At 60.1% G+C, this 62,371-nt stretch overlaps 5 protein-coding genes across 9 annotated transcripts; 4 read left to right on the top strand and 1 right to left on the bottom strand.

Moving 5' to 3' along the window:
* Positions 1-13,459: 13,459 nt before the first annotated feature.
* Positions 13,460-17,756, bottom strand: FBXW5 (F-box and WD repeat domain containing 5). 2 transcript variants are annotated; one of them, XM_034929583.3, is made up of 9 exons: positions 17,612-17,756; positions 16,909-17,124; positions 16,364-16,521; positions 15,785-15,959; positions 15,563-15,711; positions 15,071-15,488; positions 14,562-14,709; positions 14,276-14,488; positions 13,460-14,196 (listed from the first exon to the last, which is right to left on the bottom strand). In XM_034929583.3, exons 2-9 carry the CDS (start codon positions 17,099-17,101, stop codon positions 13,953-13,955), a joined length of 1,698 nt encoding a protein of 565 aa, XP_034785474.1. In that variant the 5' UTR covers positions 17,102-17,124; positions 17,612-17,756; the 3' UTR covers positions 13,460-13,952. The 2 variants fall into 2 exon arrangements, with proteins under 2 accessions (XP_034785474.1, XP_034785475.1); XM_034929584.3 differs by lacking the exon at positions 17,612-17,756 and having other exon boundaries at positions 16,364-16,625; positions 16,909-17,048.
* A 244-nt stretch (positions 17,757-18,000) lies between these two features.
* Positions 18,001-20,171, top strand: C8G (complement C8 gamma chain). 3 transcript variants are annotated; one of them, XM_008970101.5, is made up of 8 exons: positions 18,001-18,133; positions 18,338-18,499; positions 18,743-18,879; positions 19,038-19,108; positions 19,194-19,301; positions 19,574-19,675; positions 19,760-19,798; positions 19,877-20,171. In XM_008970101.5, the coding sequence occupies exons 1-8, from the start codon at positions 18,101-18,103 to the stop codon at positions 19,888-19,890; spliced, it is 666 nt and encodes a 221-aa protein (XP_008968349.1). In that variant the 5' UTR covers positions 18,001-18,100; the 3' UTR covers positions 19,891-20,171. The 3 variants fall into 3 exon arrangements, with proteins under 3 accessions (XP_008968349.1, XP_034785476.1, XP_054973422.1); XM_034929585.3 differs by having other exon boundaries at positions 18,084-18,204; XM_055117447.2 differs by having other exon boundaries at positions 18,101-18,499.
* Positions 20,172-25,149: 4,978 nt separating this feature from the next.
* LCN12 (lipocalin 12) lies at positions 25,150-28,560 on the top strand. Of its 2 annotated transcripts, XM_003816981.4 has the most exons (7): positions 25,158-25,404; positions 25,614-25,735; positions 26,186-26,322; positions 26,908-26,987; positions 27,056-27,172; positions 27,362-27,463; positions 28,434-28,560. In XM_003816981.4, exons 1-7 carry the CDS (start codon positions 25,335-25,337, stop codon positions 28,460-28,462), a joined length of 657 nt encoding a protein of 218 aa, XP_003817029.3. In that variant the 5' UTR covers positions 25,158-25,334; the 3' UTR covers positions 28,463-28,560. The 2 variants fall into 2 exon arrangements, with proteins under 2 accessions (XP_063450176.1, XP_003817029.3); XM_063594106.1 differs by lacking the exon at positions 27,362-27,463 and having other exon boundaries at positions 25,150-25,404.
* A 24,173-nt stretch (positions 28,561-52,733) lies between these two features.
* PTGDS (prostaglandin D2 synthase) lies at positions 52,734-56,937 on the top strand. Its single transcript, XM_008970104.4, has 7 exons — positions 52,734-53,065; positions 54,166-54,305; positions 54,396-54,472; positions 55,119-55,235; positions 55,355-55,456; positions 56,005-56,027; positions 56,774-56,937. The coding sequence occupies exons 1-6, from the start codon at positions 52,952-52,954 to the stop codon at positions 56,025-56,027; spliced, it is 573 nt and encodes a 190-aa protein (XP_008968352.1). The 5' UTR covers positions 52,734-52,951; the 3' UTR covers positions 56,774-56,937.
* A 1,706-nt stretch (positions 56,938-58,643) lies between these two features.
* Positions 58,644-60,968, top strand: LCNL1 (lipocalin like 1). The gene is given in 4 exon segments (XM_008970103.4): positions 58,644-58,906; positions 59,679-59,752; positions 59,902-60,164; positions 60,166-60,968. Coding segments are annotated over 4 exon segments (513 nt in total). The 5' UTR covers positions 58,644-58,784; the 3' UTR covers positions 60,220-60,968.
* The last annotated feature ends 1,403 nt before the right edge of the window (positions 60,969-62,371 follow it).

Raw genomic sequence — 62,371 nt, 5'->3', positions numbered from 1 at the left:
CCCTGCTGTTCCCTTTCCCGGCCTCACCTCAGCTCCCCAGGCCACGTGGCGGGAATTGAGGCGTTCCGGTTCTCCTTGGGCTTTAGAATTTTGCATCTGTACGTTTCTGTATTCACAAATAAGAGTATTGCATTAAAAATGCAGAAACCATCCGCTGGGTCAGCTGCAGGTAGCTGGGCTTTTGACTCAGCCTGGCTACTTTTAATGCATCTTGTGCTGGGCACTCTGCATGGTGGATTCTGACTGCCGTGTGTGAGTTCCCTAGAGAGCACCTTCCAGTCTCTTCCCGTGCCTTCAGGGTTTGGTGACTGGAGACAGCCGGACCTGCTCTCGTGGGTCTCCTGTCAACCTGGAAGGAGGGTTGGTGGTTTCTAGGCCTCGCCTTTTTAGCAGTTGCCAGCTTGCTTTGCAGAGGGGCTGCATCCGGTCCTTCCACCAGCACCAGGGGAGGGTTCCCATCACTCCCATCCCTGCCCGTGCTTCGTGTTGTTGGAATTGAGGAGATGCTGCAGCGTGCTGTGTGTGAAGTGAAGTGGCATCGCTGTCACATGCGTTTCTCTGATGACTCGGCGGAGTCAGGCGTCTTTACCACGCTTACCTCTCCCTTGGATTCTCTCCCGTGCGAATTGCCTGTTGATGTCTTTTTCTCATTTTTCTTCTGGTTGTTGGTCTGGGTCTTATTCTGCTGGTTGGTAGGAGTTCCTGATATTCCTGATTACGGATTCTCAGTTGTGTCTTTGAACTGTGTTTCTGTTGCTCCTGATGTGCAGAAGCTTAAGCCTTACATATGATCAGCTGATCTTATCCTTTATGAATGGTGCTATTTCCAACCGACTCAGAACATCCTGACCTTCCCTGAGGCTGGAAACCACTGTCATGTTTTCGTCTAATGATTCTGAAGTTTTGTCTTTAACATACTGGGCTTCTATATTTGGGGATTTGTTTGTATGTGACAGGTTTTGCTGGGTCACTGCAGTTTGTTAAAACAGATTGATTGAGGTCATCTCTTCTCACTTAAAACGAAATGGAACTGTGAAATGAGAGGAATGGACCAAAAAAAAATCCTCCCCCAGGGACAAAGATGGGGAAGAAGCCAACATCCCACAGAGGATTTGAACCCATTTTGGAAGGTGGGAAGTGGGTTGGTGGGTGGCTGCTGAGCAGAAGAGGGCTGAGGGGGAAGCTGGCCACACCGGGAGGCCCTGGCATGGAGCAGAGTCTAAAAGTGGATCAACTGAAAGACGGGGCAGAGCAGCTACCTTGCAGGTCCTTTGCCAGAGCAGCCGGATGGTCCTCCTGGCCCTCACCTCCCTGCAGTGGAGATGGAGGTCTGGAGAACCTGGGGAAGAGCTGAGGACCGCACCCCCCACGCAGTGAGAGCAGCGTCGGGCTCCAGGCTGCAGAAGGGGCAGAGGTCTGCACTCAGAACAATTCCCTAGGCACTGGCTGCCACACCAAGAGGCTCCCACGAAGCAGACCGAGGCCCTTGAGGGACAAAATGCTCTGGAGCAGCCCCGTGGGCAGGCCTGGCCCAGCCGCCTCGTGGCCTTCTGGGGAAGTGACAGGCTCTGTGCAAACCCACAGAGGTACCATCGTCACTACCTAATTTTGGGACATTTCATCACCCTGCAGAGAAACCTTCCCTTAGCAGTCACTCTGTTCCCTCCCGCTCAGCCCCTGACAGCCAGCCACAAACCTACCTTCTGTCTCTATAGATTTGCCTACTCAGGACATTCATATCAATGTGGCCTTTGCTTTTACTCAGCAAGATATTTTCATGGTTCCTGTAGTTGCAGCATGCATCGGAGTTTCATTCCTTCTAATGGCTGAATAATCTTCTCTTGTATGGATGCACCACACCTTATTTATCCATTCACCCGTTGCTGGACATTTGGGCGGTTTCTACTTTTTGGCTACTCTGAAAATGCTGCTGTGAACATTTGTGAACAAGTTTTTATGGGGACGTGTATTTGTTTTCATTTCTGTTGAATATTTATACCGAGGAGTAGAGCTGCTGGGCCGCTTGTTCAGCTCTTGGAGGAATTGCCGAACTTTTGTGTCACCTTACATCTCCCTCAGGAAGTGTTTTTTTGTTTGTTTGTTTGTTGTTGTTGTTGTTTTTGAGACGGAATCTCGTTCTGTCTTCCTGGCTGGAATACAATGGCACAATCTCGGCTCACTGCAACCTCCGCCTCCCAGGTTCAAGCAATTCTCCTGCCTCAGCTTCCTGAGTAGCTGGGATTACAGCTGTGAGCCACCACGCCTGGCTAATTTTTGTATTTTTAGTAGAGACAGGGCTTTACCATGTTGGCCAGGCTGGTCTCGAACTGCTGACCTCAGGTGATCTGCCCACCTCAGCCTCCCAAAATGCTGGGATTGCAGGTGTTGCACCTGGCCCCTAATAACATTTTTAAATTTCACGTAAAATTGATTTGTTCTTTTGTTTTGTTCATGGAACATTCAATTCCATGGATGTTCACACCTGTGCAGATGTGGGTAAGCACCATACCTGGGAGACAGGCGAGCCCTGCCGTCTCAGAAGACTGTTCCACTTTCCCCATAGTCACCACCCCGACCCGTGGCAGCCACGCACCTGTCCTCCACCACTGTGGTTATGTCTTTCCAAGAAGGTCCCATAATGGAGTCCTACAATGCGTGGCTGGGAGCAGCGGGATCTGCAGAACGCCGCTGAGATTGATCAGGATGCGTGCATCAGCATTTGTTTTCTCTCTCTCTTTTTTTTTTTTTGGAGTAGTGCTCTATGGATGGATCAGTTTGTCTCGTCACCTGTTGAAGGGTGTTTGGGTTGTTTCTAATGTTTTGCAGGTCTGAATAGAGCTGCTATAAACATTTGTGTACAGGTTGTTGAGCAAGTTTTTATTTCATTAAGGTAGTTAGCAGTGGGGCTGCTGGATCACACAGTAAGTATATTTTTAAATTCAAAAGAAACTGCCAAGCACTTTCCAGAATAGCTGTAGCCTGTTGTGGAATGCCAGCATGAGCCACAGTTCCCGCTGCTCCACATCCTTGTGGGCACTTTGTGTTGTCAGCATTCTTTTTAAATTTCTTTTTAAGATATAGGGTCTTGCTCTGTCACCCAGGCTGGAGTGCAATGGCGCAGTCCTACCTCACTGCAGCCTCAAACCCCTGAGCTCCAGTGATCCTCCCACCTAGGCCTCCCAAGTAGCTGCGACTACAGGTTCACACCATCGTGCTCAGCTTATTTTCTTTAATTTTTGTAGAGACAGAATATCACTATGTTGCCCAGGGTGGTCTCAGACTCCTGGTCTCACACTGTCCTGTCTTGGACTCCCAAAGTGCTGGGATTATAGGCATGTGTCACTGTACCTGGCCAAACTTTATTCTTGTTTTTCTGTTTCTTTTTTTCCTTTTTCCTTCCTCCCTCCTTCCTTTTTTCTTTTCGTTTTCTTTTCTCTTTTCTTTTTTTTCTTTTGCCCTGCCCTGCCTTTTTTTTTTTTTTTTTTTTTTTTTTTTAAAGAAAGTCACAGTCTCGTTCTGTTGCCTAGGCTGGAGTACAGTGTTACAAATCCTACCTCACTGCACCCTCGAGACCTCAGGCTCAAGCAGGTCTTCCCACCTCAAGCATCCCAAGTAGCTGGGACCACAGGCACACCACCACACTCGGTTAATTTTTTAAATTTTTAGTAGAGACAGAGTCTCCGTTTTTTTTTTTTTTTGAGACAGACTCTCACTCTGTCATCAGACTGGAGTACAGTGACCCATCTTGGCTCACTGCAACCTCTGACTCCTTGGTTCAAGTGATTCTCCTTCCCCAGCCTTCCAAGTATTTGGGATTACAGGTGCATGCCACCACACCCAGGTAATTTTTTTGTATTTTTAGTAGAGTCGGGGTTTCACTATGTTTGGCCAGTATGGTCTCGATCTTCTGACCTCAGATCTGCCTACCTCGGCCTCCCAGAGTGCTGGGATTACAGGCATGAGCCACTGCACCCAGCCGGAGACAGGGTCTGTCTGTTGTCCAGGCTGGCCTGAAACTCCTGGGCTCAAGTGATCTGCCTGCCTCAGCTTCCCAAAGTGATGGGATTACAGGCATTAGCCACCACACCCAGTCGGTTCTTGTTTTTCAGAATTGTTTTCCCTATTTTTGTTTGTTTGACAGTACATATATATTTCACAGTCAACTACAAAAAAATTCTGGGATTTTGATTGGAATTGCATTAAGTCTACACATCAGTTTGGGGAGAATTGACATCTGTGTTGAGTCAGACAATCCATGAACATAGTCTATCTCTATTCTTTATCAGCATTTTGTAGTATTTCATATGTATGTTGAACTGGCTGGAATGCAGTGGCACGATCGCAGCTCACTGTGGCTTTGACCTCCTGGGCTCAATGGATCTTCCCACCTCAGCCTCCTAAGTAGCTGGGACTACAAGTGTGTGCCACCACGCCCGGCTAATTTTTGTATTTTTTGTAGAGATAGGGTTTTGCCATGTTGCCTGGGCTGGTGTCCTGGACTCAAGTGATTCGCCCACCTCTGCCTTCCAAAGTGCTGGGATTATGGGCATAAAAGTCACCACGCCCAGCCAGTATACATATCTTGTACATGTTTTAGTAGGTTTATGCTTCAGTGTTTCTTTTACTTATTTTTTTATTGCTTCCTATCCCACAGCTTACTTTGTTTCTTGAGCTGTTGTAAGAGGTTGTTTTTTGAATTTTGGTTTCTGACTGTATATTTCCAGTGTTTAAAAACAAAACTGATTTTTATGTGTTCTTCTTACACCTCGTAACCTTGATGAATTCACTTACTGGTTGTAGGAGATTAGGATTTTGTTTGTTTTTATAGATTTGGGGGAATTTTATGTGTGAACAATATGTCATCCATGAATAAGGACAGTTTTATTTCTTTTTATTCAATCTCTATGCCTTTTATTTCTTTTGCTTGCCTTGTTCCATTGGCTGACTTCCCGTTTATAAGGTTGAATAGTAATGGTAAGAGTCTATAGCCTTTCCTCATTCCCACTCTCGGGGAAAGCCTTCTCACTTTCACAATTGTGTATCATGTTACCCACGGGGATTTTTGGTGATGCTGTTTTATCAGGTTGAGCAAGTTCCCTTCTACTTCTAGTTTGCTTCAAGGGTTTTTTTTTTTTTTTATATCATGACTAGACATTTTATCAAGATGTTTTTCAATGGCTGGGTTTGGTGGCTCATGCCTGTAATCCCAGCACTTTGGGAGGCCGAGGCAGGCAGATCACTTTAGGTCAGGAATTTGAGACCAGCTTGGCCAACATGGTGAAAACCCATTTCTATTAAAAACAAAAATTAGCTGGGCGTGGTGGTGCACTCCTGTAATCCCAGCTACTTGGGAGGCTGAGGCAGGAGAATTGCTTGAACCTGGGAGACAGAGGTGACAGTGAGCCAAGATCGTGCCATTGCACTCTAACCTGGGCAACAAGGAAACTGTCTTCAAAAAAAAAAAAAAAAAAAAAGATGCTTTTTCTATACCAAGTGATATATTCATGTGGTTTTTCTCCTGTACAGTTAATACGGTGACTTATGTTGATCTTCAAATATTGGACCAACCTTGCATTCCTGGAATAAACCCTACCTGGTTATGGTGCACTATCACTTTTATATATTGCTGGATTTGATTTAAATTTTTTTTGAGGATTTTGCATCTCTGTTCATGAGGGACATTTGTCTATAATTGTCTTTTGTATTGTCTTTGTCTGGTTTTGGTATCAGGGTGCTGTGGGCAGAAAATCGAGACCAGGAGTGGGTTTGTTGTCATCACAAATGCTCGAAAAATGTGGAAGCAGCTTTGGAACTGGGTAGTAGGCAGAGGCCAGAAGAGTTTGGAGGAGCGAGAAGAAGCTTAGATGCCATTCATGGAGTGTAAAGGGTGATTTTGTTGAGGGCTCAGAAGAGAACTGTAGGGAAAGTCTGAAGCTTCTTTGAGAATACTTAAGTGGTCATGGTCAGAATGTTGGTAGAAATCTGGACAGTGAAGGCCATTCTGGTAAGATCTCAGACAGAAATGAAGAACAAGGTGTCAGAAACTGGAGGAATGACCATCCTAGTTATAAAGTGGCAGAGAACGTGGCTGAACGGTGTCCATGCCCAGTCCTTCCTTTGTGGAAGGAACTGGGATATCTGGCTGAAGAAATACTCAGGGTGTGGCATGTCTTCTTCTAACTGCAGAGAGTAAGATGTGAGAAGAGAAATGAATTAAAGATGGAATTTATAATTAACAAGGAAAGAATAGGGATCTTAAGGATTTTCAGCCTGCCCATTTAGGGAGTAATAAGATGTCTTTAGGAGAACAGACCAAGTGTGTGGCCAAGCAACTTAGTATGGACAGAACGAAGCCAGAGGCTGCTCATCAGGACAGTGGGAAAATGGCCCTAGAGGCATTTCAGATTCCTGGTGCTGCCCCTCCCACCACAGGCCCAGAGTGCCAAGGCCTTTGGGAAGGAAATATGTCAAAAGAGAGGTGTAGGGTGTGGACTTTAGAGCCTGCTGGCCAGGGCCACCCCAAGTCTTTGCTGTCTGCATTCCAGTGCAGACCCCCTAAGCCACTCCAGCCTGTCTCACGTGGACCCAGGGAAGGTACAAGTCATAAGCCTTGGTGGTGTCGATTCTGCAGCCTTGCAGGAGCTGTGGGGACATGGCTTCATCCACTGGGTGTCACACAGGATGTCACAAGTCTCCAGGCCAGAGCCATGGCAGAGAGCCCACACTAGGGCAATATGTGGTAGAGCCTTGGGGATAAGGCCACCCCTGAGACCCCAGAACTGGAGAGCCTCTAGTGTTCATTGCCAGCCTGGGAGAGCTGAAGGCACGAGACTCCAACCTAAGAGAGCTGTGTGAGGTCTGAGCCCAGCAAAGCTATAGGGGTGAGGTTCCCAAGAGCCTGAGGACCCAGCCGCACCCCACGGCATGCAGAAGGCAGGATTTGGAGTCAAAGATGATTCTCAAGCCTTAGGATTTAGTAGTATTCTCCCTGTTGGACTTTGGACATGCTTTTGAGGCCTGTTATTCCTTTCCTCTTTACAGTTTATCCCTTTGGAATGGAAATGTCTGTTCTTTGCCTGCCCTACCACTGTATTTTGGAAGCACGTAACTTGTTTAATTTCACAGGCTCACAGTGGAGGGAAAGTTGCCTCAGGATGAATCATGCCTTGAGTCTCACCCATGTTTGATTTAGATGAGACTCTGGGCTTTGGACTTTTGAATGGGGCCATTGGGATGGAATGAGTATATTTTGTATGTGAAAAGAACGTGAATTGGTGTAGGGGCAGGGATGGAATGCTACGGTTTGAATGTTTTTATCTCCCAAACTCATGTTAATATTTAATTGTCATTGTAACAGTGTTAAGAGGTGGGATCCTTAAAGGGTGATTAGGTCAGAGGGAGGATAGGCTGGAATTGGTGCTGGTATAATAAGATGAGCTTGGCCCTCTCTTGCCCTTCCACAGTGACACAACAAGAAAGAAGGATTGCACCAGACACTGGCACCTTACTCTGGGACTTCCCAGCCCCCAGAACTGTGAGCCAATAAATTTCTATTCCTTATAAATTATCTGGTCTCAGGTATTCTGTTATAGCAGCAAAAACAGACTAAGAGAAGACAATGTTGTGCCCCCCCACCCAATTTCCTGTGTTGAAACATAATCTCCAATGTGATGGTACTTGGAGGCGGGACTTTTTAGATCATGAGGGTGCAACACTTGTGGATGGGATTCGTGCCCTTAAAAAGAGGCTGCAGCCCAGTATGGTGGCTCACGCCGTAATCCCAGCACTTACGGAAGCCGAGGCAGGCGGATCACTTCAGCCTAGGAGTTCAAAACCAGCCTGGACAACATGGCAAAACCCCATCTCTACAAAAAATATAAAAATTAGCTGGGTGTGGTGGTGCATGCCTGTGGTCCCAGCTACTTGAGAGGCTGAGGTGGGAGGATCACTTGAGCCTGAAGGTCGAGGCTGCAGTAAGTCATGACTGTACCGGTGACTCAAGGCTGGGCAACAGAGTGAGAACCTGTCTTTTTTTTTATTTTTTTGAGATGGAGTCTTGCTCTGTCGCCCAGGCTGGAGTGCAGTGGTGCAATCTCGGCTCACTGCAAGCTCCGCCTCCTGGGTTCATGCCATTCTGCCTCAGCCTCCCGAGTAGCTGGAACTTGGTCTCGATCTCCTGACCTTGTGATCCGCCCACCTCGGCCTCCCAAAGTGCTGGGATTAACAAGCGTGAGCCACCGCACACGGCCTTTTTTTTTTGTATTTTTAGTAGAGACGGGATTTTACCATGTTGGCCAGGCTGGTCTTGAACTCCTGACCTCAGGTGATCTGCCCGCCTTGGCCTCCCAAAATGTTAGGGTTACAGGCGTAAGCCACCGTGCCCAGCCTTTTTCCTTCTCTTTTTATAGATACCTAATCTTGGTATGAATGGTCCTTTTTACATCTTCTATTTTTTTGCTGAGACTTTCATATTTTTACATCCATTGCAAAATGTTTGTGATTGCTTGCTCTGGCATATTTATAGTAGCTACTTTAAAGTCCTTGTCAGATAATTTCAGCATCTGTGTCTGTGTCACTTCCTCCCAAGCCTGGCGTTTGGTTGGTGAGGACTTGCAGGTTCCCCCTGCATATCGGGAAGTGTGAGTTTTTGTTCAGGGTGCATCTACCTGGGGCCATGGCATAATGTTCATCTGCAGTGATTGTAAGGTGTTCAGATTTTGTAAATCCAAATGTCATAAAACTGTTTTAAAGAGCACAATCCTCAGCCGGGCATGGTGGCTCACGCCTGGAATCCCAGCACTTTGGGAGGCCGAGGCGGGCGGATCACGAGGTCAGGAGATCGAGACCATCCTGGCCAACACAGTGAAACCCCGTCTCCACTAAAATAATACAAAAAAATTAGCCGGGCGTGGTGGCGGGCGCCTGTAGTCCCAGCTACTCGGGAGGCTGAGGCAGGAGAATGGCATGAACCTGGTAGGCAGAGCCTGCAGTGAGCTGAGATCGTGCCACTGCACTCCAGCCTGGGCGACAGAGCAAGACTCTGTCTCAAAAAAAAAAAAAAAAAAAAATCTCTCCTACATTGCTGTCTGCAAAACAATGGAGGTTATGGATGTTAGATTGCATCTCGATGTTAAACCTTTGCTAATGTACTTATGGGAATCACAAAGATTCTGTTTGTAAATACAGAAGTGAATTGTAGACATAAAATGGTTGTGCCATGTGGATAATGGCAGGCACTAGGTGACATTTATGTAGTAACTAATGACAAAAATTCATGGCTAGTGGCATATAAAATACTCCTTGCAGTAAAATATTTCCTTGATTAATGTTATAGAAGGGGGACATAACAAGGAACTCACAGTTGGTGTGGCAACTAGCCTCAAAGACTGTCTTTCATTTGGTTTCAGCACCTCCTGTTTGGGGTTATTAGCATCTTAGAAGAGCACGGTGGCCGTGTCTGATGAAGCCGAATTGTGCTGGTCTGTTCCGAGCTGGTTTAAGTGTTCTGATGGGCAGCTGTGGATGTTGGGGTTCAGAGCTTAGTCATCGTTGCCTGAAATGGCACTAGACTCTACAATTTCTGCCTTGGAGAACACTCAGTTCTTACTTGTGATTTCTGGTAGAACAAGCTTTATTTTTCTAGCCTAGTAATGATCTTGAAGCAGAGGAATCCCAGTGCCTTTTAAGAATTGCGTTGGCTGGTGCGGTGGCTCATGCCTGTAATCCCAGCACTTCGGGAGGCCGAGGCTGGAAGATCACTTGAGCCCAGGAGTTTGAGACCAGCCTGGGCAACATAGACCTCATTTCTACAAAAATTAAAAAATAATAAAAATTTGTTGTGTGGTTTTTTAAAAAGCTACTAATTGTTTTTGGTAAATAGAATTTATGGGTCTTTACCTTTGCACATTGAATCTTTTTTATTTTTATTTTTTAGAAACAGGGTCTCTGTCACCCAGGCTGGAGTGCAGCGGCCTGATCATTGCTCCCTGCAGCCGTGGCCTCCCAGGGAACTAGGGTTTCAGGTGTGAGCCGCGGTGCCCAGCTGCAAGTTGAAATGTTGTGGTTCTTCGTGTGTCAAGCAATTTTGGGCTATATTCTAGACATTTTGAATATGACTTTATGAGATCTGGGTCATGTTTGAATCCTGTGGGAAATGTTGAAGTCTGGTTAGCAGGCACTTGGTCCTGTGAAGGTTGGGCCCACATTGTTCCTGCCTGCATGAGTATCTTTGGTTAGCAGGCACTTGGTCCTAGGAGGGTCAGGCCCACACTGCTCCCGCCTGTGTGGGTGTCTTTGGTTAGCAGGCACTTGGTCCCGTGAGGGTCGGGCCCACACTGCTCCCGCCTGCGTGGGTGTCTTTGGTTAGCAGGCACTTGGTCCCGTGAGGGTTGGGCCCACACTGCTCCCACCTGCGTGGACTCCTGTCTTCAGAGCTGCTGGTCTTTGGTCTGGGACCCAAGGCTGGTCTGCAGTTCCCCACGTCCATGGTGTGATCATCAGACCCATGCGTCTGCATGTGAGCTGAGCCCGGCATCCACAGCCACCCCATGTGGGTGCTTCCCAAGCTCCCCACGCTGGGTTTGGTTGCTGGGCTCACTCACTGTCAGTTCAGACAGTGACATGCCCTTGACTGGGCCGCGTTGGAGTCTATGTGGCAGGAGGGCAGGGGAGGAAAGCTAACGGGGGTGGTCCCACCCTCAATACAGCCGCACCGAGCTGTGAGGGACTTTCTGGCCCCAAGTTTGGCTCTGATGGGTTCCTGTAGCCACCACTCCCACTGCCATCAGGGTCACAAAAGAATGGAGAAGAGGGCAAACCCAGGGCATTGCCTCACTGACCCTGCGCATCGGCGTGGGTTCCTTTCCCTGGCCCTTAGGGCTGCTCTGGGCTTTCTGCCTGGCCCCAGCACTCAACGTCCGGTGTTGCGGCTGCGTGGAGTTCAGGTCATGGATGTTAGGTCAAGCACCAGTTCTGCGAAACTTGGGATCTTGCTGCTGCTCCCTGACCCAGCTCTCCGGCAGCTGCTCTGGGCCCCGTGCGCAAGTTTCATAGCTGCAGTTTCACAGAGTTCACTCTGTCGCCCAGGCTGGAGTGCAGTGGCACAATCTCAGCTCATTCCCGTGTTCAATAAATTCTCCTGCCTCAGTCCCCTGAGTAGCTGGGATTAGAGGTGTGTGCCACCACGCTCGGCTAATTTTTTTTTTTTTTTTTTAGTACAAAAGGGGTTTCACCGTGTTGGCCAGGCTGGTCTTGATCTCCTGACCTCAAGTGATCTGCCTCGGCCTCCCAAAGTGCTAGGATTACAAGCATGAACCACCGTGCCCGGCCAAACACTGTTTTTGTGGAATTTGCCTGTGGAAATTTCAAGCGCTTTGAGGCCAATGGTAGAAAAGGAAATATCTTCGTATAAAAACTAGACAGAATCATTCTCAGAAACTTCTTTGTGATGTGTGCGTTCAACTCACAGAGTTTAACCTTTCTTTTCATAGAGCAGTTTGGAAACACTGTTAAGTCTGCAAGTGGATATTTGGACCTCTTTGAGGCCTTCGTTGGAAACAGGATTTCTTCATATAATGCATATGTTTTCTGAGGACTTCTGTTCTTTGGCTAATTCAGTCACTTTCTCTTTAAACACTGGGTCTCCACCCCCGCCCCGCAGATGGGGTGGGGGCATGCATGCCGCTCCATTCACCTCCCAGGGCTGTGTTTCTTTCGTCTCCTCTGTGCCATCTTCTGCTGCCTGGTCCTCTCGTCGAGTCTGTCTGGTCCAGCGCTTTCCACATATCAAGATTTTTTTTTTTCTTTTCCTTTTTTGAGACAGAGTCTTGCTCTGTCGCCCAGGTTGGAGTGCAGTGGTGCAATCTTGGCTCACTGCAAGCTCCGCCTCCCAGGTTCACGCCATTCTCCTACCTCAGCCTCTCGAGTAGCTGAGACTACAGGCGTCCGCCACCGCGCCCGGCTAATTTTTTGTATTTTTAGTAGAGACAGGGTTTCACCGTGTTAGCCAGGATGGTCTCGATCTGACCTCGTGATCTGCCCGCCTCGGCCTCCCAAAGTGTTGGGATTACAGGCGTGAGCCACCGCGCCCGGCCTACATATCAAGCTTTTGATGCAGTCACTCGCCCTGTCATTTTCCAGTGTCTAATTGGCTCCCTTTTTATTTTGAAATGTCCAAGTCCTCTTGATTTCTGTCCCCACTTTTGTTTTATGGTGCATAGGAATGTTTTTGTTAGTCTCCTTGAATGTGAACGTAGGTAAGTCCTTTTCAGGAAATTGCTCAATTCTTTGGAGCCTGCCCGTGGTGTGCTTGCATTTACACAATCTGTCAGCTCCCTTCTGAGGGTGTTAGTCTCAGGGCAGCTCATCTTGTCTGGGGGTCTTTGGTGTGTCTTCCTTCCTTTCCTTGTTCTCGCCCACGTTGGGGGTTTTATTATGAACTACAGTGGTCCCCAGGGCTTCCCAGCTGGAGACCAGGAGTTGGCAGGGCAGAGGCTCTGTCCCTCTGGGTGGCGCAGCCTCTCTTGGTGGTGCCGTCCCTGACCCCGTCGGTGCTCGAGCTCAGCCCCAGGGTCTCTACCTGCGGCCCACGTGGCTCAGGGGAACCATCACCTCGACACTCACTCGTCTCCTCTGCGTCCTTTCTCTGTACGGGGTTGCTTGCTGCCATGTTTGGAGCCACAAGCTCTGTGTGCTTCCTATAATGGGCAGCTGACCCGAGTGCCAGGCTCTACTCCTGCCATCTGCCTTGTCACCACCATCGCCCCGGGCCCCTGAGCTCCCGGTGCAGTTCCAACAAAGCCTGCGGGGTCTAGCTGGAGCTCCACCTCTGCTCCCACTTCTGGGCCCCTGGTCCCATCCTCGCCGGCCTGAACTGACTGTGGAGACTGCCCTGGCACTGGGAGCGACACAGCCTGCCGACTCTGGACCCAGCAGCCGAGGGACTCCCTCAAGGACGGGACTGTGGGGGGCCGCCCTGGCACTGGGAGTGACGCAGCCTGCCAACTCTGGACCCAGCAGCCGAGGAACTCCCTTAAGGATGGGACTGACTGTGGGGGCCGCCCTGGCACTGGGAGCGACGCAGCCTGCCGACTCTGGACCCAGCAGCTGAGGAACTCCCTCAAGGACGGGACTGACTGTGGGGGCTGCCCTGGCACTGGGAGTGACGTGGCCTACTGACCCTGGACCCAGATGGCAGGCCCTGCATGCTGCCAGCCCCGGCACATGTGCCAGGCATCTCCCTGGAGGTCATGGAGGACAGGGCAGTGTGACAAAGTCTGGCACCAGCACATGACCTCAGACGCACATGTCACCTGTCAGCAGTGACCGCAACATTCACTCCAGTAGGACCACTGTGCCAGCGCTAACAGCGTCACCCGTCAGCAGTGACCATGAGGTCCACTCCACTGTGCCAGCAGTGCCCACAGTCTCCCTCCCTGCAGACAGAGACTGGACAACAATGTGCTGTTGCCAACTGTTTATTCAGGGCCCTGAATGGGTGGTGCGTGGACATGCAACACACTCGGGCCCACAGCAGCGTGACCGGCCGCTCCCAAGCCCCGGGCGCACAACCACAGCCAGGAGCAGCCCCTGCCACCACTGGGCCACCGTCCAGGGCCCCACAGGACCAGCCGAAGGTGCCCCGGGCCGAGGCCAGCTGGGTCAGGTGTACCCCTAGCCTGGGGTTGAGTGAGGAGCGGCACCCCCAGTATCCTGTGTACCCCAAGCTGGCCAGGAGGCCGAGGGGGCCTTGGGCTCCATCTGCACTGGCCACCCTGTGCCAAGCATCACAGCTGCGTGAGCAGGTTTGCGTGTGAGCGCGTGGCGGGGCCTGGTTGTCCCCTTCCTAAGGCGTAACTGCTACAAGCATCTCCACCTCTCCCGCTCGGGAAAAAGCCACAGAGCCTGGCGACCTCCTCAAGGGGTCCCGGTGGCTCCAGTGCACCCAGCACACCTCAGCGCCTCTGGCTGGCAAGCCAGGAGAAGAAGGCGCGAGGCCGTGGGCGAGGTGCCTGGAGGACGCGCACGGTGCGTGGGGAGCGCCAGGCTTTGATGGTGGCGTCGTCGCTGGCCGTGAGCAGCAGCTCCTGCTCCTGGGGACTGAAGACCACTGAGTTGACCACATCCTCGTGCCGCAGCCTGGCCAGACAGATGTTGTAGTGGCGGTCCCAGATGTAGCCGTGCCGGTCCTCTGCCCCGCTGCAGAACAGCGCCTGGGTGAGCCGGCCGCCGGCCCACTGCCGCCCACGCCCGCCCTGCACCAAGCCGCGCCCTGCACCTGGCCACGAAGTCCCTGCTGACGTCCAGGAAGATGAAGAAGCACTCGTCGTTGGGCGTGTAGGCGCGGTGCGCACGCAGAGCCCGCCTCACCTCCCGCATGGTCTTGAGGTCGAACACCAGCAGGTCAATCTCCTCCGCGATCGGTGGTGGCTGCATGGGGTCGGCCACCACCGCACCGTTGGGCCAGGCGCGGCTGTTCACGTACAGGTACCTGGGCGAGGGGCACTGTGCTAGGTGTGGGCCGCCTGCGGGCACCCCGCCTGGGACACTGGCAAGAGGCCCACCTGTTGTCGGGCGACAGGCCCATGCCGATGATGTGTCCGTGTATGTCTATGACGTGGTCCAGTGCGTCGAAGAAGGCGTCGGAGCCCCGGCCCTCACCCAGCACGGGCCCTGCCGTGGTCATCTGGTGTGGCAGGATCTGCTTGATGCCTGCAGGGAGGGCTGCGGTGAGGGTCCCTGTCCAATGCCCCAGGGACATCACTCCAGGGCAGCTCCCTACCCCAATGGGGTGTCTGGGGCTGTGAGCACCACAGAGGTCCGTGGGCACTGCCTGCTCTGGGGGCCCCAGACCTGAATCAGGCCCGTCGGTTGCTTGCTGGCCAGCGGCCCTGCCTGCGTTTGTTTTCACTGCTCATCCCACAGGCCCCAGGTCTGGGCTTGTGACCCCAGGGGCGAGTGAACAATCCCAGCTTTGCCTGTGGACTTGCTTGCCGTCTGCCCCTCAGGACCCCTGCCCGGCCTCCCCCAAGCTCCTAGGACCGAGGCGGGCAGCATGGTGGCAGGGGTGTACCGATCTGGTGTGGGGAGTAGGTGAGGCAGCCAGTGGTGAAGATGAGGTACTTGCTCCTGGCGCCTGTGGCACTGCGCTCGGGTGGCTTGGTGTGCCCCTGGGCCAGCAGCTCGGCCACCTTGGTCTCTAGCACGCGCTCCGACAGCTGTGGCTGTGCCCGCCCCTCCAGCACGCGGTCCAGAAAGTGCCGCAAGCCCTCCTTGGCGTGGGCGGGGGCCGGGCCAGCCACCACCTCCTCGTCGCTGCCTAGGTCAAAGATGCGGCAGGGGGACGTGGCCGGGTCGCCGGCTTCCAGCAGCAGGTCAGGGCTGTCGAAGCGGCTGCAGTCGGCCACCATCACCGTGCGGACGGTGCTGGCATTGAGGTTCTGGATCTTGAACAGCCGCTTCACCACATTGACGTTCTCTGACTCCACGTCCTGGGGGCGGGGGCACGTGCCAGGTGGGCGCCAGGCCCCAGGGAGGGCAGCCCCGCCCCTAGCCCCGCACGCACCTGGAAGGCATTGTTGAGCCACAGCACCGAGCAGGAGGTGATATCTCCGATGCGGTGCAGGTTCCCCGAGATGAGGCTGGTCTCGGTGAGCCAACAGCCGAACACGTCGTAGGGCTTGTTCCGCACGCGGGACAGCAGCGCGAAGGAGTCTGTGGGGAGGCCGGGGCTGGACAGGCTGTCGGTGTGGGGCGGGGGCAGGGTCAACCCGCCGCCCGTGCTCACCTAGGCTGATGACAGCGATCTCGCCGGACGAGGAGTTGTGCGGCCCCAGGAACACCCCCGAGGCCAGCAGTAGCGAGTCGTCTTTGTTGAACTGGGAGAACTGGGTGTAGCTCCAGTTGTAGGGCCGCATGTCCGCGCTGTGCAGCAGCGAGATGGTCAGGTCGTTGCTCCAGATCTGTACGGCAGGGGCGGCTGTAGTGATCGCCTGGCCAGGTCATGGGGCGGGGGCCTGCTACTACACAGCCATGAGGCCCCAGCTCTGCCAGCCCTACTCAGAGGCCACCAGGGAGCAGGGACCCCTTCCAGCCACTGTCATCCACTCGGGGGGCATTGGTATAGAGCGGAGGAGCCTGCCCCTGGAGCAGGTGGCTGTGTGTGGGACCCTCTCCTCAGCACTCAGGGCCACCCTGCACCGCTCCTGATCCTCTGTGGTCCCTCCGCTGGATGCAGGGAGGCTGCTGTGTCACCTCTGGCCTGACCCACCCCCCCCACCACCACCTGGTTGGAACGCCTGGGTCCTGGGACCTCCGTGCTGCGGCAGAGCTGGGTGGGGTGTGCAGGACACCTGGCGGTCCTCACCTTCACAGTGCAGTCCTTGGAGCAGGACGCGAACTGGTACCCGGAATGGGAGAAGCTGAGGTGCAGGACCTGGTCTGTGTGTTCCCGCAGCGTCTGCACCTCCACGCAGGGCACCGTGTCATACAGCCGCTGGAACTCCTCGTACCAGGACATGGCCGCTGCGGGTGGGCAGTTGTCAGTCCTGGGCCCGGGCCTTCCTCCTCGCAGTTACGGCCATGAGCTGAGTGTGGCCCCAGCAGTCCTGGCAGGCCCCGTGGTGCCCCTGGAACCCACTAGTCATGGCATAGGCCTCGGCTGGGGGATTCAACCCTGTAGCTCACAGAGACCCCTGTACCCCCCACCCCCCAAGTGACCTAGTGAACCCTCTGGCCTCCAAGCTCTGAGGGGCGCCTGTGCTGTGTCCGGACAGGCCTCCATCAGGGTGTGAGGGTGTGAGCATGGACACTCGGGGCCGCGGGGCGGGTCCCCAGCCAGGCTGACCCCCAAGCGCAGGGGCCCGGGGCCCTGGCTGCAGAACGTGGGTAGGCGCCCCACACGCCACTGACCTGGGTGTCGGGGCACGTCGCGGGCCACCTGGTAGTAGCGGTAGAACTGCTCCCTCCACAGGAACTCGTCCCGCGACACGGCCTGCCATTGGCGGCACACCAGCCCGGCGGCCAGCACGTCGGCCGGGCCCAGGCTCAGGAAGATCTGGTAGACCAGGCTGTCGGGGAGCAGGGGCGTGCCGCCCTCGTCCATCGTGACATTCTGCCCAGGCGGCCCTGAAACCCACCAACGGCTGCCCTCAGCCCAGGCCCGGGAAGGGAGGCCGAGAGCAGGCGTCCTGTTCCTCCAGCCCCAACCGTCCCGCCGGGAGTTCCACGGGGCTGCGTGTCTGCAGGGGACGCCCGGGCACCGCCGCCCAACCAAGGACCCGGCAGCTCCGGGCGGGCCGGGCCGGCCCCTCTCCGCCGCGTCATCCCCCGGCCTCCTGCGGCCGGCAGCGGGCGCCCCTCAGCCCGCCAGGGCCCGGACCGCCGCACGCGAAGCACGGGGACACCAGGCGCCGTCCGGGGACGGGCTTCCACCGAGAGGAAGCTCGGGGCGGCCAGGCAGTGGCCTCCGCCCTGCGGCCCTGGAGAAGCTCTGCCCGGCGGGCTCGGGGCGGACGGCGGGGACGAGCGCACGGGCGGCCTCGGGGCTCCTGCACTCGCCCAAGGCGGGCGGGGCCGACGAGGCGGGACCCCCGAGGGCCGCAGGCGCACTCACCACGGCCGCCTCCGCCCGCTGCGCCGCCCCCGCCCTGCGCGACCCGGACCCGCTTCCGCTGCAGCAGCCGCTCGGACCGCCGCCCCCGCCCAACGGGGAGCCCGCCAGGCTCGACGCCACGAGCCCCGAGGCATCGATGGCCGAGGAAGGCAGAGCGCGCGGGTAGCCCGCATCCGCCCCTCGTGCGCCTGCGCCTTGGGCTCCGGCGGCCTGGCCGGCTTTTCTTTGTGCGCCTGCGCGCACTCGGGCGCGTTAGAAACAGCGCCCCTTGTGGCCAGCGGGCGGCGGTCGTGGGCGGGGTTGCAGGCGAGGCTCAACGACCGCTGGTTCGGGACCCGCCTCCGGCGCTCCCTGTTGCCGGGCCCTGAGCAAGTGGCTTCGTGAACCCCGTGACGTTGGCCATGGAGATAAGACCACTGGGTGATGGTTTAAGGAAGATAACGTGTAAAGGGCTAAGGACTGTCAGTGGAAATCAGGGGTGCAGGAGAAATGGATAAACAGCCAGAGGTCAACTCGGACTTTGTACGTGGGACATGGTGCCAGGGCCCTGCCAGGAAGTGCAGATCGAAGCTAGGCTCACGAGGAGGCTGGAGGTGGGGGGTGGGGCTGGCCCAGGGCTGGGGTTGGGGAGGCAACGGATGGACATGGACTTCCTGGGCTGGGCTCTGTGACAGCAGAGTAGACTCTGTCCTGGGACTTGGTGGTGCTACCCTTGGCCTCCCACAGTCCTGCCACCCTGCCGCCGCCACTATGCTGCCCCCTGGGACTGTGACCCTCTTGACTCTGCTCCTGGCAGCTGGCTCGCTGGGCCAGAGGCCTCAGAGGCCACGCCGGCCCGCATCCCCCATCAGCACCATCCAGCCCAAGGCCAATTTTGATGCTCAGCAGGTAGAAGTTGTGGGGGGTAGAGGGAGGAACGTGAAGTTTTTGGGCTGGGGGAGGAGGGTAGAGGGAGGCAGGTAGAAGTTGTGTGTCAGGGGGGAGAGGGCGAAGTTGTGGGAGGGGTAGAGGGAGACAGGTAGAAGTTGTTGGGGGGGAGAGGGAAGCAGGTGAAGTTGTGGGGGGTGTAGAGGGAAGCAGGTGAGGGGCCCTCCCACAGTGCCCTCGAGTTCTCCCATGGTCTGCCCCCAGTTTGCAGGGACCTGGCTCCTTGTGGCTGTGGGCTCCGCTTGCCGTTTCCTGCAGGAGCAGGGCCACCGGGCCGAGGCCACCACACTGCATGTGGCTCCCCAGGGCACAGCCATGGCTGTCAGTACCTTCCGAAAGCTGTGAGTCCCAGAGCAGCCCTGCACCCTAACCCCAACCCTCCTCTCAGCCCCCAGACTTCAGCCCTGCTCTGGCCCCTGACCCCACCCCGGCTGTGGCCTGGACTACGATTCCTGGTTGGGGTCTCCCAGCCTGTGGTGCCTCCTCCCCGCCCCCCCAGGGATGGGATCTGCTGGCAGGTGCGCCAGCTCTATGGAGACACAGGGGTCCTCGGCCGCTTCCTGCTTCAAGGTGAGGCAGGGGCTGCAGGGCATGTGGGTGGGGGATGACGCAGCCACTGTGGCTCTCTGACGTGGCTACCGTGGCTCTGCCCCAGCCCGAGGCGCCCGAGGGGCTGTGCACGTGGTTGTCGCTGAGACCGACTACCAGAGTTTCGCTGTCCTGTACCTGGAGCGGGCGGGGCAGCTGTCAGTGAAGCTCTACGGTATGTGGGGGCCAGCCTCTGTGACCAGGCAGGCGCTCAAGCTCTGCACACTCACTGGGCCACCCCGAGGGGCTGGGTGAGCCCATGGGGACACACTTCCTTTCTCCCATCCTGACCCTCCTGCTAAGCAGGGGCCCAGGGAGTAGTGACAGACAGGCCTGGTGTGGGAGCAGGGAGAGGGCCCCGAGGGGGCAGGGGACACACAGACCCCGTTCCCAGAGCCCTCCACGCCGCCTGGTGCCAGGACCCCAGGAACCCTGTCTGCCCTGCAGCCCGCTCGCTCCCTGTGAGCGACTCGGTCCTGAGTGGGTTTGAGCAGCGGGTCCAGGAGGCCCACCTGACTGAGGACCAGATCTTCTACTTCCCCAAGTACGGTGAGTGTCCCCAGCAGGTCCCCAGCTCAGCCACCCCCACTCTCTGGGCTGATGTCCAGCCTGACCCCTGCCTTGGGCCCCCAGGCTTCTGCGAGGCTGCAGACCAGTTCCACGTCCTGGACGGTGAGTGCACAGCGGGGCAAGCATGGCGGCGTGGTGAGGGGGGCCACTGCCACCGGCTGAGTCTCGTCTCCGCTGCAGAAGTGAGGAGGTGAGGCCAGCGTGGTGAGGGGGGCCACTGCCACCGGCTGAGTCTCATCCCTGCTGCAGAAGTGAGGAGGTGAGGCCGGCACACAGCTCCAGTGCTGAGAAGTCAGTGCCCCGAGAGACGACCCCACCAGTGGGGTGCCCGCTGCCCGTCCTCTGTGAAACCAGCCTCAGATCAGGGCCCTGCCACCCGGGGCAGGGGATCTTCTGCTGGCTGCCCCAGAGGACAGTGGGTGGAGTGGTACCTACTTATTAAATGTCTCAGACCCCTCTCTGACTCTTCTGTCCACTCTGGACCGGCGCCAGTACCACCAAGGCCCTCTCTGCCCCCACCCCGCCTCTTTAAAAGCCCGGCGCTCCCTGTTGGCTGGAGTCCACGCAGTGGGCACTGGGCCGATTTCAGCGGCTCTTGGGATTTGGGAGGGGAGATCCTCTCTGGCATATGCCCATCTTGTGCCCTGCTGGGACCTGGGGGCGTCCAGCCTCACTCCAAGGCTGCTCTTGCCTGGGCCATTGTCCTGCAGCCCCCGGGCTGCTCCTCCGCCCCCATGGGAGGCCAGCTGTCTCCCGTCACTGCCCATTTTGGCCTCTTCCGAGCCGAGCTGGCACCAGCTGGCCCATGTTGGTGGCAGCAGTTGGTGCTGTCCACCCACAGCCACTGCACTCTCTGCACACCTCATCCACTCCCACGTCCCCCGTGAAACCAGGAAGCAGAAGAGAATGTGGGGGTGGGCCAGCTCTGCCCTCGGGGCAGCCCCTGGGCTAGGGCCGGAGAATATCAGGAACCCGGCATGGCTTGGCCATGCTGGGCCTGGACCTGGCCGCTAAGCTGCTCCTCTCAGGCCCTGCCTGCGGCCACTGGCATTTGTTTGATAAGCATTTCTGAAGGCCCACTGTGTGCTGGGCCCTGGGACCACCAGGTGGGCTGGTCCCTCCCCCTAGGAACTTACAAGTCCGGGGATCAGCCACCAATCGGCCACAGTGGGCAGGGATGGGAGGAGAAGGCACCTTGGAGTTGGTCCCAAAGCACACGGCCTGGGTGGGGGCAGGGAGGAGCCAGCAGCTGCTCCAGGGGGGTCCCCATCCCACGGGCAGGGCTCCCCCTGCTGTGCCCACCTGTTCACTAAGCTGCTAGACCCCAGGAGGGCAGGCAAGTCAGGTGGTGGGAAGGGGAGGCAGGGGCCCTGACTGCCGGGACCTGGGAAGGAGAAGGGCCCAGGAGGTCGTACCCTTGCATCGCCTTCCCCCACTCCAGCTCCATGTCCCAGAGACCCATGAGATAGCAGGGCGCAACAGAAGGGCTCAGGGTTCAGAGCTGGCAACGCCGGGAAGACTCTAGGCCTGAGCCCCAGGAAAACCTCCTCCATGCCTGGCCCCACATCCCCCAAACAGAAAGTGAGGGTCTCATCTGGGGGCAGGAGGAGTCGGGTAGCTGGCCACGGTCACAAGCTTCAGGGAGGGCTGAATGTCCGAGGGGTGGCGCCAGAGACCCACCCGATGACCTTGGGTGCTGTGGTTGGTGGCAGAGTGGCCCAGCCTGACCCTCCACGCCTCTGACTGCAGGGCTGGGTGGGTTCCCGCACTGAGTGAAGTGCGTGGCCACTTGGCTGTGTGCTCTGGGACCAGAGGATGTGCAGCGCAAGGATTACAAAGCATTTCATTTTCACAGACGCATTGAATGAGCTCTAGTTAAATTTCAAACACTACATAAAATCATGATAGCTCTGTGTGAATCATTGTTCTTTAAAATAGTTTGCATAATTTGGCTGGGCGTGGTGGCTCACGCCTATAATCCCAGCACTTTGGGAGGCTGAGGCGGGTGGATCACTTGAGGCCAGGAGTTCAAGACCAGCCTGTCCAACATGGTGAAACCTTGTCTCTACTAAAAATACAAAAATTAGCTGGTCATGGTGGCAGGCGCCTGTAATCCCAGCTACTCCAGAGGCTGAGGCAGGAGAATTGCTTGAACCCAGGAGGCAGAGGTTGTGGTGACCCGGGATCATGCCACTGCCTCCAGTCTGGGCGACAGTGAGACTCTGTCTCAAAAAAAAAAAAAAAAAAAATCTATGGAAATGGCCGGGCGCGGTGGCTCACGCCTGTAATTCTAGCACTTTGGGAGGCTGAGGCGGGCAGATCACTTGAGGTCAGGAGTTTGAAACCAGCCTGGCCAACATGGTGAAACCGCGTCTCTACTAAAAATACAAAAAAAATTAGCCAGGCGTGATGGTGGGCGCCTGTAATCCCAGCTACCCCGGAGGCTCAGGCAGGAGAATCGCTTGAATCCAGGAGACAGAGGTTGCTGTGAGCTGAGATCGCGCCATTGCACTCCAGCCCGGGTGACAGAGCGAGACTCTGTCTCAATTTATTTAAAAAAAAACAACAAACAACAACAAAACTATGCAAACTGGCTGGGCACAGTGGCTCACACCTTTAATCTCAGCACTTTGAGAGGCTGAGGCAGGAGGATCGCTTGAGGCCAAGAGTTCAAGATCTGACTGGGCAACATAGTGAGACCTCATCTCTATTTTAAAAAAAAGTTTTTTCATCTATAGAAACTAACATTTAATTGTTAGCAGTCTTGCCCAAGACCTGCGGGGTCAGGAGTCCAGGACTGTCCTGGGTGCCCCCGCCTTGCCTGGACGTGAGAGTGCTGTGTGGGGCCCCCGGAGCCCCTGGTCCCACAGGCAGGGCCGACAGTCGGGTGCCGTGCCCGTCCTCCCTGCCCACGCAGGTGCTCAGAGGGACAGGTGGGCCAGGACTCCTCCATGTGGGGACGAGGCACCCTCCTCCCCAGCCACGCCCCAACCACCCCTGACCCCCACCCCACCCCCAAGGGGCCTCCCAGCGCCCAGGACCGTGTCTGGGAAAAGGTCTTTGCCCGGGGAGTGGGAAGAGAGAGGGGAGGGTGAGCAGAGGACAGGCCGGGAGTTTTCCGGGAACGGAGGAAGAGCAGTGGAGGGGAAGTCTGTCCTTGTTGCTGTGGGGAGGCAGAGATGAAGGCGATGGGTTGGGGGTAGGGGTGCCGGGGAGCGAAGCAGAGGGAAGAGAGGACCTGATGGGAGGGGTCAATGGGAGAGGCCCCAGGGACCGGTCCCCACGGTGGGCTGGGGGTCCAGGGTGCTGAGTGGAAGCGGCGGTTTCCCTCCCGCCTCTCAAGGACGCCCTGCAGAAGGTGCGGCTGCTCCTCCCCGTGGCACGCAAGCTCCCGGGCACCGCCTCCCGCCTCGGCCTCCCAAAGCGCTGGGCTCACTGGCGTGTGCTGCCGCGCCCGGCCCGCCCACCCCAGGCGGCATGGAAGGCCGAGGTCAGAGCCAGGACTCCCCCGGGAGCCCCGCAGGTGCCCCAAGGCCCGCGTCCTGCACGGCCCGTTCCAGCGCCGCCGGCCCAGCCAGGCAAAGGCACCTGCAGGGCCCTGATTGGGCGGCGGAGGTCACGTGCCTACCCTCCACCAATCACGTTAGACGGGAGGAGCAGCACCTGCGTCTGCCCCGCGGTGGGGGGAGGAGGCGCGCCGAACCCATTGTTATGTCCAGGAGGCTCCTGCAGGGGACATGGGGGGCACAGAGGTTAACGGCAGCAGCCAGTGGCTACCTGGAGGCACACACAGACCCCCCAGGGCGGCAGGAGTGGGTCTGGGGGAGGGAGCATGGGGCCTGAGGCGCTGCTTGGAGCCGAGGGACCCTCCTCTGTGTCGAGGACTCGGCCCACCCGACCTCTGCTGCTCAGTCTCTGTGGGTCTCGGGCTGGCCAGGGAAGGCCCGGTTTTCCTCCCGCAGGGCCCTGCATGGGCGGGGTCCGTAGCGGGGACTGTCCTGTACATGGGCTGTGTGCTGTGATCCCAAATCTCCCCAGTGCCCTGCGATAAGACGGGCTCCGGGAGGGGTGCCTGCTGCGCTGAGAGCAGGACCCTGGGGCTGCGGACAGGCGCTCCTAGGCTGGCTGGGGCCAGGGGGATGGTGGAGAGTCGAAGGCGCCTCTGGGGAGCTCAGGGGAATGAACAGATTATTTCCAACTTTTCTTTTCCTGGGCCAGCCTCCTGAAACGCTAGCGTTGTGCTGGTGAGACAAGGCACAGCAAGCTGCCCTTCTACGTGGGCAGTGAGGCCTGGGACAGAGCCCAGCCCTGGAGCCCTGAAGTCCTGGGGGCTGGGCTCTTTGAGTGGCCAGGCTGGGGCTGCCACCCAGGGCAGGCTGCCGAGGCCCAGGGCACCTCCTGGGATGAGCCTAAGTCCCTTGTAAGCAGGGCTGGGTGAGGGGAGGAGGTGACCAGGACAGGGAATCTGGGGTGGGAGGGGGCGTCCAGGACAGGGAATCTGGGGTGGGAGGAGGTGACCAGGACAGGGAATCTGGGGTGGGAGGGGGCGTCCAGGACAGGGAATCTGGGGTGGGAGGGGGCGGCCAGGACAGGGACCTTGGGGGAGGAGGTGGCCTGGACAGAGGCTCACAGGCCAGGCACACGGTGAGTGGGAGGCACCTGGCTCACCCTTGGTGACCCCGTAACATGGAGTCCAGCACCCAGAGGCTTCAGCTACCTGTGAGGATGGGAGGAGAGGTCAGGAAGGGGACTCCACTCCCTAGCCCCATCATCCAAGGGGTGTCAGGGCAGCTAGAAGCCCCAAGCCTGCCAATGCCCTCCCTGCCAGCCCGCTTTTTACATTTTATTTTTATATTTTTAGAGATGAGATCTCAGTCTTGCCCAGGCTGGAGTCTGGTGGCACAATCATAGCTTACTGCAGGCTCAAACTCCTGGGCTAAAGCAATCCTCCCACCTCAGCCTCTCAAGTAGCTGGGACCACAGGTGTGCACCACCACCCCCAGCTAACTTTTAAATTTTTTTGTAGAGATGGTGTCTCGCTATGTTGTCTAGGGTGATGTCAAACTCCTGGGCTCGAGCGATCCTCCCGCCTTGGCCCCCCAAAGTGCTGGGATTATAGGCATGAGCCTCTGTGCCTGGCCTACTAATCCTTTCTTTTAGGCAGGACCAGCATGGGGTGCCCACTCCCATTAGTGGGGCTTCCCAGCCCTGCCCCTCCCTCTGGGCAGAGACTGCGTTTAAAATGCCCCAGCTGTCCTCACCAGGGTGCCTGGGTGCTCTGCAGGCCCCAGCCTCCCTCCTCGCCTGCTCGGGCCACCTCCACCCCGGCCTCATGGCCACAGGGCCCCTCCCTGGTCCTGTTCTTGCTCCAGGGCCACGGCCCACGCTGCGGTTCAGGCATGTGCGGAGCCAGGCAGGGTAGGGGTGGGGGGGCGGCTGGCAGCCCCAGGCCCTGCAGGGGGAATGCCCAGGTTTGGCCACAGCTGGGCCCTATCCCTTATGGCTGCGGCAGGTCACGCTGTCTGCCTGGGACGCAACATTCTGTGACAGGGAGGAAGGCTGGGGCAGGCTGCGTGGGGCCTCTGAACCCCCAGCATGGGGCACTTGGAAGGGGGCTGAAGGGGGCAGGGCCTCAGAAATGAGAAGAGGTGGAAGGTGGACCTGGGGGCCCCTCCTACCCCACCTGGCTGGAACCCAAGAGACCGCAGGTGGGTGGGTGGGACCTGAGGAGAGCCCGCACCACCCAGCCCACACCAGGCCTGCCCTGGGCACCACCTCTCCTGCCAGTCCTGAGGAGGGAGGCAGAGGGGCACACCCCCTTGGGAGGGGCACCTGCTGGGTACGTGCATGAAGAGGTGGGTCTCTGGGCCACCTGCCCATGGCCACTTCCTTCTCTCTGTCCCTGTGGGCCCAGCAGCTGCCAGGATGAGGCTGCTGTGTGACCTGTGGCTGTGGCTCTCCTTGCTGAAAGTCCTGCAGGCCCAGACCCCAACCCCCCCGCGACTCCCGCCCCCGATGCAGAGCTTCCAAGGAAACCAGGTACAGGGGTTTTGATGGAAGGAGAAGCAGCCGGCTGGGTCTGAGTGCAGGGAGAGGCTGGTGGCTGAGCAGGCCTGGGGATGCTGCCCAGAGAGCCAGGACCAGCCGTGCTTCCAGGAGCCCCCAGGCGGGCCCCTGACCTCCAGCAGAGGAGGGCCCAGTGCAGACCTTCCTGGCACCCATTCCCTGCCGTCACCCCAGCCCATCGCTCCCTCTGTGCGTGAGGGGAAACAGGCTCGGGAAGGCCGCACAGCCACTGGCCAGGGTCACCATGTCCCTGCCAGACCCAGAGTAGCCTCCGGTTCTTGCCAGTGTCCCTGGTGCCGGCCCAGCCGGGAGCACTGCTCTGTGAGGGGTCCAGAAGCTGCCAGGGAGGGCGGGAGGGGGCTCCTGACCCTGCCCACTGCCACCCCTGCCCACCGCCACCCCTGCCCACCACCGCCTCTGTAGTTCCAGGGGGAATGGTTCGTCCTGGGCCTGGTGGGCAACAGCTTCAGGCCGGAGCACAGGGTGCTGCTGAACGCTTTCGCCGCAACTTTCGAGCTAAGTGACGATGGCCGCTTTGAGGTGTGGAATGCCATGACTCGGTGAGTGGCTGTCCCTGCCGTTCCAAGCGGGTGAGGAGGATCCCGGGCCTGGGTCCCAGCCGCCAGTGGCTCAGGTGCGCCATGGGCCCTGTCCCAGCACAGGCAGCTTCATGACTCTGCCTGCCAATGACCAAACCCAGCTGGGGAGTATACAAAAAAGTGTGGGCAGCTGGGCGCGCTGGCTCACACCTGTAATCCTAGCACTTCGGGGGCCGGGCGCGCTGGCTCACACCTGTAATCCCAGCACTTCGGGGGCCGGGCGCGCTGGCTCACACCTGTAATCCTAGCACTTCGGGGGCCGGGCGCAGTGGCGCACACCTGTAATCCCAGCACTTTGGGGGCCGGGCACAGTGGCGCACACATGTAATCCCAGTACTTCAGGAGGCAGAGGCAGAAGGATCACTTGAACTCAGGAGTTTGAGACCAGCCTGAGCAACATAGTTAGACACCATCTCCACTCATGACGCTTGGCCACTCCCGCTGTGGGTCCCTCTGAATAAGCGGCTGAAATCTCCTGAGGGGCCCACCTCGGCATGGACCTGCCAGCTACCGGAGCCTTCCGCCTCCACCTGTCCCCTCCTACAGAGGCCAGCACTGTGACACATGGTCTTATGTGCTGATACCGGCAGCCCAGCCCAGGCAGTTCACTGTGGACCACGGAGTGGGTAAGCCAGTCACAGGAGGGAGGGACGGGGTGCTGGCCCACAGGAACGTGACGTCTGTGCCCCCTCAGAGCCCGGGGCGGACAGAGAGGAGACCCGGGTGGTGGACAGCGACTACACTCAGTTCGCCCTGATGCTGTCCCGCAGACACACGAGCAGGCTGGCCGTCCTCAGGATCAGCCTGCTGGGTGAGCCTCCCACCCCGTCCTGGGCCCATGTGTGGCCCTGGAGGCACCTCCTTCCAGGCTTTGGGTCAGACCCTGCCTCCCCACCCCGCCTGGAGTGACTTGGGGGTACAGATAGTTCAATCTCCCACCTACCCAGCCCCCAACCCCCTGCCAAGTGCACAGACCCACGCTGGGCTCCCTGGGCTGCAGGCAGGAGCTGGTTGCTGCCTCCCGGGACGCTGGACCAGTTCATCTGCCTGGGCAGAGCTCAGGGCCTCTCGGATGACAACATTGTCTTCCCAGATGTGACTGGTAACATGGCTCACCTGCAGGCATGCTGGGCAGTAGGCACGGGGCCCGCAGGAATGAGTTTGGTTGACCCTAGAGGAGCTGGACCCAGTGTCTACCCAGGGAGCTCAGCCCCAGCCTGCGCTCAGGGGTTTCCAGGCTCCTGGGTCCCTGTGCTCAACCCAGGCTCTGAGCCACCTCCTGCCGCCCCGGGTCCCCTGTCCTGGGCCACCTCCTCCCACCCCAGGTCCCCTGTCCCGGGCCATCTCCTCCCTCTGGGTCCCCTGTCCTGGGCCACCTCCTCCCTTCACCCATCCCTGCTCACAAGGAGCTTGGACTCATCCCAGGAGGTGCCCTGGACCTCAGCAGCCTGCCCTGGGTGGCAGCCCCAGCCTGACCACTCAGACAGCCGCGGCCCCCAAGGCCTGACTCTTCTTGTGGGAGGGCGAGGTCAGCCTGAGCCCCTCCTCTTCCTGGAGGGATGCCCACCGTGCCCTTCTGATTCCCGCCTCTGGTCCTTTACATGGGCATAACCACATGCACACACACTCACGCATGAGCAAACGTGTACAGACTGGCACATGCCTCCACATGCGAACACCCACTTACACACGCGCCACTCACACTGGCACACATGCTGTCTACCCGTGCACAGGCACACGTGCTGGTCTGCACACACCTGCACACACCTGCACACTCGCTATGCCAGGCCTCCTGGGTCTGCAGTGAGTCTGGGGGCCCATGGGGACAGGGACAGGTGAGGGGCTTCCTGAGGACCTGGGGCTGTTGGGAGCCGCTGTGGGCCACATCTTCTGCCCCTTCTCAGCCTCCCTCACCCCAGCCCCTTCCCCTAGACCCACTGCTGGTCCCCTTTCTCCCTCCTGCTTCTCACCCGAAGCCACCTGCCCCTCCTTTGTGCCCTCCCTTGCTTCCTCCTGGGCTCCGTCCCCTGCTCCCCCTTTGTCCTCCATCCCGACTCCATCTCCCCCACCAGGCTGGTCACCCCAGGCCAGCGTCTGTTGAAGGATGAAGCAGCTCCTGTCCGGCCCAGCCCTGCCTCACAGCTGCGCGAGCTCTGCCCTCCTCAGCTCTCAAACCTGAATAAATGCACCAAGCCCAGAGCCCCAGAGTGTGACCACTGTGACGTTGGGTTGGGCAGAGACGGGAGCAAGGCGACCGCTGACCCTGCAGGGCTGCCACAGCTCCTCCTCTGGGCACACTACGGCCCCCCAGCCGGCTCTCTCTGCCCAGTGTGTTTGACTCTGTCAGTGAGGGCATGCACATGTGTGTTCATGCGTGAGTCTTTGCCCGTGGTTGCAGGTTGTACAAGGTCGTTCCCAGGCCAAGGCCCCTCCATCCCTGCCCCTTGGGCCCTCGGCTGTGGGAGTTCGCAGGCCCTTCTCCACCTCCACCCTGGTCAGCACTCGGGGCTGCCATGCCAGATGCAGCCGGGCTGGAGCTTGCCCCGGAAACACTCAGACCCCGAGCTGTCCCAGGCAGCGGCTGTTCTGTCAGGGAAGCTGGCCTGGAGCTACCAGGGTCCCAGAACAGGAGGAGGCCCTGGTGCAGATGCCCCAGGCCTGGGAGAGGGGAGGCAGTGACAAGCAGCCTCGGGCTGGAGCCTGCTGGGCACAGAGACACAAAGGGTCTGAGGTCACAACCCAGACACCCACTCCCAGCCTGAGCCCCCCCAACCCTGACTGTACACCCCTGCAAGATGGCTGTATTCGGATGCCCACCCCCACCGGCCAGCCAGAGCAACCCATTTCTCAGCCCTCCGATGTCTGTGTCCATCTCGGCCCCCACTGTCCTCCGGGCAGGGAGAGCAGGACACCACCCAGGGCGGCCATGGACCCTAGTGGTCTCTGGCCTTGCTAGAGAGCAAAGAACATCCAGAGACCCCCAACCTGGTGCCTAACCTTCACCCACCAGGAGCACCCCACTGCTCAGAAGCATGGCCCTTGTTTAGAATCCTTCTGCCATCATGTGCACCTCCTGCTGGGCAAGCTGTACAGGATCCAAGCAGATTCTGGAACTGGAAGATGGACAGAGACAGCAGACAGACTGGAATTCCTCCCTGCCCTGACGGCCCCAACAAGATGGATCCCCATGATCAAGTCAAACGACACCAGCTGTGGTGCTCACTGCAGCCACAATTCAACCTTTTCTGTGTGTCTGACTCCCCAACACACAACTCCCACAAGGGCAGGCACAGGCCTGCTTTGTCCATCACTCTATCCCACATTCCAACATGGCTCCTGACACAGAGAAAGCTGCTGAATGATGGATGGATGGATGGATGGATGGATGGATGGTTGGATAATGGTTGGGTGGGTGGATGGATGGACAGATGAGCAGATGAATGGATAAATGGAAGGATGGGTAGATGGGTGGGTGGATGGATGGGTAGATTAATGGATAAATGGATGGATGAAGGGCTGGGTGGACGGATGATGGATAGATGTTTGGATGATGGATGGGTGGATAGACGGTTAGATGGATAGATGGATGGTTGGATATTGGGTGGAAGGATGGATGGGTAGATGGATGGATGGTTGGATGATGGGTAGGTGGGTGGATGGCTGGTTGGATGATGGGTGGATGGATGGATAGATGGTTGGATGATGGGTAGATGGTGGATGGTTGGATATTGGGTGGGTGGGTGGATGGATGGTTGGATATTGGGTGGATGGATGGTTGGATGATGGGTCAGTGGATGGATGGTTGGATGATGGGTGGGTGGGTGGATGGATGGATGGTTGGATGATGGGTGGGTGGATGGATGGTTGGATGATGGGTGGGTGGATGGATGGTTGGATGATGGGTGGGTGGATGGATGGTTGGATATTGGGTGGATGGATGGTTGGATGATGAGTGGGTGGATGGATGGTTGGATGATGGGTGGGTGGGTGGATGGTTGGATGATGGGTGGGTGGATGGATGGTTGGATGATGGGTGGGTGGATGGATGGTTGGATATTGGGTGGATGGATGGTTGGATGATGGGTGGGTGGGTGGATGGTTGGATGATGGGTGGGTGGGTGGATGGATGGTTGGATGATGGGTGGGTGGATGGATGGATGGTTGGATGATGGGTGGGTGGATGGATGGTTGGATGATGGGTGGGTGGGTGGATGGATGGTTGGATGATGGGTGGGTGGGTGGATGGATGGTTGGATGATGGGTGGATGGATGGATGGTTGGATGATGGGTGGGTGGATGGATGGTTGGATGATGGGTGGGTGGATGGATGGATGGTTGGATGATGGGTGGGTGGATGGATGGTTGGATGATGGGTGGGTGGATGGATGGATGGTTGGATGATGGGTGGGTGGATGGATGGTTGGATGATGGGTGGGTGGATGGATGGTTGGATGATGAGTGGGTGGATGGATGGTTGGATGATGGGTGGGTGGATGGATGGTTGGATGATGGGTCGGTGGATGGATGGTTGGATGATGGGTGGGTGGGTGGATAGATGGTTGGATGATGGGTGGGTGGATGGATGGTTGGATGATGGGTGGGTGGATGGATGGATGGTTGGATGATGGGTGGGTGGATGGATGGTTGGATGATGGGTGGGTGGATGGATGGTTGGATGATGGGTGGGTGGATGGATGGTTGGATGATGGGTGGGTGGGTGGATGGATGGATGAAGGGTGGGTGGATGGATAGTTGGATGGATGATGCTTTTTTGCTCTTTTTTTCTTGTGCCCTAGATGGGGAGGCTGAGGTTAAAAGCTGCAAGTTTGGTTGTGTCTGGATTGGGAGACATTCTATACTGTGTGGTTGTGAGGACACAAGCCTGGGCGTCAGAAATCCTGGACCACGGCCTGGCATATATTGGATTTAACCCTAGGAAGGTTGAGAGTGAAGGTGGCTGTCTTTTGGCAGAAAGGGCTTGTTGGGTGTTCTTTCCTGAACGCGTCAAGGAGGTGTCCCTCAACCCTGGGGTGGGGGTCAGACACAAGGTCCCCCAGAGCAATGACCTCACTCTTACTCCTTCCCCTCATCCCTCCTCCTACTGGGCCACGGTGTCCCTATGGGTGAGACTCACTCTACAGGGCCAGGACTTGGGCCTTCACCAGCCTGGGGCCTGGGCCACGCCCTCACCCGATGCCTGGCTGCAGCAGGGGATGGCTTCTGCATGGGGTCCAGGCACAGGACCTAGGCCAAAAGAGAGGAGTGGCCTAGAGAGGCTCAGCTTGAGAAGAGAGCCCTGCCCTGCCCCTGACAACCTAAGAGAGACTCCGCAGGCCACCTTCTACCTCTTGACCTGGCACAGCCTTTGCCAGCGGAAATTCTTTTCAGTCCCTCTGCACAGATGGGGAAACTGTGAGGTTCAGGAAGGCTGGCTGGTCACTTGGCAGGGTCACCTTGCCCCTGCCAGCTTCCCTCCCCCAAGGCAGGGAACATAACCCCGGCTGCAAGATCATGACCACCATGTGCTAGTGGGAGCCACCGCCTTCCTGGCACCCAGCTGTACCCTCCGGTGGTGGCCAGCTCCCCGGACAAAGGCACAAGCAGAGAATAAGACTCCCTGACGGTACCCTCCTCCTCCCTGGCGGTGCCTCTGCAAAGCCCAGCGCACTCCCCTTCCCTCCACATCAACTCCTGGCTGGGGAGACAGGAGATGCTGCCTAGGCCTGCATTCCTTCCCAGCTCCTATGGGGAGGGCGGACTTCAGGCCTGGCTGGATCCAGGGCCCCAGCCACCCCCTTCTGTGTCACTGGCCCTGGCCGGAGTGGCTGTGCAGTCCCATTGGCCCACTTCGCTCCCACCTGGGTTGCAGATGGTCTCTCTCCCAGAAGTCCTCAGTCCTGGGTGGAGGCTGTGTCCCCCCATCAGTGGTCAGGGGGCCCCTCCACACAGCCCTCCCTGTCTTGGACTCCAGCTACCACAGCCCCCCTCATCCCATCTTTCCTGGGGTGATACAACTCTCTCTGGCCCTGGTGGTAGCGGGCCCTGTGTGAACCTCCTCACCTCAAGTCCCCCAGGGGCACCAGCCCTTCCTGGCTGAAGACCCTTTCCCCATGTCTGCACCAGGGGACGGGGCTGGAAGCTGGCGGCGTGGAGCCGAGGCCAGGAGAGGCCAGGCAGGTGGTCCAGGAATGTCTGCCGGCATGTGAGCCCAGAGGCCTGGGGCTGGACACAGACCAGAGAGGGAGCCCGCCTGCCCACCTGTCTGCTTGCTGGAGTCAAGCCAGGCTGGCCCAGTGGAGTGGGGTGTCCTGCTGGCCCCTACCCCCATGCCCCAAGCACGGCAGCCCAGGCCCCTGTGGGTGGCCAGATTGAATCTCTTTACCCTGGCCTGAATCTCTTTACATCTGGGCCTGCTGGGCCTGGGAACAGCCTGTGCCTGCCCCTCCCACAGAACAGGGTCAGCGGGGTTGGGGAGCAGGTAAGTTCTGGTGGGTGGAGGGGCTGGACCCAGGGCTGGCTTCCATGCCTCCAGTGGCCACCACCACCTCCCGGATCAGCCCCTGCGGTGGCAGAGGGGGCCTTTCCCCGAAGGCCAGCTGTGGTCCCTCTCAGCCTTGTCCAGGGCCCGCCACAGCCACACGGAGCCTGTGCCTGTGACGGTGACCACAGGAGACTGTGACGGTGACGGTGACCACAGACAGGCCACCCAGGGCTCGGGCTGGGTACGGTGGGCTCTGGTGGGAAGCAGCTCCCGCACGGCTCACGGTGGGGAGGGGTCCCTTCCGGTCCTCACCCCGCGATACCCCTTCCCAGAGCTCATGCCCCCTCGGGGCACTCTACCCACCGGGTACCTTCCCTGGGCTGCCCCACAGGACAAGCGCTCCACCCACGCCCTCTCAGACACCAAGAGGCAGCCTGGGAGGGGCTGGGCAGGCGGGAATGGAATTTTCGGGTCTGGGCCAGGCTGTCCACAGGCCCAGGAGGGGGACCAGGCCCAGCTCCTCTTCACACTTCTCAGACCTGGGGTGACCGGAGGCTCCTGGGTATCCACCCCAGCACCCCAGACCAGGAAAGTGAGGCACAGGTGGTAGAAGACCTGCCAGAGCCGCCCAGCACCTGGGCCCACACTGCTTTCCCAGGATCAGGCTGCAGAGCCCCTGGGCGGAGTGGGAAGCACAGGGTCCCCTCAGCGCTGCTCTGTCTTTGTGGGTCCTGGGCCTGCTCCCGTGCAGACCTTCATCTGAGGGCGTGTGGTGTGCGGTGGGGAGGTGGACGCAGCTGTGCCCCGACCTCAAGAGTGGCCTGACCTGGGTGCGGGGCTGGGTCTGTGTCCAAAAACAGACACAAAAGGCCACACATTGTGCGATTTCATTGATGAAGTTCTAGAACAGGCCAAGCTCCTCTCCACTGTTAGAAATCAGATCTGTGGCTGCTGCGTCCGGCGTGGGGACACTGTGGGGTGGGGTGGAATGTTCTGTGGCCAGGGGTGAGGGTGCTACCTGCAGCTGGGTGGGGGGTAGAATGTTCTGTGGCCGGGGGCGAGGGTGCTGTCTGCAGCTATGGGGGTGGGGGGTAAAATGTTCTATGGCCAGGGGCGAGGGTGCTGCCTACAGCTGGGGGGGTGGGGGGTAGAATGTTCTGTGGCCAGTGGTGAGGGTGCTGCCTACAGCTGGCGGGGGTAGAATGTTCTATGGCCAGGGGCGAGGGTGCTGCCTGCAGTTGGGGGGGGTAGAATGTTCTATGGCCAGGGGCGAGGGTGCTGCCTGCAGCTGGGGGCGGGTAGAATGTTCTGTGACCAGGGGTGAGGGTGCTGCCTGCAACTGGCGGGGGGGTAGAATGTTCTGTGGCCAGGGTGAGGGTACAGCCTGCATTTGCGGGGCGGGTAGAATGTTCTGTGGCGGGGGGCGAGGGTGCTGCCTGCAGTTGTTGGGGGTAGAATGTTCTGTGGCCAGGGGTGAGGGTGCTGCCTGCAGTTGGGGGCGGGTAGAATGTTGTGTGGCCAGGGGTGAGGGTGCTGCCTGCAGTTGGGGGCGGGTAGAATGTTGTGTGGCCAGGGGTGAGTGTGCTGCCTGCAGTTGGGGGGGGGGTAGAATGTTCTATGGCCAGGGGTGAGGGTGCTGCCTGCAGCTGGGGGCGGGGGATGGAATGTTCTGTGGCCAGTGGTGAGGGTGCTGCCTACAGCTGGGTGGGGGGGTAGAATGTTCTGTGGCCGGGGGCGAGGGTGCTGCCTACAGCTGGGGGGGGTAGAATGTTCTGTGGCCAGTGGTGAGGGTGCTGCCTACAGCTGGTGGGGGGTAGAATGTTCTGTGGCCAGTGGTGAGGGTGCTGCCTACAGCTGAGTGGGGGGGTAGAATGTTCTGTGGCCAGTGGCGAGGGTGCTGCCTACAGCTGGGGGGAGGTAGAATGTTCTGTGGCCAGTGGTGAGGGTGCTGCCTGCAGCTGGTGGGGGGTAGAATGTTCTGTGGCCAGTGGTGAGGGTGCTGCCTACAGCTGGTGGGGGGTAGAATGTTCTGTGGCCAGTGGTGAGGGTGCTGCCTACAGCTGGGGGGGCGGGGGGTAGAATGTTCTATGGCCAGTGGTGAGGGTGCTGCCTGCAGTTGGGGGGGTAGAATGTTCTGTGACCAGGGGTGAGGGTGCTGCCTGCAACTGGCGGGGGGGTAGAATGTTCTGTGGCCAGGGTGAGGGTACAGCCTGCATTTGCGGGGTGGGTAGAATGTTCTGTGGCGGGGGACGAGGGTGCTGCCTGCAGTTGTTGGGGGTAGAATGTTCTGTGGTCAGGGGTGAGGGTGCTGCCTGCAGCTGGGGGGGTGTGGAATGTTGGAATGTTCTGTGTTGGGGATCGGAGCGCTGCCTGCAGCTGGCAGGAGGTGGAGGGGGTCTGGAATGTTCCACGTCAGGATCAGGTTTTGCTCACGTGGGTGTTCATCGAGGTGTGCGACTCAGGTGCCCGAATTGCTGTGAGATGGCTCCCACGGTGGGATGTGGTGATGCCACGCTGGATGCCCCCACGTGCACCTCTTGCAGTGTGTGGGTGAAACTCCTCCCGTTGAGTGCTGGGCTCCCGGGTCTGGGTCTGGGGGTGCAGCACACGTTCATGTTCGCATTCTCAGAACACCCACTGACCCCCTCCCACCAGGCAGAGCCCACCCTCCCTGCCTTCATGTCTGCAGGGCCTGGCGCGGAGCACGAGGCCGCTGGGCACTGACTACGGAGCTCAGAGCTGTGTTGGTGGACCAGGCATCCCGTGAGGCCACGGATGGTGGCCGTGGATCTACCCTGCCTGGCCCACTTCTCCTCCACACTCCCCTTCACAGCGCATGACTAGGCAGCCAGGGCCCTGAGCCCTGCAGGAGGAGTTGAGGGGTACACACCAGGACTGGAAAGCCTGGGCCTGCTGCACAGAGATGAGGGGGGAGGCCAGGATCCTCAGGAACTCGAGTGGAAGCCCCACCCACCAGGGCCTGCAGGGACAGGGCTGAGAGGGGACTGCGTGCAGGGCTGCTGGGAATGGGACCTGGAGCCTTGGCTGAGCGGGGCGGGGGCTCCTGCTGGCTCCTGAGCCCAGGGCCGCCCAGCTCAGCTGGGCCCAGCACTCCCTGTCCCTCAGGCCCTGCCTGATCCGGTCTCTTTATCTTGGCCGAGAGCAGCGCCCTCCCGGCCACCATCTGGGCCTGCTGGGCCGGGACCAGCTGCCTGGGGCTTTCCAGCGCTGCCTCTGCATGTTTTCTGCAGGAGGAAGAAGGAGGGTTGGGGGCAGAGTCATCCAGGGACTGAGTGGGCGGCATGGGGGGCCAGACCTGTGGTGCAGAGGCTGAGCTGGAGACCCCCTCAGACCCTAGGCCCTGCTACCTTTCCCCCGGTCCCTGGGAAGCACGTTTTCCCAGTAACCTCCTGGCGTGAGAAACTTGGCCCCGGCTCGCCGATTCCCCGAGACTCACCCCACGTGCCCCATACATACAATGCGGGGACTCGGGGCTCCTGGCAGGACGGCCCACAGGGTCACGACAGCCACCAGGGCCCCCACACAGGGGGACAGGTGGGCTGAGGGGCCCCTCTCTAATCCTAGGGTGTGGGGAGGATCTGGCCTCCCAGTGCCCAGGGCCCCTCTGCTGGAAACGGGGTGCTATGATATGAACGTGTCCCTAGATTTCATGTGTTGACATTTCATCCCCAAATCCACTTTTTTTTGTTTTTAAGACAAGGTCTTGCTCAGTCGCCCAGGCTGGAGCGGAGTGGCGCAACCTCTGCTGACTGCAGCCTCGACCTCCCTGGCTCAAGCGATCCTCCCAGCCTCTCAAGTAGCTGGGACCGAAGGTGCGCCACCACGTCTGGCTAATTTTTAAGTTTTTTGTAGAGATGGGGTTTCTCCATGTTGGCCAACTGGTCTCGAACTCCGGGGCTCAAGTGATCCTCCTGCCTCGGCCTCCCAAACTGCTAGGATTACAGGCGTGAACCACCTTGCCCGGCCCTCAAATTCACATGTTGGTTGGAGGTGGGGCCTCTGGGAGGTGATTAGGGTTCGATAAGATCCTCAGGGTTGGGCCCATGGTGGACTTGGTGGCTTTATGAGAAAAGAGAGACCTCAGCTGGCAGCTCTTGCCCTCTGCCACACTGCAACTTGGCCCCTCGACGTTGGACTTCTCAGCCTCCTGAACTGTAAGAAATAAATTTACTTTCTTTGTACATTTCCAATGTCAGGTATTCAGTTATAGCCACAGAAAGCTGACTAAGACGAAGGGGGTGAAGTTTGTGTGGGGCCTTGTGCAGGGGCAGCCCAGGGTCCTCAGAGCCAACCCCAGGCAGCTCCGCCCACCCCAGGGGCTCTCCTGAGGTGGGCCATTGGGGGAGCCACCTCCTAGTGTCCTCTTGGCAAACCAGAAATAGGAGTGGGCTGGGGCTGTGGGATCTCAAAGAAGGAGTGGCTGTGGGTACAGTCACCACGGTGAGGGAGCAGCAGCTGCCCAGGATGTATCAGGGAGGCTGAAACATTGTCTCCATCTCTGTGTGCACCGCCTGCCTAGGCGTACACATGCCAGATACATGTGAACACACAGAGGCACACACGTGTGCACACAGGCATACACAGGCACACGTGTACACACACAGGCACTCACAGGCACACTTGTGCACACAGGCACACCCATGCATACACACACGCACACACGTGCACAGGTACACACATGCACACAGGCACGTATACACACACACACACGCATGCACACAGGGCCTTTGCTCTGTGATACAGTCTCCCTTGTTTCTTCTGAAACATCTCCCAAGGGATGTGGACGTGTGGGCCCCGTCGGAGAGGAATGCTGGTGGAAAAGCTATTTTGTTTTGCAGGAAATTGTCTTATTTCTTAGGTTTGTGTGGATTAACTGGGATTTGGGTTTTTTCCATCCAGCCAGCAACTGTGCACTTCAGTGGTGATCAGAGCGGGTCCCTGGCTCTGTCCCCACGGGGACTCTGCCCTGGGAGGGGGCTCAGGGTTGTAGGGATCCTCAGGCCGGACCCCGAGTTGGCTGGGAGGGTGCCGATGAGCATCTTGCCCCGTCCCTGCCTGACTCGGGGCACAGAGCCCAGGGCCTGGGAGTGCTCAGGGCAGGAGACGCGGCAGATGCCAGCATGAGGATGGCCCAGCCTGGCAGACAGATGTCAGACAGAGGAAGAGGAGGCAGTCCACATGCCAGTGGGGCCAGAGGCCAGCACAGAGCACCCTTCCCATGGGGCCTGAGTCCTTGTGGGATGAGAGAATCCCACACTGGATGGTGAAGCCGGCGGGTCCTTCCGCATTCAAGGCAGACGTCCTTTCTGTCGATGGGGCCCCAGGCCTGCCCTGGAGGCATCGCTGACCTCCCAAACCAGGAAAGGCCATGAGCCCAGGAGATGGGGCCGGCTGGGGGCAGGGAGGAGGAGAGGGCTGGGCTCTAAGGCCAGGCTGAGGATGTGGGCCTGGGGTCTGGGGGTTGCTGTTCCGGAGCCAGCGGAAGCCCCTGGATGAGGGGAGAAGAGACTCCACTGCTGGGCGGCAAGGCGAGGCATGGGGTGGGTGGGCTGCAGGGCTGGGGCTGGGGGTCAGCTCAGGGAGCAGCAAGCAGGCTCGGGGAACCCCTTCAGAGGCACCTGGGAGTTGCAGGAGGGGGCCCACCTCATACCCACACTGTCCTGTGACCCTTCCAGGGGGGACCATCCCAGGCCTGGCAGGGGAGAGGGAGCACCGTGCCCACCCTGGCCCTGGAGGTGGTTCTGGGGCTTGGGGTAGTTTCTCTTCTGCTGTCCCCCTCCCCTCAGGCTGGACAGCGCCGGGGTTCAGCCCCCTGTGACCGTGGGGCACCCTGGGCAGACGCTCGCTGATGAGGGGCCCTGCAGGCCTGGCGCTGACCTCAGATGGGCAGGGGGTCCGTGAACCCAACGATTGCTGCCTGGGCAGCTGTGGGCGTGGCAGCGCCCCAGGGTTCAGCACCTGCCTGACCGCCCGGCATCAAAGCCGCCTGTCCTCCCCAGCCCCCGCACTACCTGCCACTCCCTGCTCGGCAGAGGAAGGAGACTCGGGCCACACCCAGGGAGGGACCTGCACTGGCTCGACATGGAAACCTAGGCTGTAGCTCCCTGCTTCCCCGGCCATGTTTGTGTGGCCCGGTGGCTGAATCTGCACAGAGAGCAGGATGCCAGGTGTGCTCCCGGGAAGCTGTCCTAGAGAGGGGCCGGGCCGCACACCTGGTGCTGGAAGCCTCCGTGACTGGATGTTTGCAAGAAACAGAAAGAAACTTCTGTCCAGTCTCAGCCACAGGCACGCCAGGTCCTCTGCTGCCTTGCCGCAAGCTCGGGGGTTTCAGTGAGACCCTCTCCCACTCCCACAGCCTCGAGTGGACCAGGGAGCCCTGGTGTTGCTCCCTGGGTGTTCTTGACCCCCCAAGGCGGCTACAGGAAGGAGAAAGGCCTATCTTGAAAGGACTGGAAAACAGTGCGTCAGTATTTTAAGAATTAAGCTACACCATCATAGGACCTGGCTATTGCCTTCCTGGGTATTTACCCAAAAGAGATATAGCACACACCCACGCACGATGCGTGTGCCCACGGCGGCTTTATCTGTAATGGCCCCAAACTGGAAACACCCCCAGGTCCACCCACAGGTGAAGGAGAACAAATCGTGATGTATCTGCGCAACGCGACACTGCCCAGCAGTGAACGAAGGAGCTACTGATGCTCTCAACAACCTGCAAGCCCCAAAATAACCGCGCGGGGCGGAGGGCGGAGGGCGGAGGGCAGCGAGAACGGTGGTGCACGTGGACTGGACGCGAAGCCCCAGAAACCCAGGCTCATCTCCAGCGACGGAAACACAGCAGTGGCCTGGGGGCAGGGGAGGTGGTGGAAAGAGGAGGGAGGGAGGGATTCCAGGGGGGCTCAGGGAATCTTTAGGGCGACCAACACAGTTGCCCCCTGATTGCAATGATAGTTTCGTGGGTGTGTGCGTCAAACCATATCGCAGAGGCCGGGCATGGTGGCTCACGCCTGTAATCCCGGCGCTTTGGGAGGCAGAGGCGGGCGGATCATCTGAGGTCGGGAGTTCAAGACCAGCCTGGCCAACATGGAGAAACCCCGTCTCTACTAAAAAATACAAAAATTAGCCAGGTGTGGTGGCGGGTATCTGTAGTCCCAGCTACTCAGGAGGCTGAGGCAGGAGAATCGCTTGAACCCAGGAGGCGGAGGTTGCGGTGAGCCCAGATCCCACCACTGCACTCCAGCCTGGCGACAAGAGCAAAACTCCATCTCAAAAAAAAAAAAACAAAAAAAAAAATCCATGTCGCAGAGAAGGACGCAGAAGCCAATGGAAAAGCTGCCAGTAGCTGCAACTGGCCCGATGTGAGCCACGAAACCTGATGTGACACTAGGGTGTGAGCCAAAGTGTAAAACACCTGAGGTCCACACGGATGTCAGTGAAGGGCTGTGCCCACCCATGGGAGAGCAGAGACAAATGATCTCGGTACAGCAAAGTTGCAAATGTGTGTGGATTCCCCTTCCGGGGGAGGTGAGGGCCACACACAGGGACTTCATCCAGAGAGGACAGTTCAAAAAGAAAAAGACGGAGAGGCGCAGGGTTAGGGTGGGGGAACCTCAGCCAGGTGACCAAGGTCAACATGGGCAGTGAAGGTCACGCTGATGGTGTCCCCCGTGTGATGTGGTGGGAGGAAGCCCCGCCCCCATTCTCTTCCTCCCGACCATCACTGGATTCAGCGTGAGAAACTCAGTAGACGGAGCCCAACTGAGGGATGCCCCACAAACACCTGAGCAGCACCCCTCAAGGCTGCTGAGGTCATCAAGCACCGGGAAAAGCTGAGAAACGTCACTCAGGAGGAGCCCGTGGAAGAGAGACAGAATGTCACGTGGTGGCCTGGAGAGAAAGGGACCTTCAGTAACTAAGGGAATCTGGAGAAAGCCTGGATGTCAGCTGACTCGACGTCCCAACACTGGCTCACTGATTGTGACAAAGGGACCATGAGAATTAGGACGCCAGCGAGAGGGAAACTGGGGGAGGGGCACGCAGGAACTCCCTGATCTGTCTTCACATTTTTTTTCTGTAAATATAAAGCATTCTACACTGGGTGCAGTGGCTCATGCCTGTAATCCCAGCACTTTGGGAGGCTGAGGCAGGCAGATCACCTGAGGTCAGGAGTTTGAGACCATCCTGGCCAACATAGAGAAACCACGTCTCTACTAAAAATACAAAAATTAGCCGGGCATGGTGGCAGGTGCCTGTAATCCCAGCTACTCAAGAGGCTGAGGCAGGAGAATCACTTGAACCCAGGAGGGGAGGTTGCAGTGAGCTGAGATCGCACCACTGCGCTCTAGCCTGGGCAACACAGCAAGACTCCGTCTCAAAAAAAAAAAAATATATATATATATATACATATAAAAAATTCTAAAGTAACTGTTTTTTTTTAAATTTTTATTTATTTATTTATTTTTGAGACAGAGTTTTGCTCTTGTTGCCCAGGCTGGAGTGCAATGGTGCGATCTCGGCTCACTGCAACCTCTGCCTCCTGGGTTCAAGCGATTCTCCTGCCTCAGCCTCCCGAGTAGCTGGGATTACAGGCACCCGCCATCTATGTCCGGCTAATTTGTGTATTTTAGTAGAGACGGGGTTTCACCATGTTGGCCAGGCTGGTCTTGAACTCCTGACCTCATGTGATCCACCTGCCTTGGCTTCCCAAAGTGCTGGGATTACAGGCGTGAACCACTGCGCCCGGCCCTATGTTAGTTTGTTATAGTTTTAAACTATATTAGTTTTTTCCAAGAGTCAGCTTTTGACTTGGATCTTCTTATTACATCTTTGTTTCTATTTGTTTTTGTTTGTTTGTTTGTTTGTTTTTTGAGACAGAGTCTCTCTCTGTCGCCCAAGCTGGAGTGCAGTGGCTCGATCTCGGCTCACTGCAAGCTCCACCTCCCGGGTTCACGCCATTCTCCTGCCTCAGCCTCCAGAGTAGCTGGGACTACAGGCGTCTACCACCCCTGAACCCGGAAGTTGCAGTGAGCCAAGATCATGCCACTGCACTCCAGCCTGGGCGACAGAGGAAGATACTATATCAAAAAAAATAATAATAATAAAAGTTTACATTCAATAAATAAAATTTTAAAAGGATATTTACATCAGTGTAGTATGTGAAGTAAACAAGAAAAAGATAAAACTCACTTTTTAAGTAAAAACAATGAGTCATGTTCTTGAAGTATGTTGTAATCTTTAAATATCAGAAAAGTATGGGAAGTTAATTTTTATTATTACTATTATTTTTTTTTGAGACACAGTCTTGCTGTCGCCTAGGCTGGAGTGCAGTGGTACGATCTCCGCTCACTGCAAGCTCCGCCTCCCAGGTTCACGTCATTCTCCTGCCTCAGCCTCCCGAGTAGCTGGGACTACAGGTGTCCGCCACCATGCCCAGCTAATTTTTTGCATTTTTAGTAGAGACGGGGTTTCACCGTGTTAGCCAGGATGGTCTCGATCTCCTGACCTCATGATCTGCCCTCCTCAGCCTCCCAAAGTGCTGGGATTACAGGCATGAGCCACTGCACCCGGCCCCTATTACATCTTTGTTTCTATTTGTTTAATTCTCGGTCTGGTGAGGGTCAGCCCCCAGCAAGGGTCGTGGCAGGTTCCCTTCTAGGCTCGCCCCTCCCCTGCCCACGCCCCGGCAGCCCTCACCCCAGCGTGGCTGGGCGGGTGGGGGAGGGGCTTCTTCCTGGGAGGGAGGGGTCCCTGAGCCCCCTGCACACCAGCCGGGCCCCATCTGTGACCTCTTCGCCACGCCTCTAATACCGCTCGCTTGCTCAGAGGGCACATGGCCGGGGGGTCCTTGGGAGTCTGTGCAAAGCCTTAGTCACACAGAGGGACCTGAGGGAGGCTGGATGTGGAGGAGACAGTGAGAAGGTGAGGTCCCCGTGTCATGTCACCCATCACCTGCCGGCCACCAGGTTCCTGCCTGGGACAGAGCTGAGCCCTGACAGCCCTCGGCGAGGAGGCCCGGGCTCTCTAGCAACCTGGCTGCAGCTCCTGACACAGGCTGGGCTGCCCTTGGCCCAGGGCCCTCCAGAGATAACCCAAGTGCCCTGTGAGCAGGCCTGAGGGAGGGTGGGTAGCCCAGGACAGGGCACCTGGGGGTGAGGCAGAGACCAAAGACCCACAAGATGCTCCCCAGTGCAGGCTGAGCTCCAGGGAGCTGCTGGGATCCTGGAAGAGGACAGAGGCCCCCCAAGGCCTTAGAGGAACCCGGAGACTGCTGGGCCCAGTGGGAGGTGTCTGGACCCTCCAGCCTGCGCCCACATCCTCTGGCCCACCTGCCCATCATGCCTCTGCCAACGGGCCCAGAGTTGACGCACCCCCACAGCCCAGCGCCTGGGTCACCAAGCCCTGAACTCAGAAATGCACATATTCCCTGGGACCCCTGAGAATTGGGCTGTGGCCAGGCCAAGGCCAAGGTCCTCTGGGGAAGCCCCAGCCAAGGTCAGCAGTGGCCTCCCAGGGTCAGCCATCCCCAGGGGCCTCATTACAGGACCAGGGTGGTAAGAAGTCCGCAGCCCCGCACAGCAGCTGTCGAGGGGAGGCAGGTGGGCTGAGGGCCCTGGGGGAGTGGGGCCAAGACCTGCTGCACCCAGGAGAGAGGAGGCTTGGAGGACAGGGGTGGGGCTGCATCTGGGAGGTCCTGGCCCAGACTGGACCCGTAGGCAGAGCAGGGTGGGTGCCAGCAGCCTCAGCACAGACACACTCCGTCCCACCCACCACCAGCGCTCTGCAGCCTGCCCCGGGCCAGGGAACAGCTTGGCCTGATCCTGCTGACGCCTCAGGGCAGGACAGGGCAGGGAGGCTCCAGGTGGCCACCCATGCTGGGCACACAGTGGACTCTCGCACGGTGTCTTCTGCCATCACACCCTGACCCAGGGCTGGCCGGGAGCCTTCGGGGCGACAGCTCTGAGGATGGACGTAGCGGTACGAGGGCAGGGACCCGGGCTTTGGGAATCAGAGCTGAGGCCTGGGGCCTCCCTGGGAGCTGGTGGTCTCTGCGGGTGCCCACCCTCAGCCCACATTTCCACGCCGGTTCCCCTCCCAAGGTTGAGACCAGGGAATGGTGGGCACCAGTGGAAGGCACGCTCCTCAATCTTTGCTGGGCCGAGTCCAAGGAGGGCCCCCTGCCTCCCCAGCCCAGCCTCCCTCTGCCCTGCCTCGCCCCTTAGCCCCGCTGCTGAGGAGGGAGAGGGGCAAAATCTCACCCTTCCTGCACTTGGAGAAAAAGAGGTTGCTTATCCTGGGGTGGGGGCCAGCAGGGGACCTTGTTACTAGGGGGTCCCAGCCCAGACCCTCACCCACCCCCTTCCCCACCCCCATCCTCACCCCCTGCCAGGCCGGCTGCTGCCCCAGAGTCCTGCCCCCTGAAGCCCTGTGTGGAGCCCTGGGACTCCTGTGGGTGGGCCTCACCCTGCTGGGGACGGTCCAGCCACAGCGCCAGGGCCCCCAGAGGGGCCTGAACTTGCCTTTCCACAAGATCTGTCTCCAGCCTGGCCTCAGAAAGGAGCGGGTGAGTGGCCTCCAGGATGGGGAAGGAGGAAGGAGGGTGCAGCTGGGCCGATGGGCCTGACTGCCACAGTGAGCATGGCTCCCATGGCCCTGGAGAACCCTGCCAGGTGGGAAGAGCTCACGCCCTCTGTGTAAGTGGAGAAAGTGAGGCTCAGGAAGGCTGCCCACCCACTGGCCAGGGTCACCCATCCCTGTCAGATCCAGACTCCTGCCAGAGTCACGGGTGCCAGCCCAGTCTGGGACCCCTGCCTGGGTAGGGGGTCCTGGCCCTGCCCACTGCCAGCCCCTGCAGTTCTGGGGGAGTGGTGTGTCCTGGGGCTGGCGGTCAACACTTTCAGGCCGGAGCGCAGGTCCCAATTCAGGATGCTGGTGGCAGCCGCGGTCACGTCCAGCCTGCTCAGCTGAAGCTGGGTGCCCAGAGCCCCTGCCAGGTGATGGGACTGCCCGGGGAGGGGAGACGGAGGGCTGTGGCGTGGAGACCCTTCATACAGACAGGCAGGTGGGCGGACCCCGTGGGTGGAAGGAGGCAGCGCCTGCCTTGAGGGAGCTCACCCACACCCTCAGCACAGCTGTGGGGCCCCTGCTTCTCTCCCGGGGCCTGCAGTTTGGAGGAGACCCAGGGGCAGGGGAAGATCAGGGCAGGGTGCAGGGCCCAGGGACATGGTGGCTGTGGCTGGGACATCCCAATTCCATGCATCTAGTGAGAACTTCCACGGGGAGGGGACGTGGTCAGAGGCGGGGACAGGCAGGCTGCCAGAAGAGCAGCCTCAGGAAGAGTGGGGAGCAGGACCCTCCGGGAGGCCAGGAAGCCTCCCCTCCCCAGCTCACCCGACCTGCCCCTCCCCAAAGCCTTCACCCCAGCCTCTCCCCACCACAACCTCCTCCCACAAGGACCCACCCTGCAAACGCTGGTCCAGGACCCCTGTCCCGGAGAAGCAGCCAGCTCACAACCCCCTTGGAGGCCGGGAGGGTGAGTCTTCCCTGCCTGACACTCCAAGAAAGGCCCAGAACTGCCCCAGGTTAAGGACACTCCACATCTGTAATCCCAGCACTTAGGGAGGCCGAGGCAGGAGGATCAACTGGGGCCAAGAGTTCGGGACCAGGCTGGGCAACATGGGGAGAGCCCATCTCTACAAAAATAAAATTGAAAAATTAGCTGGGTGTGGTGGTGCATGCCTGTAGTCCCAGCTACTTGGGAGGCTAAGGAGGGAGGATTGCTTGGGCCCAGGAGGCTGCATTGAGCTGTGACCGTGCCATTGCACTCCAGCCTGGGCGACAAAGCAAGACCCTGACTCGAAAAACATAAATAAATTAAAATGGACACTCCAGGGAAGGTCTTGGTGTGGCCCCAGAGGGGGCATGATCAGCAGCCTGTCCCCAGCAGTAGGGTCCTGAGCCCTGCCTGACCCGCCTGCTCCATGCAGAAGTGGGGTTGGAAAATGACAAGATGGAGGCTACGCCGAGACCAAGCACCAGGAGAAGGGACCCAGGCCAAGCTGCTCGGTGAGGCCCTGAGCACGGCAGGAAGGGGCCACGCAGGACCCCCTGAGGGCTGGGCTGGGGAGGGAGGGGTCTCCCCAGGGCTCACCCCCCTTCTTGGCACAGGGCAGGGGAAGGAGCTGGATTTAGACCTGAGGGAGAAATTTATCAGATTTGACCAGATCCTGGGCATCAGCCTTGACCACATTCCCTTCCTGCCCCAGACTGGCCCCGGCAGGCCTGCGGGGTGTGGGGTAGGCAGCAGAGACCACACTGATGCGGGGAGGTTGGCCCAGAGCCCTGCAGGCCAAAGCCTGGGGCCGGGCAGCAGTGTCCGCCGAGGAGAGGGTGTCTGGTGCCCGAATGACACAACCTGAGAGGCACCAGCCCCAACCCTGTCCGTGCAGCCCAGCGGGAGGACTGCCCAGGAGACCATCGGGGTCCGGAGGTCAAGGCCAGGTGCCAGAGGGTCCTGGCAGGAGCCGGGGTCACTGGAGGCACCCCCCGTACACGGCAGGCGGAGGGGACGGCAGTGCCGGAGGAGGGGCTGCAGGGAAGCCCTTGTCAGCCCCCATTTCTGACCCAAGGAGCCTTGGCCGGGAAGGCCAAGCTTGAGGCAAGAGGGTTCTGAGCTGGAAGAGGCCAGGCCCCCCAGACGCAGGGGCCCCGTGGGAAGAGGGAGGCCATGAGCTGAGGCCACAGCAGCTGAGGCTCTGAGAGCTGAGAGTGAGCTGGGGCCCTGCCGGAGCCTCGCTACCAACTGCTCCAGGTGTGGGGGACACTGCGGGGCCCAGACCTGGACACACCTGAGGCCTGGAGTGTCCCCCCCGCCCAACCCAGGGCCTCTGAGGGTCTCTGCCCAAGCTCCTGGGTCCCCTGTACTGGGCCACCTGCAGCTCCCAAGGCAGCCCTGGGGGCAGGCAGGAGCCCCCGGGTCAGAGGTCGTGCGACCCTGGCCTTGGACCCTTGGGCCTCTGACCAGCACTCCTGCCTCACAGAAGAGCCCGTGGTGAGCCGCGAGTGTGACTGCCAGGGGTCCTGGGGGTCCCGGGCCACGCTGGGATCCACGAGGCCCTCCTTCCTCCTGGCCCTGGCACCCCCTCCACCCCTCTCTCTCCTGCAGGTCTCTGCTTCTCCCTCCTCTCACTCTAGCCCCTCCGTGATTCTCTGCCTGGGCCGGCCAACCTCTGTCCTGAGGACACTGGAGCCTGGCCCGGCCCTTCGCAGCCCCACCCTCACCGCTCATCCCAGCCTCGCTGGTGCCCCCTCCCCGTGGGAGGCTCAGCCACACCTGCCCCCACGACCCCATCAGAAATAAACAGTCTGTGCCAGGAGAAGCCGGATCCGACTGTCCTTGAGCACCGGGTGATGGGTGGGCAGGGCCTCAGGGAGCAGCCCAGGTTCCAGGCCCAGGAGGAGCTGAGCTCGGACATTTGTCCTCATCTAACCCCCAGTGGCTGCCTCCCTCCCAGCTGGGTGCTCTCCTGGCCCGTCCCACGCTCTCTGGTGAACAGAGCCAGATTCATCCTCAAACATAGGCCACCCTCCATGGCGCCCAGCAGAAACTGCCCTAGGCTGGAGGGCTGGGACCATGGGGTGACCAGAGGCTGCGGAGGCCTGTGACCAAGGGTCCCTGCCCAGCTCCACAGCACCTGGCAGCCCTTGCCCCTGCTTGGAGCGCCCTTCCCTCACCACTGGCTCTTCTCAGATCTGTGGCCCCATCCCCCTGGGTTGCCTCAAAGGAACCCCAGAGTGAGAGGCAGGAGCCCCCATCTCAGGGACGTGGGCCCCGGCTCCCTGTGTGCCACCCCACGTTCCCCCGATGGGAGGCAGGAGTCCCTGAAGATCCAGGCCCAGCCCTGACCGGGGGTGGGCACAGAGGTGGGGAGCAGCCTCTGGGGTCGGGTCTCCACCTGTGCCCTGCAGGAGCCAGCCCCTTGCGCTGAATGGTCCTTCCGGCTTCTGGTCTCTGTGGGGAGCGGTGCCCAGCCTGGTGCTACAGTGACCCAGGGGTCCTTAGGCGAGGCCCTCCCAGGCTTGGCCCCTGCCCAGACCCTGCCGTCCTGAGGAGCTCCCGCCCAGCCCCTAAATGGGCGAGTTGGGGACACTTTAGCCCTGACCCTCCATGGCCGAGCTGGGCGCTTCCTGAAGCCAGACTGGGCCTCAGAGGTCCACTGCACCGGCCGGGATCCTGGAGCTGAGCTTCTCGAGGCCAGGGGTGTGGGTGTGGTGTCGGGTGTGGGTGTGGTGTTGGGTGTGGGGGTGGGTGTGGGTGTGGGTGTGGTGTCGGGTGCGGGTGTGGGTGGGAGTGTGGGTGTGGTGTCGGGTGTGGGTGTGGGTGTGGGTGTGGTGTCGGGTGTGGGTGTGGGTGTGGGTGTGGTGTGGGTGTGGGTGTGGGTGTGGTGTCGGGTGTGGGTGTGGGTGTGGGTGTGGTGTCGGGTGTGGGTGTGGGTGTGGGTGTGGTGTCGGGTGTGGGTGTGGGTGTGGGTGTGGTGTCGGGTGTGGGTGTGGGTGTGGGTGTGGGTGTGGTGTGGGTGTGGGTGTGGGTGTGGTGTCGGGTGTGGGTGTGGGTGTGGGTGTGGGTGTGGTGTCGGGTGTGGGTGTGGGTGTGGGTGTGTCGGGTGTGGGTGTGGGTGTGGGTGTGGTGTGGGTGTGGGTGTGGGTGTGGGTGTGGTGTCGGGTGTGGGTGTGGGTGTGGTGTCGGGTGTGGGTGTGGGTGGGGGTGTGGGTGTGGGTGTGGTGTCGGGTGTGGGTGTGGGTGTGGGTGTCGGGTGTGGGTGTGGGTGTGGGTGTGTCGGGTGTGGGTGTGGGTGTGGGTGTGGGTGTCGGGTGTGGTGTGGGTGTGGGTGTGGTGTCGGGTGTGGGTGTGGGTGTGGGTGTCGGGTGTGGGTGTCGGGTGTGGGTGTGGGTGTGGGTGTGGGTGTCGGGTGTGGGTGTGGGTGTGGGTGTGGTGTCGGGTGTGGGTGTGGGTGTGGTGTCGGGTGTGGGTGTGGGTGTGGTGTGGGTGCGGGTGCGGGTGTGGGTGTGGGTGTCGGGTGTGGGTGTGGGTGTGGGTGTGGGTGTCGGTTGTGGGTGTGGGTGTGGGTGCGGGTGCGGGTGTGGGTGTGGGTGCGGGTGTGGGTGCGGGTGTGGGTGTGGGTGTGGTGTCGGGTGTGGGTGTGGGTGTGGGTGTGGTGTGGGTGCGGGTGTGGGTGTGGGTGTGGTGTCGGGTGTGGGTGTGGGTGTGGTGTCGGGTGTGGGTGTGGTGTCGGGTGGGGGTGGGGGTGTGGTGTTGGGGGTTGGGCCGCCCCCTCCTCCCGGCCCTGCTACCTTTGGGATGCGGCAGCCTCTGACCAGCCTGCTGGACCCCACATTGGACAGATCGTTCAGCACCCCCAAATTGCCATCTGTCCCCCACAGCCAGCCAGCCTAGCCCTGGCTCCAAAGCTGCAGAATTGGCTGCGGCTTGGCCATAACCGTCTTTGGACCCCATGGCCAGCAATGCACATATGAGCCTCAAGTCCCAGGGACATATCTGCTCCCCTGTCCTCTGGCTTGTCCCGGGCTGCCCTGTCCTCTGCGCCGTCCCCGGCTGTTGGGTGGGCCTGACCTCCAGGGTGGTGCTGGGAGAGGTGGCCAGAGGCAGCCAGAAAGGGTGAGCGGAGAGGTGGCCGTCCCCCATGTCAGTGAACGCCCAAACAGACAGGCACAGAGAGGAGGGCTGGGTGAAGAGTGGGTCCCATGTGCTTTGAGCAGTTCAGAGATGCCCTGAGGAGGGGCTGTCCCACGTGGCCCGTCCGCTCAGGCCTCCTTCAATCACAGAGCAGCTCCCTTGACGCAGGGAGGCCTCGGGGAGAATTTCTTGCCCCTAGAGGAGCCCTGAGCTGCCCCCACCGCACCTGGCCCTGGTCTCCCCGGCTACAATCTCAGGGGTGCTCCCGCTCTGACCCTGACTTGTCCAGAACACTCCACAGCGTCTCAGTGATCCCGGGCACTGCCCTCCCCTATGGAAGATCCTCAGCGGGGCAGCTCTGGCAGGAGTGAGCCTCTGGGGCTGTGAGGCTTGGGTACCTCTGAAAGGTGGGGTGTAGAGGCTGCCCCTCCCCAGTCTCAGGCTGGGGGAGTTGATCCCAGGCTGCAGGTGGGTGGGGCTCACGAGGTCCCCATGAGTTTATTTGAGGCTGGTGGACACTCAGTCGAACTCAGCTCCCACCAGTCACTGGGACAGCCTCGGCCCTCAAGGGCAAACCATTGGTGGGGACGCTGGACAGGGGCACCACTGCCCCCGGAGGATGCTGGCCGGGGCCCCAGGGTGGAGACAGCTTCCCTCCAGGAAAAGGTTGGGGTCTGTTCTGGGAGCTCAGGCCCAGGCCACCAGGCTTGTCCATGACCTGCCTGGGCCGCAGGCAGGGGGATGGCCTTGGTGACCTCTTAGGGTGGAGGCCAAGTCCTTGTATTTTGTGACTCAAAGCGACTGGTTCCCAGAGCAGCGGGGTGGGGCGGCCAGGCTCCTTCCTGCCCAGCCCTCCGCCAGGCTCCACTAAGGTCCTGCCTGGCAGCCAAGCTCAGAGCAAAGGGAAGGGCACAGAGAGTGTGCAGGGTGGTCTTTGTCCCTGCCCAAGCTGCAAGAGGCTCTGCAAAGGCCCCTCCTGCCCCTGTCCACCTTGCACAGTCCTAGCGGGGGGAGGAGGGGAGGAGAAATCTGGCATGCCAGGAGCTGGCAACTGCCCAGCCCTTCCTGGATGTGGTGAGAGATGACTCTCCAGCCCTCGGGTGGGCCCAGGTGCACCCATGAATCAGGGCTCGTGGGCAGCTCCCACTCACTGGTCCTCACTCAACCGTGTCTGGGGAGTGTCTCTGACCACCCGCTGGCCATCTTGACCACAGGGACTGAGGAGTCCGTCCTGAACCGAAGCATGATCTTGTTAGCTCTTCCAGCTATCCAGGCGCCAATGACCATATGGTCTCGGTAACGACTGGTCAGGGAGGAGAAGGGACATGGGACCTGCTGGGCTTTCTGCTGCCCACTAGAAAATGGGGAAGAGGAGGGGCTTGGTCCCTGTTCCAGGCACTGGGTTTGAGGGCTGGACACCCGAGATCCCTGGGAACCCCTCTGGCTATGGGAGGACCTGGCCCCATCAGACTTCAGAGTCCCTCCCTGGCAGGTGACCCAGGCCTGCCCAGACGGAAGCCATTCAGACCCAGAGCCACGTGTCCTGGGTCTCCCTGCCCTGGGCCACCTGCCACCACGCCCCAGAGCTTGCTCACCACCGGGAGGCGCTCTTGTCCTGGACCAGCCTAGCCTGGGTTGGGACCTCCAGCCAGGCCAGTCAGCGAGCCACCAGCCCCACCAGAGTGGAATGACAGCCAGGACTCAGCTGGCAGCGGGCAGGAGGCCAGTCTTGTGGTGGTATCCCAGCCACAACTCTCTTCCTGCCCCTCCCCTGTCCTGACGGCAGCCCCCAGCTCTGTAGCTGAGCCAGGCCTGGGGGCCACGCGGGGTCCCGGGTTTAGGCACCCCACCCCTATCTGTTCCAACAGACTCTCCCTCTTAGCCTCGGGCACAGATGGCATCTGAGCCAGCAGCACACCGCTGCTTCAGGCAGGGGTTGATGGGAGGTCCGGGTGGAGGAGTGGGTTCTCAGGACTGCCTTGGCCCCCCTGCACTGCTGCCCTCCTTCTCCCTGCCTCTCAGGTGCCTCCCGGCTCCCTGGGACTCACTCCCTCACCTTGGCCTCTGCCTGGGACGCTTCCCGGCCACCCCCACCAGCCCTGACACCAGTGCTGCCCACTAGCCCCTGCTGCTACATAGGCATGCGCCTCCCCCAGTCTGGGCTCCTTGACCCCCGGGCACTGGGGAAGGGGAACAAGGAAGCAGTCCACGCCAGCCCACTCCCAGGGCTCGTGCGCCCCCAGCAAGGGATGGGCCACAGAATCCAGGAAGAAGACGGGCTCCAGCCCCCAGTGGTCGCCAGCAGCCCAGTAGAAGCTCACCACCCCACCCCATCCGACTCACTCCTGCTCTCATGTACATTTCCCAGCTCCCCACCCCGGCTCACCTTCAGACCAGCAGCAGCGCTCACCCACCACGCCTGCGAGGGAAGCTCAGTCCCAACAGAATCCAGACAGGGCCCACCGCATGTGCCTGCCTGTGGCGGCCTGTGACAGGGCCCCAGCCAGGGCCAACGAGCTGGAGGGGCCCAAGGAGCTGGGTGCAGCGCTGGGGTAACAGGACAGCCCCACGGGGTGCTCCCGAGTCTGGACCAGACTCGGGGTGGGGAGGCCCAGACTCGGCGGGGGGCAGACTTGGGGTGGGGGGATTGCTGGGAGAAGTTGGGGCCTCTGGCAAGGGATAGGGCCAGTGCTCAAGCCCAAAGGTGCCCCAGGCTGAAATGGGCACCCAGGGGTCACTATCAGAGCCCCAACAGCTGGCCATGGGGGAAGCCATGCCCAGCACACCTGGCCCTCGGGACCCTGCGGGCCAGATCAAGTTTCTCTACCTTGGCCTGAGCTTCTCATCAACACTTCACTTGCTGGGCGTTTCAGGACCAAACTGTCAGGGTGGAAGTGGGGCTTGTGTCTCCTTCTGGGGTGGCAGGGCTCGGAAAGGGAATGATGGTAGGGGCTGTGAGATGTGGGTCCTGGCCCCCAGTGGGAAGTCACCAGAGGCCTCGGAGGCTGGCATGGCTGAGGAACACAGCCCCTGCCCTATCAGGGCCGCTGGGTTGGTGGGCCCTGCCAGCAGGAGGAGGGCGGGCAAGGTCCCTGCCAGCTCTGTCTCTGGGACCAGTGGGCAGGGGCCTCTGCCTCACCCCCACGCTGCCTCAGCTGGGGCAGCAGGCCCAGGCCTCTTGCATAAGCGCCCTGTGGGGGACGAGGCTGCAGCTGTGCCTGGCCACCCCATCCCCCAGCATCACGAGTGTTCAGTGGGCTGTCCCCGGGCCCTGGGTGGAGGCCAAGCCTGGCCCATAAATAGGGGTCTCCTCAGTGCCCTCCGCTCCTCCCGCACACCTCCCTCGCTCTCCCACACCACTGGCACCAGGCCCCGGACACCCGCTCTGCTGCAGGAGAATGGCTACTCATCACACGCTGTGGATGGGACTGGCCCTGCTGGGGGTGCTGGGCGACCTGCAGGCAGCACCCGAGGCCCAGGTCTCCGTGCAGCCCAACTTCCAGCAGGACAAGGTGAGGGGCTTTCCTGCGTCATCCCCAAGGGCTACAGGACCCTGTCAGGGGAAGGGCACTTTCCGGCTGGGTCTTCTCCCCGGGAGGAGGGAGCGAAGTCCCGCAGTGCCGGGCAGTGCCGGCCAGGGACTGAGCGGGCGCGCAGGAAGGAGGCTGGGTAGCTGCCCGAGGAGGCTGCCCGCGAGAAGCCCTCCCTGGGCTCCGCGTCCCGTCTCCCCTGATGGGCCATGCAGACACCGGGACACACACGCGCCCACGCCAGCCAAACACGTCCACCCCTGTGGGCACGCGACCCCCAGAGGACACACGAGCGCACGTTCCACACCTGGGTGCCAGGACACGGGCAGGTGGGGCACAGGGATGGCGACAAACACTCCGTGCGCTGTGGGGGTTGGGAGGGACGCGCACCGCACAGACAGCCGGCGACGCGCGCTCTCGCCCGGGAGCTGCTCGGGGAAGCGCCGGAGCGCGGGTCCTCGCGCCGCGCGCCCCTCCCTGGCGTCGAGGAGACCTCCAGCGGTCCGCAGAGCTGAGCCGAAGACCCGCCCCGATCCCCGCCAGGAATGCGACGTCCTCTGCCGCCCGCTGTATGGGCCAGGCGCTCAGCCAGGGCACAGAATCGGGACCGGGGGCGGAGGGGCCGAAGCTGGCTGGTGGGCGGCGTGCGAGTGTGAGGGACTGTCCTCGGGAGGGGCGTGGCCAGACGGGGGTGCTGGGTGTCAGGGGCGTGGCCAGCTTCTGGGGCTGAGGCGTGAGGGGCGGGGCCACCTCCTGGGGCGGGGCGGGGGGGCTGATGGGCGTGGTCAGCTCCTGGGGCGGTGGCGTGAGGGGAGTGGTCAGCTCCCGGGTTGTGGACATGAAGGGCGGGGCCAGCTCCTGGGGCGGGGATGTGAGGGGCGGGGTCATCTCCTGGGGCGGGGATGTGAGGGGCGGGGTCAGCTCCTGGGGCGGGGCGTGGGGGCGTGGCTGCTCGGGGGATTGGGCGTGGGGGCGGGGCCGGGTTGGAGACCGGAGGAATAGAGGGCAGAGGCGCCCCCGCAGGTAGGCGCAAGTGGGTCCGGAGGGTCCTGGCCGACGCGGGTGGGGGTCGCTCGCCGCAGTTCCTGGGGCGCTGGTTCAGCGCGGGCCTCGCCTCCAACTCGAGCTGGCTCCGGGAGAAGAAGGCGGCGTTGTCCATGTGCAAGTCGGTGGTGGCCCCTGCCGCGGATGGTGGCCTCAACCTGACCTCCACCTTCCTCAGGTGGGACAGCGGGCAGGTGGGTTTCTGGGACGGAGAGGTCCAGGGACACCCTCGGGCCTAACCCCTGACCCTGAGGTCACCCACCTACAGGAAAAACCAGTGTGAGACCCGAACCATGCTGCTGCAGCCTGCGGGGTCCCTCGGCTCCTACAGCTACCGGAGTCCCCGTGAGTGGGGCCTCCACCGGCCCCCTGGGCCCAGCCTGGGGGCGACACTTGCCAGGACGACTCTGGGCCAGCCCCCTGCCGCGGAGATCCATGGGGTGGGGGGTGATGGCTGCTCCACCAGCGTCAGAGGCAAAGGCCAGGCCTGGGCGTGACTGTCCATGCACAAGTGTTAGGGACAGAGAGACTCTTCCTCCAGGGGGTTGGATCCTCTCTAGAGCCCACCATTGTCTTGTCAGGCCCCTTCCCTGCCCTCTGGAGTTTTCCCCCACATAAGCAGCCCCCCAAGGCCCTCCATATGCCTCCTCCCAATTCTCCTCCCCAGGACCCAGGGGCTTCCTCACTCCCACCTGGGGAATGGCTCCCACGGGGAAACCTCTTCACTGCCGGTTCTGGCAGCGACTTCTGCGGCTGCACCAGGAATCCTGGTTTTCTGAGCCTGGCTCCCCCAGATTTTGGTTTGGGGACAGGGTTCACAGGCTGTGCAGGCGAGAGCAGGGCACTGGCTGGAGAGCAGCCGGGTGGGGGAGCATCCCGGGCCAGCCGAGGGGCTGAGTGCCCCCAAAGCCCACAGGTGCACCCCTTCCCTGAAGCAGAGGTGAGGTTTGGGGGGCTGAGTCCCCGACAGGGTTGTCTCTTGGGTTCCCAGACTGGGGCAGCACCTACTCCGTGTCAGTGGTGGAGACCGACTACGACCAGTACGCACTGCTGTACAGCCAGGGCAGCAAGGGCTCTGGCGAGGACTTCCGCATGGCCACCCTGTACAGTACGTGCCCCGTGGACGCCGCCCACACGCAGGCCTGACCAGAGGGGGCTCCCCAAGACCCAGGGCAGGGCACACACCATCCCCCCGCTGAGGCCAGCTCCGTCTCCACCCTGTCCCAGGCCGAACCCAGACCCCCAGGGCTGAGTTAAAGGAGAAATTCACCGCCTTCTGCAAGGCCCAGGGCTTCACAGAGGATACCATTGTCTTCCTGCCCCAAACCGGTGAGGGGTCCTAATCTGATGGGGAGAGGATCAAGGTCAGATTAGAGGCAGGCAGGCAGTCTCCTGACTGGGGGAGGCAGAGGGGAGGAGGTGGCCCCGCCCTGCTTGAGGCCTGGGCCAGGGACAGAGGGGGTGAGTGTTCAAGTCAGAACCTCCCTCCCGCAGCCCCTTCATGAGGAGCCCCCTCCATGGGGGACATGGAGACCAGGCGCCCACTCTGTGCCAGGCCCCAGCAGCTCCCAGGATGTGGGGCTTCAGCCTGGTGGGGGGCATAGGGTAGAGGGTGCCCATGGGGGATACAGGGGAACCAACCATACTGGGCTCAGGCACAGCCTCTTAGGGGTGGACAGCCTGCTCTTGGCAGAGGTGGAGAAAGGCCCTCTCTTTGTTTCCAGGGGCCAGGGAGAGGTGGGAGGTGATGGGGGGTCTGTGCAGTTTGGGGGCTCAGTCAAGACGAGCTCTGCGTTAGGGGAGGAACAGGAAGCCCAGTGGGAAAATTGGCCTAAGTCTGGGGTTCTGACGACAGCCCCTGGCTTCTTTCTTGGCAGATAAGTGCATGATGGAACAATAGGTGAGCCACTTCATTCATTCATTCATTCATTCATTCATTCAACACACATCCACCCAACCCACTCTGCGATGGGATGGATCAGGGCCCCAGGACAGCCTGGTGCTGCAGACCCATCCTTCCCAATGGCTGCCGTCCAGGGCCGGGCGGGAGACACTGGGGCTGCCCACATTGATGGGTGCACAGGTGTGAGGCTCGGAAGGAAAACCTGTCCCAGTGGCTGGAACAGGGCTGACTCCTGAAGGCTCATGGCTGGGGGGTGCAGGTGCGAGGCCCCAGGCAGACAAGGCCAAGGGGCTATACCACAGGGACCACCTGGCAGCGAGGGCGTCTGGCTCCTGGGCTAGGAGGAAACCAGGGTGGGGGAGACAGGATGGGAGGGAACAGGGGATGGAAGGGGAGGGCCGAGGACGCTACATGGATGCCGTGGGACAGCTCGGAGAGCAGGCTCGGGGCGGATTCACCCACCACCCCCAGGAGGGAGGCCTAGGCTGGAGCTGGAGTCTGTGGACCCTGGGGCTGGGAAGGGTGGAGTCTGTGGACCCTGGGGTTGGGAAGGGTGGAGTCTGTAGACCCTGGGGCAGCGGGGATCCAAGCCCCAGGGATGGATCTTGCTCTCTCAGCGGGGCTCAGTGGGGCTGGGGGCAGAGAAAAGTCCCCGTAGCCCGCACCTGCTCCATCGACTGGAGTGGAGGTGGGCTGGGGTAGACTGCAGTCCTCCATCCTAGCCTTTCGGTCACACCCCTCAGGACTCCCCAGGGCTGAAGCTGGGATCCCGGCCAGCCAGGTGACCCCCACGCTCTGGATGTCTCTGCTCTGTTCCTTCCCCGAGCCCCTGCCCCGGCTCCCCGCCAAAGCACCCCTGCCCACTCGGGCTTCATCCTGCAAAATAAACTCCGGAAGCAAGTCAGTAGAGCTGGCTCCTGGCTGTCTGCGCTGTCATCACCCGTCCTGGGCCTGGCCCTGGCCACCCGGACCTCCCCCTCTAAAATCTCAGCCTGACGTCAACAAAGGAACAGGCCCTCTAGTGTTTGCTCCCAGTGGGGTCTTGAGTCAGGACAGCTAGGAGGGGATGTCCCTCACTGTCTCCCACCCACCCCACACAGTCGTGTGCCCCTGCCCCACAGCCCCACACGTCCAGCCATACCCCCTCAGCTGCCACTGCCACCAGGCCGGTGCTGAGCTGGGGAGTCAGTGACTCATCTAATCCCTTAGGCAGGTGCCCTGCACCCCCAACCCCACCCTGTCACCCCCTCAGCAGGAAAGGCCTGAGGCTCGAGGCCCCAGAGGAGCTTTGGACCTGTTGGGTATCTTGAGGTGTGGGATTAACACACTGAGATTGGGCAGAGATAAGGGTTTCAGGGGACAAAAAGAAACATTTGTTTGAAACATGCCAGAGTGTCTCCACCCCACATCAGGACAGACTAACGGAGTGGGCTGGGGACAGGCTACCCCATATCCCTTCTGGCTCCCTGAGCGCCCCCTGCCCTCTGACCTGGGCCTCCAGATCACAGCCTAGTCCACTCACCAGAGCCCTGGCACCACGGCCACACCATGCCCGGCCAGTGCCCTGCCCAACCCTGCTCCCTTCCAGATTCCCACCCAGGCAGCCATTCTCAGGTACACAATGTGCAGGACTCATGTGACCTGCCCACCAGGCACCCCCCGAGGCAGACCCTGCAGAGGCACCAAGCATTTTGAGGCTCGGAGGTGAGGGTGAGCTTCTGGATGGCCTTCCCAGAGAAGGGGGCTTAGGGCTGTGCCTGAGCTCAAGGTAGGGGGGATTCCAACATCCCAGAGGGGCTGCAGAAGGCCGAAGAGGCAGGATGGGTGAGCTGCAGGCCCCCTAGCCCAGAGGCCCATCAGAACTACCCTCAGCTGCCAGGCATCCGGCCCCACCCCGGAGGAAAGGCAACGGATGGCTGGGGTTGGGTGGAGGGAGCCAGGCCAGAGCGCTGCAGGGTGCAACTTGATCAGAAGCCTGTCACAGTGGGTGCAGTCCCAGGCCAGCCGCCCCAGGGCACCTCAGGGGTGTAAAGCCTACAGAGGAGCCACCTCAGCTCTGCCCTGCTCCCGTGTCCGGAGGAGACGCCATCTTGTTGCACGATGCTTCGGGCTCTGCTGATCAGTTCCCTCCTTGCCCTGCTCTGGGCGTCCCCAGGCCAGGCCCAGGTCCCCATCCAGGCCAACTTTGATGCCAGCCAGGTGTGCCCAGCCCTGTTTCCTCCTCATCTCCAATGAGTCTTCCCGGCTTTGGTGCTGCACCCCAGGTCCCTGTCCACACCCTCTTTGATCCAGGTTCAGCAGGGCTAGGGGCAGGGGAAACCCCCACCTCACCCGCTCCGTCTGACTGGAGTAGGGGTTGGCTGGGGAAGACTGCAGCCTCCATCCTACCTTTTCAGTTGCATCCCCCAACACTCCCCAGGGCCCAAAATTGGGACAAGTTGCAGTTGCCTGTGCCTCACTGTCCCCCACCCACCCCACAAAGACCTGTGACCTTGCCACAGCCCCACCCATCCAGCCGTACCCCCTGGGTGTCAGCTGCAGACAGGCCGGTGCTGGGCTGGTGGGGGCCAGTTGCTCATGTACTGAGGCCCCCCTCCCTCAGTTCTGCATCGGGGTCGAGATGTGTACAGCAGCCCCTGCCCTGGCCAGGAAGCAGCTGTGTCGGGGCAGAATGTGGTGGGCTCAGGCCCAGGGCACAGGGGCGGCCTCCCAGCCTTCCCTGCACTTGCCCTGCAGTTCCAGGGCACCTGGTACATGGTCAGGGTGGTGTCAGATGACCAGGACTTCCTGGACTCCAAGGACACCGTGAAGATGGCTGTGGTCTTAGTGACCCCCTTGGGGAATGGTGACCTGGCCCTCAAGTTTGGATACCCCACGTAAGTGACCACACGAGCCCATCAGACTCAGCCTCAGAGGATGGCCAGCATGAGGCCAGATGAAGGTCCAGAGGGACCACGGTGTCCCCAGCACATTGAGGTCAGACCACGGGTCCTCAACAGCTCTGTGCGGCAGAGCCCCAGATGGCAGCCACACGGAGTCCAGAGGGACCCAGGCCCTGGAGGAAGCACTGCCTGAGGCCTGGTGTTGAGAAAAGTGTCTGCATGTCTGTGTCTTTGTGTGTATCACTGTATGTGGCTGTGTCTCTGTGTATGTGTGTCTATTTCTGCATGTGTGTATGTCTGTGTGTGCGTGTGTATGCATGTGTGTCTTCTGTGTAGATGTGTACCTCTGAGTGTGTGTGTATCACTGTATGCGTCTGTGTGTCTGTGTATCTGTGTCTGTCTGTGTGTGTCTATCTCTGTGTGTGTCTTGTGTGCGTGTCTATGTGTGTGTCTGTCAGTGTATCTGTGTCTGTGTCTATCTCCGTGTGTGTGCATGTGTGTATGTGTGTGTCTTCTGTGTGTCTGTGTCTGGAAGGGGGACCTGGAGGCCCTGCATTCTAGGCTGTGTGCCTGTGAACAGGTACTTAATACCCACCCCACCCCCAGCAGGAGTGTCCCCACCTCTAAGGTCATCCTAAAGTCCCATGTCCTCTAAGGATTGTGAGGGTGAACAGGGGACCCTGGGCTCAGAGACAGCAAGGTAGGCTCTGGGCCTGGGCGCTGGGCAGGGGTGGCCACTCAGGGGACTGGGGCTCTTTCTCCCCAGGCCCGATGGCAGGTGCCAGAAAATGGACACGACTTTCACCAGGGGTGCTGTACCAGGGCAGTTCAGCAACCCAGGTGAGGTGGGGCAGCAGGCAGGGCTGTGGCGTGGGGGCCCTGGAGGCTGCGCGGACTGCTGGATTGGCACCTGGGGCCGGGGCATGAGGGGTGCCACGCTGAGGGGGGAGGTGCCCTGGGCCTGGAGTCAGCGGCTCTCGCTCCTCCAGCCATGGCCCTGACTGACATCCGAGTGGCCTTCTCCGACTACCAGCACTTTGCCTTGCTGTACTTGGAGACGCGGAAAGGGGGCCTGCGGAACCAGTGGCTGCAGCTCTACGGTGGGCGGGCTGCGGGGCGGAGACCCAGACACCCCCGCTTCGGGTCTGGGATGTCACCCCTGTGCCTGCACCAGCCCGTTCTGCACGCGGAAGGCGGAACCGCTGGCTCCTGGTGTCTGTGGCCGCGGATCCCGGCCCCTCCCTGCCCCTCTGGCCCCTCCCTGCCCCTCTCTCCCTCTCTTCGCCCCTCCAGCCCCTTCCCTTTAGCTTACCCGCCCTCCCCACCTTCAGCTCGAGCGCCCGAACTGTTTCCCGAAGGCGCCCAGAAGATGCAGCTACTGGCGCCCCAAGTGGGCCTGAGCCCCAGCCAGGGCGTCCTGCTGCCGAAGTCGGGTGAGCGGTGCCGGCAGCCCTGCTGGGAGGGCCAGGCCCCGGGTCACACCCCTGCTGGGAGGGCCAGGCCCTGGTCACTCCACTGATCTCAGATTCGGGACAGAAGTGCCCGGGGCAGACCCAGCCTGTCTGGGTCGGGGGAGGGCGAGACGTTGCCCAGGCCAGTGTTCCCAGGAGGAGATCGCCTTGGGGCAGGTCGGGGGCCTCCGTCCCAGGGAAGGGGGCGCGGGGTGGCGCCTCAGGCCCGATCTCTCTGCAGACCAGTGTGCGGGCGCGCTCTCCCGGGTGAGTAGACCATGGCCATGCGGAGCCGCGGACCATGGGCCCTCCCAGCTCGGTGGGCTGCACCGCGGGGCCCTCTACCTTCGGGGCAGCTAGGGACGACAGCGGGGGTGATGGGGCACCCGGGCGGATACGAGCCGCAGCAGCCTGGGGAACCGCGGGGCTGCGCGTCGGGAGGGGGCGGAGGCAGGGGACGCCCCCCACCTGCTCCTTGTTTTGCAGTGAGGGGTCCAGCCCCTGAGTGCCCGCAGGGTTCAGCTGCTCCGTGCGCCCAGCCCTCCCCAAAGAGCCCCCTCCCTCTACACCCTGGCCCCAAGCGCAATAAACACCCTGGATGCCTGTGGCGCTGTGCGTTTCTTGGGGGCAGGGAGGGGTGGCGGGGGGCGGCCAGGTACATGGGCGCCCTGGGGGAGGGGCCGGGTCACCCCGTGTTGCCCCTCTGGGCAGGCGTTAGCCCAGGAGGGACCGAGCCTCGGCTCCGTGGCAGGGAGGTTCCTCAGGACGGGCCCCAGCCCCAGCTCTGGGACTTTTCTACCTCCGCACGGACCCAGACCCCCAGACTGGGGGCGCCGGGAGGGCGGGACACGGACACCACGCGGCGCGCGCCCCAGGCTTCAGCGGACACCGCCGCGGGACGTGGCCTTCCGGGTCCTCCCAAGCGGCTGCCCCAGTCAGCGTCGGCGGCTTCCATCCCCAGGCGCCCCTCCGGGTCCCCCAGCTCCCCAGCCCCTGACTCCTGGCTCCAGGACCCGCCCCAGAGGCCTGGCTGTTCCGGAGACCAACGAAGCGCTCCCAACCCTGACCCAGGGCCTGCCCACGGAGAGTGGAGGGCGAGGAGGACAGGAGGAGCCGCATAAAACTCTGCCCTGCCTGGAGTCTATGTAGGACAGTGTTGTCTTTTACAGACAAGTCTCGAAGAATTTGAAGGAAAATAGCCTACTAGCTGTAATGTACCTAGTTCAGCAAAATAATAATAAAAATAATAATACTGGTTGCAAATCTGTGAATATTTGGATAGTGTTTAATCTGGGTGATGGGTCTGCGGGGCGCAGTATGCTCTGATTTCTCCTTCTCAGTTGGTCAGAGTTTTGTTTGTTTGTTTTTTTGAGATGGAGTCTCGCTCTGTCGCCCAAGCTGGAGTGCAGTGGTGCAATCTCGGCTCACTGCAAGCTCCACCTGCCAGGTTCAAGTGATTCTTCTGCCTCAGCCTCCCAAGTAGCTGGGATTACAGGTGATCGCCACCACGCCCGGCTAATTTTTGTATTTTTAGTAGAGACAGGTTTTGCCATGTTGGCCAGGCTGGTCTCAAACTCCTGACCTCAAGTGATCCACCCACCTTGGCCTCCCAAAGTGCTGGGATTACGGGCGTGAGCCACTGGGCCCAGCCCAGAAAATTTTTTATTAAAAAACACCACTCGGGCCGGGCCCAGCACTTTGGGAAGCCGAGGCGGGCGGATCATGAGGTCAGGATATCGAGACCACTGGCTGACACGGTGAAACCCCGTCTCTACTAAAAATACAAAAAATTAGCTGGGTGTGGTGGCGGGCGCCTGTAGTCCCAGCTACTCGGGAGGCTGAGGCAGGAGAATGGCGTGAACCTGGGAGACGGAGCTTGCAGTGAGCCAAGCAGCCTGGGCCACAGAGCGAGACTCCGCCTCAGAAACAAAACAAAACAAAACAAAACAAAAAAACACCACTCAGCGGAGCACAGTGGCTCTGCATCCCCCCTGCATTCCCAGGAAGA

This window comes from Pan paniscus, chromosome 11 (assembly GCF_029289425.2).
Source record: "Pan paniscus chromosome 11, NHGRI_mPanPan1-v2.0_pri, whole genome shotgun sequence".
NCBI lineage: Eukaryota > Metazoa > Chordata > Mammalia > Primates > Hominidae > Pan > Pan paniscus.
The sequence above is the reverse complement of the archived record's forward strand: the minus strand, read 5'-3'. Positions and strand labels throughout refer to the sequence as shown.

Excerpts from the sequence above, each read along its gene's own strand:
- FBXW5 (XM_034929583.3), bottom strand. The coding sequence starts at position 17,101 with ATGGACGAGGGCGGCACGCCCCTGCTCCCCGACAGCCTGGTCTACCAG. Across the intron at positions 15,712-15,784 it reads GATCGCTGTCATCAGCCTAG|ACTCCTTCGCGCTGCTGTCC; the intron begins GTGAGCACGGGC and ends GCCTCCCCACAG. Across the intron at positions 14,489-14,561 it reads GGCCTGTCGCCCGACAACAG|GTACCTGTACGTGAACAGCC; the intron begins GTGGGCCTCTTG and ends CCCCTCGCCCAG.
- C8G (XM_055117447.2), top strand. The coding sequence starts at position 18,101 with ATGGATAAACAGCCAGAGGTCAACTCGGACTTTGTACGTGGGACATGG. Across the intron at positions 18,500-18,742 it reads CCAATTTTGATGCTCAGCAG|TTTGCAGGGACCTGGCTCCT; the intron begins GTAGAAGTTGTG and ends GTCTGCCCCCAG. Across the intron at positions 18,880-19,037 it reads GTCAGTACCTTCCGAAAGCT|GGATGGGATCTGCTGGCAGG; the intron begins GTGAGTCCCAGA and ends CCGCCCCCCCAG.
- LCN12 (XM_003816981.4), top strand. The coding sequence starts at position 25,335 with ATGAGAAGAGGTGGAAGGTGGACCTGGGGGCCCCTCCTACCCCACCTG. Across the intron at positions 25,736-26,185 it reads AGAGCTTCCAAGGAAACCAG|TTCCAGGGGGAATGGTTCGT; the intron begins GTACAGGGGTTT and ends CCGCCTCTGTAG. Across the intron at positions 26,988-27,055 it reads CACTGTGGACCACGGAGTGG|AGCCCGGGGCGGACAGAGAG; the intron begins GTAAGCCAGTCA and ends GTGCCCCCTCAG.
- PTGDS (XM_008970104.4), top strand. The coding sequence starts at position 52,952 with ATGGCTACTCATCACACGCTGTGGATGGGACTGGCCCTGCTGGGGGTG. Across the intron at positions 54,306-54,395 it reads CTGACCTCCACCTTCCTCAG|GAAAAACCAGTGTGAGACCC; the intron begins GTGGGACAGCGG and ends ACCCACCTACAG. Across the intron at positions 55,236-55,354 it reads CCGCATGGCCACCCTGTACA|GCCGAACCCAGACCCCCAGG; the intron begins GTACGTGCCCCG and ends ACCCTGTCCCAG.